At 40.6% G+C, this 72,089-nt stretch overlaps 1 protein-coding gene across 2 annotated transcripts; it reads left to right on the top strand.

Annotated features, from left to right (window-relative positions):
* Positions 1–30,815: 30,815 nt before the first annotated feature.
* On the top strand, positions 30,816–66,429 carry nlgn2b (neuroligin 2b). 2 transcript variants are annotated; one of them, XM_073479483.1, is made up of 8 exons: positions 30,816–31,332; positions 39,660–39,713; positions 44,531–44,680; positions 58,993–59,178; positions 62,062–62,327; positions 62,429–62,582; positions 64,419–64,785; positions 65,517–66,429. In XM_073479483.1, the coding sequence occupies exons 1-8, from the start codon at positions 30,816–30,818 to the stop codon at positions 66,427–66,429; spliced, it is 2,607 nt and encodes an 868-aa protein (XP_073335584.1). The 2 variants fall into 2 exon arrangements, with proteins under 2 accessions (XP_073335584.1, XP_073335585.1); XM_073479484.1 differs by lacking the exon at positions 39,660–39,713 and having other exon boundaries at positions 31,212–31,332.
* Positions 66,430–72,089: the final 5,660 nt, after the last annotated feature.

The raw sequence follows: 72,089 nt of genomic DNA, 5'->3' as shown, positions 1-72,089 counted from the left end.
TGCTGCATATTGTGGTTTGTTTTATGCGGGAAGCAGGCTAAGTAGCGGGGACGTCCTCCTCTCTGCAGCAACAATCTCTACCTCCTGGGACATCCCGAGGCACCCCCAGGCCAAATGGGATATTTCATCCCTCCAGTGTGTTCTGGGTCTTCCCCGGATCACCTCCCAGCTGGACGTCCTCGGGTGGTGTCCTGGGGGCAGCCACATCAGATGGCTGAACCACCTCAACTGGCTCCACTCAGCACACAGCCACATTGGTTCTGAGCTCTTTCTGCACATCCCTCTGTATGTGAGTCAGTCAACGAGCAAATGGAGCCTGTTTTGGCCACTTGTGTCCTTGATCTCATCATCTCACTCGCAACCGTAGGTGAGAGTTGCAATGTAGGAACGTCGATCGATGACTGTTAAAGTGAGATTTGCACCATCACACTCAGCTCCCCCTTCACCTTCAGTAACACCCGCCTCACTATGGACGTCACACTGGTCTGCCTGAATCCTCCCCGCCATGCTGTCCTCCCTAGTGAACAAGACACCAAGATGTGAAGGACATTATCTGGAAAAAGACAAGATACAATCCAAGATTGCATCTCTGGACAAGACCCTGCCCTCCCTGTAGAGAGCAACTAGTTACATTCCTTTTGCATTACTCAGCAGCATTGCCTGAGATGCATTGTCACGATATCACCAGTTAAAAATATAACACTGAACTCAAAATAATATATCAATCAATAAAATATTATATGACTGATACCATCACAAATGGCATAACTGCATTTTACCAGTCAAATACACTCAACCTCACTCACTCTCGTTGCTCGCTCACTAAACCACGGCTTCATAGGAGACTTGTCTGGCTTATTTGATGTGTTTATCACTAAAGCAGGGGTTACCTCATTAGGAGGAGTCCCTCAAATGGTTTCTCAGACAACTTGTTTCTCCTCGGAGTCAGCGCTGCCCAGGCTGAAAAGCCTCGCCACGGGCCAACGAGACTGTGTTGAATTTCACGGACATCAGCAGAGAGGTCAGACAATTATTGCGCAAGCATGCATGAAGACATACATTTTATAATGTTTTGTCTACCCGCCCAATATGCAGATAATATTCTATCCCATTTCTGCCAATAGATCCCCTTAAATCCTGCGCACTGGACCTTTAATTGAAATGAAATAATGCCATTTCAAATGGAATATCGCTTTATTAACAATGGATCAAATGACTGCTTTTATGTGAAAGATGTTGCTCACAGTGATGAATCTAGTATATTCACGCACAACCCAGTGTAATTATCCTTCAGATCTTCACAGCATTTTAGCATCTTTCAGCTCATTCTTTTGGTTTTACCGTCTTCACGTTCCTAGACCATTGTACAGCATTTAACAGCTCAGAGCAAGATATTTCCCTCAGGAGTTGGTGAAGAGCAAAACAGAGCTAAAAACAGAATGAATATTGGACTGGATTGTTCACTGGACATGACTCCAAATGATGCTAATGCTACTTTGCCTATGGTAGATGTGTGAATAATAGACAACAGTTTGCTAACAGGTTCCCCACACCAACTTAAAGGTCTTTCATTGTAGAAAATTAGATATCTGTATCTTTTTTTATTATAAAGTAGGTCCAGGTGCTATCTAATTACTGTGAAAGTATCAAAACTATCTATGGTGAAATGCACTCAGCCCTTATTCAGAAACTGCCTTTAAAAAAGCTGTCAGGACTTCCTTAAGGCTGGGATGTCACAGCTATAACATCACCGCTCTCAGCCACGCTCCCAGCATGCCCCTGGTTGCCAAAACACAGGCAGAGCTGCTGCGGAAACGCAGTGGATGATGCCTGCTCGGGGCTGTGAAAGATGACCAATCAGAGCAGACTGGGCTTTTCAGGAGGCGGGCTTTAAGGTGACAGGCAATTAAATGGAGCATTCAAGTGGAGGGTGACTAGAGGTGCTGCAGCAATGGACATGGATGGATTTTTAACCATTAAAGCATGTTAACATTTTCGGGTAGGAATACTAATTAAAAGTATGAACCTGAAAATGAGCATAACATGGGACCTTTGAAGGGGCACTATAAGAATTTTAAAATTCACAATATTATGAGTTCATAATACAAACTCAAATATGTATTTTTTCCATAACTGAATAAACAAGCTGTTCTCAGATGAAAATAAGGTCCCCAGAACACTGTTTGAAGCTAGATGGGTGGCGGGGTCCGCCACATATAAACAAAGCAAAACAGTATGACATTGTGTCGTCCTTTAAGGTCAGTTTGTTAATTCAGTTTATTGAGTCATGTGTAGAGAAGTTGTTTATTTGGGTCGTTTAGGCAAACTAGCGCACCTTCAAGAGGTGATAATATGTCAGTGTTGTGTTTACAGCTTGTTTTTGCTGCCCCCAGGTGGCCACATCAATTAATGCACGTTTAAGTGGAAGTGTCTTCTGTCCTGAACTTAAAAATAAATTAAAAAATATCAGAAAGAAATTGAATATCAGATATTTTAAGGGAAGCTATAAGGGCTAGGACCTGTAAAATAAAGTGTCACTTAATATAAACAGGTATTATACACAGAAATGACGAAGCAGCCTCTTCTTCTCTGCTTCTAGTAAGTACTGGTCCTGTTATATTCTGACGTTGCGAGATGCACCGAAGCCTGGCGCCAAAAAGAAGAAGAAGAAAAAACAAAATCTGACGTCAGCCTGGTGCAGATCCTCATCAAAAAACAATCAAAGCAAATCCCTGCCCTGTGTTTCACGTTCAGGCTTGTGTGTGTGTGTTTTTTTTTTTTTTACCCCTTCTGACATGACGATTTCAGCGCAGCAGGCGCCTGGTCATTGAATTATGCGTCTCACCTCCTCGTCATGACAACTAGCTGCGAGATTGAAATATTGCATGTGGTGTCCTATAAGCGAGGGAGAGAGGGGGAGAGAGAGAGAAACGAGACCGCACTGAGAGAGAGAGAGAGAGAGAGAGAGAGAGAGAGAGGCTGTTGAAGCTCAAGCCGTGGGATCCTCTTCAGTGCAGGCTTCGCGCTTCAAAATAACACCACTGCGTCCCTCATATTGAACGCATTTATGGTTCCCTTCCAAAAAAAAATACAAAAAACAAAAAAACCATGAAGGCTAAACGGAAGAACCCCGCGCTGATCCTCAGTCTGAGCCTCCACTTTCCGCTGAGAGCATCAGACGCCAAGTGAAACCCAGAGGAGAGAGCACCACGCAAGCGCGCAAAGAAGAGATTTTTTGGACACCTGATTTTTTTGCGGGGTGTCTTTCAGAGCCGCTGTCTCACATTTGAAGTCAAACAGTCGGTTGTTGTTTTTTTTTTTTTTCTTTTCTTTTCAAGCTCCCTCGGCGGCACACACCGTGGATTATTATCAGCATGGACACACGGGGAAAAGAGGACAGATCACTGCGTTGACTTTTTTTTGAAGCAGCGCGCAGAGTCTTGACGCTATAGCGTTACGCATTTATTTTACTGTGAGTGCTTTCCCCCCCACCTCCCCCCTCTACCTCCCCTTCTCCTGTTTGAATCATACTCGCCGCTGCATCTCAACATTATTAAAGTCAAATATCTGTGGATAAGGAAGAGAGCAGGGTGTTGTCAGAGAGGGATGAGAGGAGGAGGGGGCAGTATGAGGTGTGCTTTTTTTGGAAAAGCCGGAGAAAGACAGACACCGAGAAGGTGTACCGATGTGCGAAAGCCTGCGACGCGCTGCCCTCCTGAGAAATAATCGCGATCAGGGAAGAAATGGCCTAGTTAAAACATCATCGACACACCGACCGGCAGAGGACAGAAAAGAAGAATCGTGTTTAGATGGACGGGCCATCATCATCGTCATCAACATAATTCCGGCGCTCGCATCGAGTCTTTTAGGTAAGCCATATGTTCACCACCACCTCCTAAACGTGACTGGAGGTTTTTTTTCTCTGTCTATCGTGGGTATTTTTTTTGTTTTGTTTTGTATGTGTGTGCGCAATCTGTACGCTTTGGTGACTTCGCACATTGCGCACGTTATCCATCTTGACGCACTGTCACAATTGGGGGAATGAGATTTTCAATGTAAATCCTCGTGCCACTTTGTTGCTATAGCACATATTTTCTTCCTTTTCAGTGGGAGCCTTCGATTGGCCTTGCCTGTTGATAAGCTGTCACATCTTGACATGATCAGTCCAGCCAGCATCAGTATTCTGTCGTTTGCAGCGTGCCGCTAACAAGATGATATACATGTGATTTAATTGGAATCAACTCATCATGTAGACTGTCAAGCACTGGGCTCCAAGTGGTGTCCCCCTTTGGTTGTGAGGACTATTTTACTAATGCTTTTATTACACGTATTGATGGCTGTATTAGCGCTTAATTAGACACACATGCTGCTATGCTGCAATATAACTAATCTCAACCAGAGTGTGTGACAGGCCTTGAACTCCAAAGATGTCCTCTCTAATGAACAAACCCCTCCACAACAGCTCGGAGACACACACAGTATGCACAAACACACACAGACACACACACACATGCAGAGCCGGTGCCCTAGAAGATGCAGATAGGATTGTGAATTAAATGCACACACTCTGATGATCCAGGGAAGGCTCCATTAATATTCAGTGGTGGTTGGGCAGTGCTCAGTTAATGGCAGACAACAGGACCTCTGTTCTGACAGGTCATGGATGAGAAATGGTATATTTTCATTTTTAGGGTTCGTTTCCCCCCTCCCCTCCACAGACGTGGCGCCTGTAGCTATGGAGGGGTGACATTTAAAATCCATCAGAAAACCAATAAAGTCATTTTGGAGACTTTTGTAGAATTTGGTATTACTCTTGTCCGTGTACTGTTGGAATAGCTGTGATTGCTTTCTTAGGCCGGCACCATGTCAGCCTGGTTACTGGCATTTGGACACTTACTCAGATAAAACAGAAAATGGCAGAAGACTTGGAGGACTTGCATGAGCTTCATATATGTCATGCGTTTGACTGATTCGGTGCATTTTTAATCCAAATGTTGTCATTATATACAAGAGAAAAGCTCATGGTATATAGAGCAAAGAATGGAGACCTAATTGGCAGAACTGTACCCAAAGCCCTAACTTTAGATGGCTTTTTTTTTTTTTATTCCTTCCAAGCTAATACTTTGATTATCAATTTAATGAAATCGATCCATTTTTGTCTCTGTTACTCACCAGCTGATGGGCCTGGAAGATTTGTTGGTATATTTTATTAAAGGATGAGCAAAGGATGAAGCACAGTGACATCACATGACACTCTAATCAACCAAACAACAGCTCTACAAAAGTAATACGTGCACTTTAACTTTCAAAACCGCCGTCATTGTTCTTTTTATCCCCGAGAAAGGATTCTGTGACTGCTAAGGTTCCCACATTACTGAATCCAAAGGCCCAACAAAGCTAATATTATGGTGAGCACGCTGTCATTCAGTTCCCAGAGAGAAAATAGAAAAGGTAAATGGAATAAAAAAGAAAAAAATGTCAGCTTAATGGATTGGATAACAACATGGAATGGAGACTTACAATCCAGAACAAAACGTTTTTAGTCTTAATGTTTAATGAAGTATGTTTGGGTGATTTGAGGATGAGCGAGGTGAGGTAGTATATTCTTTCTGGTCTAAACCAGAGCTTTTGTTAACAGGGTCGATGTCCAGTTGTTGTAGCTATATAGCTTTATCTTAGTTTTTGTTTCAAGCCTAATTTTGAATTGATTACCTCATTTTTAAGTCTAAGCCAGTGAAAAAAAATCAAACACCTTTGATATGTGACATGCCAATTTTCATCTGCATCATTTTAACTGACATAGGAAAAGCTCAGTGGATGGATGTGGATTGAAGTGCACGCTGTGTACGTGTGTAATATGTAGAACATGAATTTGGCTTTTGGTGAAATGGCCCTCTAGTCTACTCTTTGATGCTGCAGTGCTGTATGTATGAATTTAACCATTTAAAAGAAATGCTGTTCCACTGAGTCAACAAGCTTTGTTATTAGAGAGAGCTAATAGAACCTACTGTATGTTAGCTGCCTGGCCCCGCAGGCTGCTGCTGCTGTATGCACTTGGTTGCTTGCACTAAACCACTACAGCCATAGGATGTGCTTTATAATACTTAGGTGGTGAGTGATGGTAAACTGAAGTCTCGTTAGTTTCTTCATTTAATTGTGGCAATCATCAATCAATCAATCAGTCGATCAAAACATGTGAATTTGCAGTGATTTACCAAAAGGCAGCTACATCTTCATTGTATTCCAGTGGTTCCCACATGTTTTACTTGAGCTTGTTTACGACTCCATTTACTTGGAACTGTCTGTGGTTTGGTCAGGTTTTTGTTGCTGTCCATTTTGAAGGTTTGGTCGTGGTACTGCAGATATCCACCTCTCAGTCATTACTAATTATGAGCTACCAGATTTCTGCTGTAAAACCCCGCCTATCATGTTCCCACATCAGCTCTGCTGGTGTTTTTGCAACCACGTCCGTGCTGGGGACATTGCGGAGGGCGTTGACTGTATCATTGTGACATCACAACTTTACAGAAGCCCTAACGGCTTGTTTTAGGGCACATTTTCAGAATACTGTCCACATCTCTCTGTGGATTGAGTGTTTGAGATGACTAATGGCACAGATAGCATATTTATAATGCAAAAAGACAGGAAATGTAACTTCTTACAAAATGGGACCTTTAGTAAACGAATGGTCTCTTACCAATGACACGATCTCATTTTGAAATACGTACGAACTGCATATTCTTATATAAAACAGTTTCAGTCAAAGGGCCTCTTTGCACATTATTTTAACGTAAGAACAGCAGATCAAGGCTGTGCTCCTGTGAAGAAGTCAGAGAGCTTTTTTTTATTGACCAAACATCATCTTTATCTTTATCATTGGTAAAGTCAGTCTAGTATTTTAAGCCAGTAGATGTTTGAATAGTGTTGATTCAATACATATACATGACATGAATCCAAGGGCGTACAATTGGAAATTTAAAGGATAAAGTGCAGGATAGCAGTCCATGACATCACAATATTAAAAATGATTGTTCGCTGTTTGGAAAATAGTAATCCTGTTGTATTATAATGTCATCATGCCTCCTTGCCAGTACCTTCCATGATTCATGTTTTTTTTTTTTTGTTTTTTTTTTTCTGGGGTTTCCATGTCATTCCTGTTTTTCTTGTTACAACACAATGCATTGTCTGTCAGTCCCTTAAGGAGAGTCTGCAGGATTGTGCACTTACAAAAAGTGTGTTTCAAGGACTCAAAAGTTCCACAGGAGAGCCCTTGTGTGCTTGCCAATTTTTATTTATTTATTTTTTGTTTTTTAGTGTGGGACTTCCCTGAGCTCTCAGAGATGTATCAAGAACATTCTACAAAATCTGTAATTGCTGTTGAAGTAAGAGGTTGGACTTTTATAGCAGAAAAACAGACATGAACATGAGATCTTTGAACACTGTCGTGTCATTGGAGTTTTCGCAGCTGTGGCAATGGGGAGAGGCGAGAGCATCCTCTGGCCATCGGCATCTGACCAACCTAGTTTCAAGCTAAAGCATCTTTAGATAAAACATTCACTATATTCTGCGCTAATGGTGTGACTGCTGAAATGGAGGATTGGAGTTTTTTTTAATTACTGAGTGAAGATGACAAGTCAGTGAAAAGGGAGGTTAAAATGACCCAGCACTGAGCCACGTCACGACCAAGGAGGAGAAAAACAGGAGAATAGCTCGACCTGACCCATTATCCGTGAGCAAAGTAAAGCTGGAGAAACGCCTGTGCAAATGCCATGGTAACCATCTTGTGTAACCTCCTTTGAACAATATCACATAACAGTCATCCATGAGATAAGCCAGGATAAGTGTCGTCCTGCCTTGTGAAGTCTGGGAAGAGTATCACACCAAACCCCATTAAAATATCTGGTAACTTAATGTGTCTTTTATTAGCGACACAGACGCGAGCCCATTAAAACGGGACACGTGACCTTTCCTGAAAGTTCCACCCTTCCGTTTCATCAGACATGATCCATTAAGCAGCCGTGACATTTAATTCTCTGAGATGTTTTTGGGCAGTGATACACAAGCAGGAGCTGCCATATAAATATGTATTCTTAAAAAAAAAAAAAAAAAAAAAAAAGGAGTGTATCGTGGAACTACGCTGATCATAATTCACCTTGCTTGTGACACTGCACATGCATTAGGCAGCTGGTGCTCTTTAGAAAGGTGTGGGCAGTGTTGACATGAATTGGAAAAATATGCAGTATGAAATGTAGCTTGCGTGATGAATTGGGAAGGCAGCCCATTTATTATTAGATAAATGTCATAGTTTCTACATTTTCAAATGGGAACGTGATACCCAAGTCATGTTGCAGTATGAAGTTAGCTATACTTTGTCAATCGCAAGAAAATTAATCACCAACTGTTTTGATAATCAATAATCATTCCAGTATTTTTTTTTTTTAAAGCAATGATGTACAACATGAGCTGGTACCAGCGTCTTAAATGTAAAGAATTGCTGCTTTTCCGTCAGGATAGTAGATAAAGAGTCTCTGGGTTTTGGACTGTTGGGTCGAAAAAAGAAGCAATTTGAAGACGTCTTTGGTACCTGAGAAATCGATAATGAAAATAATTGTTAGTTGCAGCCCTATTTGGGATACAGATAGGAGCTAATATGTTATTCGGTGCTAAAGGAAATGTAAAAGAAGATATATTATGCTCATTTTCAGGTCCATATTTTTATTTTGGGTTACTCCTAGAATAGCTTTACACGCTTTAATGCTGACAGAAAAACAGCCACACATCAATTTTCTCATACTGTCCAGTGCTGCAGCGCTGTATTCCCCCTCTGTCTGAAATGTTTTACCCTCTGTCTCTTTAAGGACCCCTTATCTCTTCTGATTGGTCAGCTCACACACGCCTGACCCAGCACCACTAACAACAACAGAGCAGCTGTGCTAGATCAATTCTAACATGTCAAACTAGCCGCTAGCCCTAAATTATGCTAATGTGTGACACGGTGACGTAGTGTGATGTCACAAAGTCACGGAATCAATGGCGGGAATACTGACTAGGCGTTTTAGGCACTTCAGGAGCATAGGAGAATAGCTTCTGTCTGTGTGAACTTTCAAAATCTTTAACATGCACAAGAATGTATATAAAATGCTGAAGGAAAGGAAAAAGCAAAAAAACAAAATAGGTCTCCTTTAATAAACGTGCCCCTCACCTACTCCTTTCTCTAGTGATGAAGTGAACTGTCATCCAGTGTTAAAAACACCAGTTTGTCCTTCTTGTCAGTGCATTCAATGCCTTATGGAAATTCAGTGTAACCAATATAAAGTTGGAGACATAATAAGGGACCAAAAAACTGAGCCAAGGTTGACATGCATTGACCAAAAACAAAGAAGACACTGTGCGTCTAGTGCAGTCACAGGCTGTGTGAGTTGTCTGAATCATTATCAAGACAAACCGAAAGGCGCTGCGGCTGGAAGTTAGATGTTAGACAACGTAATCCACAGACATTTGAAGACATAGCTATGATCTGAGGCAAACACTGACAGGCACTGAAATGAGTAATACTCTGAATAATACCGGGGCCTGAAAAGGCTTTTCAAATTCTACCTGACATAAAAAATGGTGGGCATTTTGTCTTCAATGAACATTTTTAAAAAAGCTTGTGTCACACCATCAGAAAGGTGCAAAGACAAGCATACAAATGCATTCACGTTATAGAATGATGGAACGGCACGCTGTTGTCCAAAGCAGGGAAATCCACTCCAGACCCACAGCCAGCTCTTCATAGAAGAGTTTTTAGTGGAGACCGTGCACCAGTAGGTTATTTTTTTTAATACCATAAACATGATAAGCGGGCTGTTAAAGAAATGGCACATCATTGAGAGGACCTATGGTGGTTGTGGATAATCAGACACTTAAACATGAAAAGCATGCTTTGACACATCACTGCAAATGGCAAACACCAGTAACCTTGAACTGGCAACATGTTTAAACATGAAAATTATAACCTTGTTTTGTTTTCTTTGAATTAATTAAAATGTTTGGCGTTCCAAATAAAAACCATGTACAGAACTTGACCTTTAATTAACTTAACATTAAAGTAACTGTTTGGATGAAGCCCTCTGCAAAAAAACTGGCATCCTGCAAGGCTCATCAGATATTTTTTAAAATTGAAATCACAAGATATATGATGTAAATGTTAGGCAACAGACATTTTACACATAGTGTCTACTGTTGGGGGTACTGCAGTGTGTTACATTACATCAGCTGGTTTAACTGTGTGACTTCTGTTGATCCAACCTGAGTTATTGTCACACACTGTGGATTCTGAGCTGCTGATTGGTTCACAAGCAAAGACTAGGGCAAGGTACAGCGCTTTTAGAAACACATGACTGTAAAACCTCGGGAACACTGTTAAAAGCTGACGCTGCCGAAGACAGTGTGTTTGCGAATGATTGCGTTCTGTTTTTATTTATGTTTTACAGTGTCCCAACTTTTTTGAATCAGAGTTGAAGTACGTTGTAGATGTTAAAACTTCTGATTATCCAAGACCTCTGGGGTAGTCGTCTAAACAGACCATTATTGTCCACCCTGGTTAATTTGAAAATGCAAATGTCTGTTCAAATAATCTGTGCTCCACTGCTCCCTACTCCCACTCCCTAACAGCTACAAAACATGGAAATACCAGAGCTACTATGTTCTCAAAAGGCCAAGACCTCTAGTTTGAAGGCAGTAAAACTGAATGTTTCTCAGCAATACAAAAGGTTGACCCGCAAGTTTCACACAACATTGCAGAATCAGTAGGCCGGTGCAAGTGGAAGAAAAAAGTGGAGATAAATAAAATGTGGACCAGTAGCACTGACACAGATTAAAACTGATTTACCTGACCAATCACTGGTTCCATAACATCTTAAAAACAACGATATGATCCTCCCACACTAACCAGTCGGGCTCGAGCTGGTCAGTTTAGTAAAGCCTGAGCAATGCTTAATTTTTGAGGCCGACGCTGATACTGATATTAGGGAGTGAACCTCTCTAATAACCCCCTAAAATGGACGGTTTACTTCCCCCAGGAACTTTGTTTCCCAGAATTGTACACCATTTCAATCATCATTCAATCATTTTCACTCATGTTTGGTTAGTTAGACCTATTTTACCACTCGGACCAAGCGAATCTCCAACATCTTGGAAGTTTACCCCAAACTATCTGTTAGTCCGACGGTTTGATCTCAAAGCAACACAATACATAAATTGATCACAACAGAAGTGTCTGATAAGTTGGACTACTGTGTTAAACTATCTGTCAACCACCAATGCCTATCCATAAGTGACTGTGACTGGGGGGAAAGCTCTTCAAGTTGCAGTGCTTGCTTTCCCACTGCCACTGAGCAAGCTAGCTTGGTTGCTAACAAGAAAATAAGGTCACAGATTATTCAGAAAAAAAAAAATATTTGTTTCATTGACTTCTGTCTCATAACTGTCTGCAAACCATTCCTCTCTGAGCAGGTTTATTCCCTAAAAGATGCGGTTAAATAAAAGCTAATTAGGTGTGATAGCTTCTTCCATTTTGGACTCACTTGCTCTCTGTTCCCTCATGAAAAATGTTGCCAAGATTGACGTTGACCTGGCGAGTAAATCCCCTAGTTGTGGGGATTTCCTTTGGAATGAACTTTGCTGTTTTAAATGCTGCTGTCACCGGGCCCGAAGAGCGTTCCCGTCTCATAAATAACAGCTGTTGCTCGCTTGAATACAATTTGAAATCTTGATTGGATGTTTGTTGTGCCTGCTGTATATGTAAATTGTATAGCAGTAACTCAATGCCCAGTGTAAATAAAACTCCATAGCGTTGTCAAGGTTTGGACTATAGCCAACAAACCGTCAAATCACTTGAACTTGGCAAACATCAAGGTCATTTGTTGTGAAGTCTTTTATCACACAAAGCCGATTTGTAAGCGTGCTCATATGAGCACAACGACGGGTTGCATTTTGGACTACTGAGATCACTACACTTTACAGTGCTCTTGCAAAATGTCAGGCAGTCCAGTCAGACACTTACATCAAATGATTCAACACGATCATTGCAAATAGATGTCCAGATGCACTCTTTAGAAAACACTCTGCATTCGAAGGCACTCCAAGCAGAATGGGGGAGTCTGTGTGTATGACCTGTAACAAAGCAGTGACATGAATAATCATGAGAGTGAAAGTGTTAGCTTGACAGATTATCAAGACCACCTAATTACCTTGTTTAAAATCTGATAGGTGATAGTAGGAGTCATCTGATACTGATCAGCTAATGACGTGCAGGAGCCCAGTGCCGTACCTGAGCCGACACAATGGTCCTCTTCGCTTAGATAAAAACAGGAATTTGTGTTTAAAACACCCTGAACACACGGCGTAGCAATTAACATTCTGTCAATTTATTAACAATCCTTCTTTTGCTATTGTAATTTGGACTCCTTTTATATTCAGCTGTCAGGTTAAATGAGGCTGCACAATGTCTAATTTTTGTATTAAGATTTCAGTGTCAGTTAGTGCTGATAAAATATTGCTGTCTACTTTTTATTGAAATATTTTACACAACATGTCATATTTGTCCTGTCAAATAGACCATTTAAGGATTATTTAGTTAAAGACCAGAATAAGATGATGAACTACAATACAAGCATTGTGTAGAAGAAATCATAAATCTAATAAAAATTTAGCAAGCTACAAAGTGTTGTATGTTTTGTAAACTAGGTCTATTTTGAATGATTTATCCATTTTAAAAGTCAGTACTTGCAGTGAAACCCAAATTACATTCTACATCTTTTCTACAGCTGACCTCAGAGCTGTACCTTTGGTGTACAGGAGACCTCTTAACACTTTTGGGCATACAAATGGTTTCGGCAGAATACATCACATACACAGCGAGTCTCAGTGCTCTACTTAAGCTAACTTACACATCAACAATCGAGCCAGCCCATCTGTCAAGGTACACTTTCCACTGAACGTGACAGTCCTCTTAAGGCAACATTTAAATTTCAGCAGCAGTTTTGTGTTGTGGCAGCTTGAATAGCAAATGGCAAAGTAAACTGTAAGTGTTTACTCAAATGAACGATGATCCAGAGTCAAAATTCCCCCCAGTGTGAGACAATAAAGCAAGGCTTATGTTCCAGGACGTGTTACTGAACTCTTCTGGCTAGAAAAACGAAGCCAGTCTTTCCCATGCCTGAACAGATGATCAGTGTGTAGCTGTAGGAAAAGCTGCATGTATTAGCCATTGTTTTGATTGTCTGTGGTCAAACACAGTGCACCTGCTATCTCCCACACATACATGATTTTTTATGTTTCTATTTGTGATTGATCCTGTACTCTACCCTGTAGTGTTGCATTGAGATTCCTGAATAACAACGACAGTTCCTTCCTTATTCCGTATGTACAAGTTCACATTGTATATTATTATATTATTTATTATGGCTGTAGACAAACTGTTATAGAGTGGATTTGGATTTGTGTATTCAATTATTAATGCTCAAATGTAATAACACGTGATCTACTGTATGTGTTGCATCTCAAACAGTATTACAGATTCTCCTGCCTGTTTTGCCGGCATACTTTCATTAATTATAGATGTAAAACACACGATTTTCCTAAAGCTGTAGGATATAGGAAAGTACATTGCAAACATGCACCAATTACACATACCTAGGACGGTAACGTGTAGTGACCGGCTGTCATAATTGCATCACCACCCACCTGTCAAAGAGTTCATTCACGTTTCTCACTGTTAACACCCACAATCTTGCAATCATCCAATCACAATTCCCCAAGAAACCGAGAAACCCGTGCAGTGTGAATTGTGGTCTATTTGGTTTTTTTGCAGTGCTGGTTTTTGGTGACATATATTCCAGTTGCTGCTATGTGCTGTTTGCTTTATTGTTTTGTATGGTTTGACGGAGCTATTTTCTTTCTATGTTATAATTATTATTTGTCCGACGTGTCTCTGACTGGCACCCCACGTCATTTAAACACGTCAAACCCGCTACAAACGTCAATGTTGGACGACTATGCAAACCCCTTGGTTACCTTTTTAATGACTTTTTTTTTTCTTGCCAGCATTTTAAAAAAACTTGTTTTCTACAATGTTAGTACATGGAAACTACGCTTTGGTTAAGAACAAGGCACGATTGTAGTTAAGGCAAATAAACTGTGGTTACGGTACAGTTAGGGTTCGGCAACTGAAACTTCGTTTTCTTAAGATTTCATTGATTAATTTGGCAACACCTGTGGTTACCATGGTAACAGCAAGTGCAGTTTAATAATAGAGCAAAACACGCTTTGAAAAACAAGAGAAATTCAATGTAAGAGGGAATAGTTATAGACCATATTCAGACGAAGGCCATTTTCCTCCGATGACACGCTCAGGGTGGGAAGCTCAAATGGTGTACTGCAGCGTTTCTCAATGGGGGGCGACACCTACCCACATAGCAATATGTTTGAAAGGGGGGTGTTGATGTGTTCTTGGGGGGGCGTTTGCCAGTTTACACCAGAAATTCACAACAAGACTAATTGAAACTTGCACCTACTTGCAAGAATGTGGTCTGCAACATTAATAAAGCATACCTGTTTACACCAATACGACGAGACGAGACGAGACGCATCATTGTCTAGCTAGACGCCTCTTTACTTTCATGTTTCTGTCAGCTTTCTGCAGCACGGCTGCACGCTGCCTTCACGGGAACGGGACGTCAGAGTATCATTTATAACATTTCACCAACATGGCCTTTACTGTGTCAACTCTGACATCCCAAGTATCGTATGGTATTGATTAGGGGGATAAGCATATCATCCCGGCCATACTACATTGTCACCCTCTCAACAATTAAGTTTTAAATATCTCAATTTCTCTTCTTTTTTCTTCCCAATGTCAGGGGTTGTTTTTTTGTCTGACCTGATGTTTATGGTATTCAGACTAAAGTGCAACAAGCCCACTTTCACAACAACAGTATGAAAAGAGAAAACAAATACACAAAAAACGTTATTTGCTTTTCTCGGGATCCCCTGTCGATACTGCAGGAGTGACTGCATTTACCCATATAGTGCTCCTCTGGTTTATTTTCAGAGAAAAAGGGTGGTGTTTCGCCAAAGAGCAAAAACACTATGCAGGTTATCCCAGCCTTTCAGAAAACATTTTAATTATTCATATGTTTGGATACTGACGGACTACGGTGCATTGCCACAGCAGTTAGGAATTCGGATGGCTGCCAGATACTTATAGGATCGTATAGGACACTTAAGGATATGCAATGAATCACAAAGAGAGACAGTAACGTTGGTGTAATCCTATCAAAAATAACTTCAAGCGCTGCAGTCCAGAGGCTAAAATTAAACACATTCAACTTTCCACATCCCCTCACGATTCTTTCAACCCAGTGAAGCTCAGTCATTGTACCTCTCAGCTCTCTCATGCATGATATCTTTTATGTTGGACAATTAAACATTTAATTTATTTTTTTTTAAAAAAAGGGGAAAAAAAGAAACAGCAGTGATACAGACTTTGCATGGAGGGAGTTAATAGTCTGAGTTACTTTGTGATTTACTTTAATTTTCCTGGTGTGGACCAACATCGCTATTTCCAGACAAATGCGTCAGAAGATGATACCTGGGGAAGTGATGTAAGTGTTACATACTCTCAGATGGCCCCGCAAACAATTGACTCTTATTTTGAGAACTTTCAACGCTGAACAAAGTTGTGTTTACATGTGGACTTTGCTTACCGGTATTAAATATATGAATGCAACACGCAAAAGTCATCTGGATATACAATAAAATCATCCCAATGTGGATGTAATAATATGATCTTATTCATCCTTGTGCTGCTTGTAACACTATATTTGGCTTACAGTCACTCACCTTTTATTCTATATTCATAAACTGTATTATATAAAACATGCTGCCTCCCACAGGTTGTTCATCATCTGCACCACATTACAAGCATTATCTGTGATGTAAACGTCTTATTATTCAGTGTAATCTGAAATGAAGCACTTTAGAGCATAAACCTGTCTTGAATTATGAATGGCCTTATTGATAATAGTTTGAGTAGGGAAATTATAATAGGGATGGTTTTCAAATGAACCTGCAAGCTTGTTTGTGCGGCCTGGACGACAATTTCAAATAATTGTTACCTCTGTCAAGGAGGTTATTTTTCACCCATGTTCACATTTATTTGGCTGGTTGGTTTGTCTGCGGGATTACACAAAACCTACTGAATGGATCTTAAAACTGAGGACGAGCCTTGGCCCATGATAGACCTCATTTAAGTGGTGTGGATCCAAGGGATAGATTTTCCTCTCTTTGCTTAACATTGCAAGATGCAGTAGGGCTTTTTTCGACTTTTTTGCTTATTTCTCATATAATAATCATAAATAATCATCTATAATAATAATTAATGGATCTTTTAAGGAAAAATCTGGCCTATTTAGGTGGCTGGTATCTATGAATGAGTACAATTTGATGAGGATCCTAGATCATTTGGAACTAACTTGGAATTCTGGCCATATTTTACAAATTAAACCTTTAAGAAATCAGCGTACCTGATCGGCACCGTTGAAAATACTTTCACGTTGCCTTTACCAGCACAAGGATTCTTTTTTATAATTTAACTTCCACTGGTAGACTGAATTTACACTTAAAAAAAGTGGAATGTCTCTTGGAAAGTTCCTTTCTTTTGTTTAGCTCTGTAGCTACACTGAAGCAGTTCTTTAGCAGCTAATCGGCGGTTCTGTTAGAAGTTGCTAGTTTGGCATTAGCGTGAGCTTTTGGATAGCCAGCTAAACTAACAGAACTCTCTTTCCACCTTTCGGATACAATTCATATCACGTTATCTTAAATCTCACAGCACTTCTCCAGCACAGCCTTTATCTGCCCACACTGGTGCAGCATCCAGACTGTAGCTGCTCTTCCCCCTATCCCCCCACTGACTGCACACTTCTGTAGCAATGAGTGTTACTGTGTGAACGGGCTGTACGGTGTCAACCGTGTGCGCTCTTTCCTGCCTAGTATTTCTTTGTACTCACATGATCTTATGTAAGAATGAAGCAGGTGTGGCTGACATGTGTCTCTCAGCCACTCACTCTCCTTGAAGCATATTGCACTTTCCACTGGGGATTGGGGGATAACAGGTAACAAAACACCAAGCTGCAACACGCTTTGACAGCATCCAAATGTAAGTGGATGCTTATGATTTATTTATGCAAAAAAATGAAAACAACCGTAAAAAAAAAAAAAAATCACATTTTGGATACAATTTAACAGAACATTACAGGCTGGACTTGTTTTGATTACATGATAGGAACAATACAAGGGTATGCCTGTTACTGTGACAACAGAGATCGCAGTAACAGTTCAATTAAGCATACACACAGTTCAAATTAAAGTGATTTCACCCAGCAGGGGTGTGTTTGATTGGACTGGGGGCTGTTTACATCGAGAAGAATCTGGCAAAAGGAATTACTCAGAAATGCCAGTCACTTTTAATGTACTTCTTTGTTGTCGTTTCTTTGGCTTTATCTGAGCATGTTGATAGAAGTGTCATTATTTACAATGTTAGCTGAAGGCATTCAATCCAAACATGCGGGCATCTTTTGTTACCTTTTTGTCATCCTTGAACACAACCGCTCCAAATCTCTCCATATCGTGTCTGAATCAAGAACACGTGTAGGAGCAGCATTACGAGCTGAAATCAGGTTATTCTCACGTTACTCCTGTTGACATATGCAAGTGTTAACATGACAACTGCAACAGCTAGATTAATGTCTTCATTAGTATAGAGGGCTATTAGTGCAGACATAAATATACATGCTATCCTGCAGGCCTGTCAATTGCCCCTAAAATCAATGAAAATAGCTTAATTACATAACACAACGCTGGCAGAAGATGTGGTGGGATGAAATGGGTAATATTTTTACTGTAGTTTGATATTGATTTTGTTGCCTGGTAGTTTCTCTTTTCTATAAAACTTAACAAACTAGTTCTCCTGACATCCTTCCAAAAGATCGGTTGCTTATTAAATCCAATAAAGCCCTGCAGTGAATTAGACAATATTAGAGTCATAACAAAAGCAGGATAGAATACTGTACTTGTTCAGAGAAGTCAAGATTATTGCTTCCTAGAAACAGATATTTTCTTTTTCGACGGTGGCTTATAAAACCACAGTCAACAGCCAAGTTACGTCTCTTTTGCCGCTGCTGAAATTGAATTGGTTCGAAATGAGAATCGAGGGCAACTTGATTGCAGAAAGGCTGTTTACTGCGGTAAAAATGTACGGCACAGTCACAAATTATTGGGACAGAGATGTGGTTTGATTCTACTCCAGCACATTAAATGTGAAATGAAACAATGGCTGTAAGTTAAAGTGCTGACTTTCAGCTTCAGGGACGGGGTTTCTCGTAGCCCCAATTGTAAAACAATGCAGCAGGACGTTGAACCTAAACATAGAGAAAAGGAAACCAAGCGTTTTTGGCCTAACATCGGTTGGTCCTCAGTCCAACTGAACACCTGCTTAATACCAGACTGAAGGTGAAAGGCCCTGAAACAAGGATGATGTGAAGGTGCCTCTGAAAGTGCCATTTTGTTAGAGAGATCTCAGAGTATTACAATTTGCTCTCATGCTATTGTTCCCACACAGTAGGACTGAGGTCACTGATGGAAAAGTCCTAAATATGTCTTTTTAACTGAACCATGTTTAATATAATTTCACATGCTTTGGTCTACATACTGTATGTAATATATTTTATTGGATTTAGCAGCAGGTTTCATCTTCAGCTGCCAAGGTATCTTCACAAATCAGTGTGGTGGAGCTTTAAGAAAGGATTACAGGATGAACTTGACTTTCAGCAGACCACTTAACCACACATGTCACCTCTGCTACCTGCACCTACCCCTGCCATTGGTCTGTGCTGCTCCTTACCTTTAAGCCATCCTCTTGTCCTTCCTCATTTTGACCTCCCACTCCTTTCATGAAAACTTAACAACTGTACACTTTGTCCTCCTGACTGTGATTACAAATCTTCTTTATTTTTGCTGTGAGTAGGTTGAGCTTACCACCACTAACAAAACATTGTATCTTAGTTTAAATTAAAAAAAAAATGTCCAGCAGATTCTGGGCTTCTATGTGGCAAATGAAGTGACGTATTGTTTGATGATTCATTTTGTATCATAACATCACAGAATACTATCAGCTATAATTAATTTGTCAACCCTGACAACAGTAAACCAGAATGTTAATTTGCAGCACAAAACACAGCAGATTGACTCAGCAGTGACAAATCTAACTAATCCTTTCCATTTCAAGTCCTGTAAAAGTCTTAGGCTAGCTTATATATACTTTGCTCAACAGTGAGTTTGGGATATTTACCTCTCCAAGAAGGTTATTTTTTCACCAGTGTCCATTTGTCTTTTTATTTGTTGGTTGGCTGGTTGGTTGATTGGTTGGTTGGTTGGTTGGTTGGTTAGCTGGTTGGTTGGTTGGTTGGTTGTCAGAAGGATTACACAAAAACTATTGAACAGATTTCCACAAAACTTGAATGGGGGATGGGCTTCAGTATAGACCCCATCAACTTTTGGTGCAGATCTGGATAAAGGGAAGGATCCGGACATTTTTTCTTGATCTTGATGGAAAAATCAGGTAGATTTTGGTGGCTGGTATCGATGATGGTGTACAAATGGGGACTGTTGGGCTTTGGCAGAGGTATGCACTCTACCATTCCAGTTTGCTCATGGCATTATTACATTATTTAAAGAGAGTTACTATCCTTGGATGGCACCAGTTTGGGTCATTGCGGGTTCCTTTTATGTGGTATAATTACCTGTCATAGTTGTCTTGCACAATATCAACAAGATGGCTCCTTGAATGGTGATTACACGATCTTGACACTTAATTAAGTCGACTTGACTGACATCATTTCCCAAATTAATAGTATTCAGTGAAATAGTGTTCCATTACTTTTATTTACTATAAATAGTTCTAATTTAAGATTATGCCAAACTAGTTGATAGGGTTTTTTTTATTGAGAATTTCACCTTTTTAAGTTCAATTATTTGGTACAGTGCTTTTACGCTTACACCACATTTACATTTTTGCCATAATATCCCAAATATCCTCTCAAAATTGAATAAACTAAATAGATAATGTATGCAAGTAATTCGTACGTTTTTTTCCCCAAATTCTAACCCTTTTAAATTTAACCAAACCACAAATGGACACACAAAATTAGCATCACATCACTGACCCCTTATTAAATTATACGTGAGTTGTATTGTAACCTCCCCCTGTGGCTGTTATCTCCCCAACTTACTACATGTCCTATCTAGACGTCCTCCAAATAAAGGGAGAGGGGTTTGCTTGTCACTTGGATGCGGGCTGTCACAGCCGGTAATGAATTAGTCATTTGTGCACATTGCCGGCGAAATGTTCATAACACATCCACATCAAGAACACGAGACGCACATTGACAGAATATTACTTGGGAGTCCTTGGGCGAATGGGATACTTTGGCATGAACACTGAGCTGGGTATAGATGTTCACCAATGCACCAGTGTTTCTCCTTCATACTGGAGGCTACAGTATGATGTAAACTCGTGCGATATTGTGCAGCTCTGGCTTGGTGTCATCACTTTTCAATGAGCACATTTAAAAAGTAGGCTGCAGCAGCGTCTGGCCCGTGGCTACATTCAGACTTTTGGAGTTTCCTGTCAGCCTGAGATCCTCCGGCTCTTTTGACTCTTTCTCAGTCTAAAGTCAAGAATAAAGCTGATTGCAGTTTTGCTGGGGGGGCTCAGCGTTGAACGTGCCTGCCTGAGGAACGTGCATTCGTTAATTCAATGTTATCCTGTAAATCTCCTTTTAAATTGCACCCCTCCAGACATGCTTTTATGTATTGTCTTCATCTTTGCAACCACCTTTTCTGTTTCCTCCATTTTATTTTTTTCTAGAATGCAGATTTGAAAAGGATTATTATCAGTGTCATGATTATTATATGATTTTATTAATTCATTTTTTTTGTTTTGTTACATTTAACAGTGCGTCAGTGAGACTGGGCAATCATGTCAAAATGGCTGAGCTGCCTTCTCTATTTAACTTAGTGGGCCATTTTATTCTTAAATTAGCTTTAAGCTTGAGGCAAAGCAGCTGTCAGACTGCTCCCTCAAACTGTGTGTATCGCCCACAGACACCTATACACACGCTCACACAGCTAGCATTTCACCTAGATCATCGCTAATTAGTGTGTCACCAGATTGCGCACACTACTTGGCTTCATTATGACGCATTCTCCTACTCATGACTACCAAACACAGTTCAGCACGCAGATAAATAAGAAGTAACATCCCCCTAGAGGCAGCAATGTTCATCTATACCAAATTCTCAGTGTCCGTCCAGTAACTGTCAAGATATCTTACTCTGTTTGTGCGCTGGTGAGGAGAGTCCTCAGATAAAAGGGTTTCCCATGTGATCTACAGGTGTAAAGTAACAAGAACAGTGGCGACCAACAGCAACATATTGATTTTCTGGTCCAGCAGTGACAGAGGGCCTTTTGTTTAACATCTCCCGATCGGCTCCTGCTGCCTGCTGTTTTATGATCCCTGCTGCTGCTGCTGGTTTAATAACCTGCATTGATGCCTCATTAAGGCCCCTTTAATTGACTTCTACTTGATAATTTGTGAACTTTCTCTAATCCTAACTTGTGTTTTCATGTTGTTAATTATGGGGGTGAATGCAGCGTAGTGAAGAAATATAATGACAATTAATTTGTTTTGACCTGTGTTTTGAATTGCGCTCAAGGCCTCTGCTGCTCAGTCAGGATCTGCCCAGCGAGCCGTTATCCCTTTTCATTAAGATGTTTGGCAGTAATTTCTTGGGTTAATTGCAATTATGAGAAGTGTATTAACTTAAGTGACATTTTCTTTCGGAAAGTCCCAAAAGTCCCTATTTTTCTGGCTGTTGTGCGATGAGGATGGGGAAGCAGTGGCAGACGGAGCGGCCATGGTATCTGATTGAGCTGCTCTTTGAGTTGGAGAGCTTATGGTAAATAGAATAAATTGTGGGATGAAGCTCATGGCCTTCATCAGCAATAACAGCACAGTTTTTCTCTGCAATTATGGGGTCCCCATGAACTCAACCCTGTGACAAGTACTTACAACCTAAAATGTTTATTTTCACAGACAATTTAAAGGTAGGAGTGGGCGATACGACACAAAATGTAATCACAGTTAGTTTTTTACTGTGACGGTATTATCACAGTATTACAAAAACTGATGGGATACTCCACTTGAAACATGATTCTACTCTCTTTACTCTAATAGCAAAGTCATAAAGGTATTTTTCAGCCAAAAAATGACATAAATGACAGCTGGCTACATAGATAAGATAAGATACGATAAGATAAGATAAGATAAGATAAGATGAGATGAGATGAGATGAGATGAGATGAGATGAGATGAGATGAGATGAGATGAGATGAGATGAGATGAGATAAGCCTTTATTGTCTCCCTTAGGAGAAATTTGTGTCAGGCATTCGAGAGAACGCAGGTGATGCAGCATCACACAGTCTCTCCATATACACACAATGCGCACGTATACATATACAATCAAAACCATTATGTGAACAGAACAATTTGTTATGGAACTGTCATGAGTCCACGCATCTCCGAACTCCAGATGGCTAGATTGCTCTGGCTATCATAACGTGAAAAAGTTGTTTTTGTAAAAGGGACTGAAAAAAATGCTCTTTAGCTGATCTACACGTTTCTATTGTGTTTGATATTATCTGGTTAGCATAGTGAAATCACAGGAGTCGACTGCGGATGCTACTTTTACCACTGTTCTGATGCAACCTACTGGGTCGCTAATGCTAGCTAGCCAGCTGTCTGATAATATCATCCAGATGTGTTGTCTGTATGTCCTGAAACTGATTTTAAATGTGAATGTCCTTGTTCTGTTAAGTTGAAGCACCTAGTACTGACAGTCATAAATAATGCAGGTATTTTATTACTCTTGCTCAACCATTTTGCAGAAGTCCTGAAAATACTGTTTAATATTTCAAATGTTTTAGTTTTGCTGCATTTTGCCAAAAATAACTTAGATTATTTTTATTTATTTTTTTTAAAGAATCGCACCAAAGCTTAAAAACAAGATTAGATTTTATTTTTTAGTTCAAACCCAAACTAAAGTCTAAATCAACTGACTGAACAACAGGCTCAACAGTTACCTGAGCAAAGAGGTTTACTAAATGACTGTAAGCTTAGAAGTAAATCCTTTTTTCACGCAACATATAAAAACATAGATACATGTTTGCGTGATGTCTATATCCTCCCAAATTGCGTCATGAATGAGTTTGGCTAAAGTTCCTTATCGACCTGCCTGATTAATATGTTACAGACATTCTTATCAGCTTTAATGACACTGTCATTGAATCACTGAAGTCAGCAGTGATTTTTCATCGCCACAACTTAAAAGAATCTATTACAAGAAAAAATGCAGGGTGTAAGGTTCAACAGTGATCCTATTACAATAATCCTAATATGGTTTAAAGCTCGATTGACATAAAGTCTGCCGAATCTCTGCCTATTACCCTCCGCAGCCCTCCCCTTGTCTTCAGGGGCTTCGCCCTTCATTTTATGACATGTCACATAGTTAACATGTCACATTACTTTTTTCTCTAATTAAAATACTTTTTCAATCAGTTGGAAAGTCAGTGATGTAGCATTCACCAAATAAATTCAAAAATTGTGAAATAAACTGATGACTGCTCACGATGGCTTTTGTTTGGGTTGACTAGTTGGGTACTGTAGGACTCAAATCTTTCCCCTCCGCCAAGTTCCCTCAGCATCCTAAATGCATCAAATAGTTGTTGCAGATCACAAAGAAGTGGAACTGAATTTTCTAGTGGTGGCTTTTGAATTCTGATATCATGTTGCACTTTCCCTGGAGTGGCAGCCATTTCTTCCCTCATCTCCTATTCCTGTGTCACCCAGCGCTCACTGGCAGTCTGTACATGGAGGCATTCTGGATAGCTTCAATGTCTAGTGTGAATAGAGGATGAGGCCCTTTGGCTGAGCCTACATATGCAGCCTGACGAATCTAATCTTAGCTCCAGCTCTTCTGTTAGCCTCGCACTTCATCACCACCACGACTTTTTCATCTTGCCTATAGTCCATTAAAGATTTAATGGAACATTAAGGCATCTAAACATCTCTTTTTAATCAAAAGTACATAGTATGGTGTCGCTAAACCTGCTAAAAGAAACATTCCCTTAATCTTCAATCACATCTTCCTACAGCAGGTGTGGTTACCCAATTTTCATGGCATGATGCCTATGAGCAATACCTTATGTTTACATCATGCTGAGTTGTCATGTTGTCATATTGCCATGTCTCCTGCTCCCTGAAAGTCAAACCTTCAAGTGGAATTTGCCAAAACTACAGATTTTAACAGAACCAGTCTACTTAGTTAGCATATTCTAAGTGCTGTATCGTAGGCAACTGGACGTGTTTCAGTTTCTTGCAGACGTTTCACCTCTCATCCAAGAGGCTTCACTCAGAGCTCACACGTGTCCTTAACGTCTCTGTAAGGACACTCCCACACAGAGTTAAAAAGCCTGCAACTCCCCTCCAGTTAGTTAGAACTGAAGAAGCCTCTTGGATGAGAGGTGAAACGTCTTCAAGAAACTGAAACAAGTCCAGTTGACCACGATACCGCACTTAGAATTACCATGACCTGGATGACTGAGAACCTTCATCCACATCTAGTTAGCATACTTCCTCTGTCATTTCAGTTATACAGTAACATACTCTTTCTTTTAAAGCATTAGTTAACATTACCAGTCATAAGCTACTGGGCATACTAGGGAAGGCTGCCATAGCAAAACTTCAGTGTAGTAAGCCATCTAAAGCAGTGTTTTTCTGCTAATTAACTTTTTTAACCATAAGAGGAAGAATACTGTATCTCTTACAAATGTTACATACTACCTCTTTAAAGGCCTCAAAACTGTTAAGTTGTTTGTCAGCAACAAAATCAATAAAGCAGCCAAATATGCAACTCTATGTTATCCAAGGCCTTCAGGTAGTTCTCCCAACCACCAACAGTAGAAGGCAATAGATTGATCAGATAATTCAGTTTATGGTGTTCCCACGCCAGTTATCTCCCCAGGATCTCTTAGAAAAGGGCAGACACCTGTAGTGAACTGCACTCACAGACACTGGTTCAATGAAACAAATATCCAGAGATCAAGTCCATAGTTCATGCATGTTTTCATGGAGCCAGGAATACTGGTGCATTTGCAGTCAGTCATTACATACAAAGTCTTGATGCCACTATTGATGTCTCTTGCCAAAGGGAGTTATCTTCCCATCAGATATCAATGCATGGAGACAATGGATTATCTAGACACTGTTGGTTGCTGGAGAATACAGGATACAGCCAACAGAGCTTTGTTTTATTTTATAATTGAAGGGTCCCTTTCTCTCCGCACAGTGACAGTAGATAGCAGATGCCCAAGTTTAGTCTAAAACTCGGCACTCTGCTTCTGGCTTGCTAAGCTGCTTGTCATCCACAGATGTTGACTAGCAGAGGAGAGCAGCTTGACAGCAGTAGTAGTGCATGTAGTTTTAACACTCTAAGTGGAAACAAAGCAATATACAATCCCAAGGCAAGCATTCCCCACAACACCACCATCCTGCGAAAGTTTTCACAAACCACTCTGACCATTTCATTTTAAACTAACCCATAAAAGTGTCCCACTGGCAGGGCGACATTACCTCCTCAAATAGCTTCGGCTGATAAAACTACCTATTATATAGAACAGGACAGAAAAACAGCTTAAATCAGCCTACTGCTTTGTGTGTCAACTTGTCCCATTTTTATGCGTGGAAGCTCAATGCTGTTTCAGCTCACGGATGGTTGACGTGAACAGATGTTGGGGATGTTAAGGTACCACCACTTGCAAGTCACATGTGAAAGGTTGAGAGCAGACCGATTTGTGAGTCTCACATGCAACATCTGACGCCTCATTGGGTTTTTGCGCTTGTGTGTACATCATTGCAATGCTAGAGCATGCAAGGAAGCAAGCAGTACAATCTGACAGACACTTAACCCACACCTACGGTATGATATACCAGCCAGTAAGGACATACGGTACTATTGTGCACATCCCTGGGATTACTGTGCATGTCAAAGGCGCTCAGAACTTGGCCTCGTGCTGTTTGTTCAGTCAGATGTAACCATAGATGTTATGTAACCATAGCAAGCGTAAGCAGTGGGCTATGTACTGTATACAGTATACTGTATATTTATTGATGTGTGTGTGGTTGTGTTTGTATCATTTTCAGTCTTCCTCTTGATCTTACTATCGATTATGTGTAATATGTAGCTAAAAGATCAATACCACTCTCTTATCCATCTAATAAATATGACGCCACAGCTAGCAGCCTGTTAGTTGAGTTTAAAAACTTAAAACCAGGTAAAACAGTTAGAATGGCTCTGTATGTCCAAGGCAAAGAAGAACTGCTCAACATGTTGTATGTTGTTAGTTTAACAAAACGGAAGCGTAAGAACAAAAATTGTGCGGTTTTACGCGGGGATATAGCACTGCCAAGAAAAATCCCTGTACAGATCAAACAAAAAAGGTGAACTGATGAGCTTTAGAGGTGCTGGTGGCTGGATTTTGTTACCTTTTAAGAGAGTTAAGCGAGATGTTTCTCCCTTTTTTCCACTATTTATGCTAAATTAGGCTAACCGTGTCCTGGATGTAGCTTTATATTAACCACACAGACATTAGAGTGATATTTATCATCTAAGTTTTCAAACCACTACGACTTAGGCCCGCACAATATATCGCTTTAGCATCGACACTGCAATGTACACTTGCTTAACAGTCACATCTCAGGACGTGCAATGTAAAGTAAGGCACGTGATAAACATGAATAGAATTGCCACTCAGTCGTTATAATCATGGTGACTTACTACCTACTGTGACATCATGAATAGTTTTTTATTTGTTTGTATTGCAATGTATATTTCAGATAACCAAATATCACAATGTCAGTTTTTTTTCCAATAACATAGCCCTAATACTATTACACCATACTAAGCACATGCCTGGCTCAGTAAAGGTTAAGCAAAAATTAGATGAACAATTTATCTCATATTCCAAATAAGCTAGTGGCTTCTCTAAGTCACGCAAACGTACCCACTCACAATGAGTCTTTTACAGCAATGTGTAGAGTCATGAATTGTGTATAATTCACATTAATCTTTTTTCTTAGTTGGATTTTCAGCCTCAAGCGGTATGCACACTAACTTTTTTGATGACGATTCAGGGTGTCCTCACACATCCTCCCTCCTCCTCAGAATGAGTAGAGGTGTCGTAAGATGGAGTCACTCAGAGGGCTTTAATGAACTGAAAATTTTTCCAGGCAACTGGTTCCTGTTTTGTCCTCAAGAAGCCACTCACATCACTAACTTTGAACATCCTGTAATGTTGCACGCCATCTTTCCGCTGTATTTTCCTGTCATCCCTTGTGTCTGCCGACTGGCAGTGGTGTGTGGATATTGCAGGGCTGAGGGTGGAGGGTTGAGGCGGCATTCAACCAACAGTTAGCGCCACATAAAGCCTTTATCACACCTAAACGGCTCCGTCTCCCAAAGCCAGAGTCAGATAAGCACTGCCCATTCATCTGTAATGATGTGGAAGCAGGAACCAACTGAAGTGAGTTGAGAGGGAAAGGCTAACTCTGACACAGTGTGGATGGCTGAAAGGGTTGCGTTTGCCATCGGGGTTTTGCTCGTTCGCAGAGTGATGTCTGAACATGCTTTTATTGGTTTTGTGTTCTCTGTGGATTCAAGTCGATTATAAGTCAAGTGTTGTTTTACACTTCAAAATATTGTAATTATCTCCAAGATGAAAATAGGAAGCAGGGGCCACATTACACCGTGATCATTGATACAGCTTCCCTCTGGACTGCAAATTAAGTTTTTGCAACCAGTCTGAATATTTTAAGATAATAATCTGCCTTCACAAGCTCATTGTAAGCTTCTATTCCCAAGTTCAGACCAGTTCTTCCTAGTCGGAGACATGAGGCAGATTCAAATGTAACCTTTTGCTCTTGCCACAGTTTGCACCCCAGTGTGCCCCATGGTGATGTGATCACAAGTTTACAACTAAATACAGCTGTGTGTTTGCACCCAAAATCCATTAGGGAGGCATCACACAAGCTGCTCTTGCAGATGTGATGTACATGGTTGTTTGCCTATTCAGTGAGGACGTGATGCGTGACCAAAGTTGAATTTTAGAAAATATTTCAGTTGTAAAATATACTGATTTTAGACAGGACCCGCAGGAAACCAGGAGTTTAACCAGACCGGCCAATTGCAAGCCTCTTATAACGAACAGTGGTGATAAAATGCAGCCTAAAAATGTCACTTAAATTGTGTGTCAAGATTGATAATGCGGCCAAACGGCATTACAGTGGTACAATGAAGATTTGTACCTCTCATTTTAGACACCATTTCTGCTACTTTATCTGCAGAAGTGAAACCTGTGAAATGAAAAATAGTTGATTGAACTGTTAGAGGTAAGTCTCGGTTTCATCTATTAGACTGTGGAACATGTTTAATTACAACAGTTAAATCTGGAGGAAAGCGTGACAAAGTTTTATTAAATTCAAATCGGACAAGGCTTCCATAAGACTATAGCGACACTGGTGGCTCTGTGAAGATGTACGTAGGCACAGGAAATGTCATCATGCTAGCATGCTCATAACGACAATGCTGACATGCTGATGTTTGGCAGGTATGTTTACCATGTTCATAAACTAAGATTAGTGTGTTAGCATGCTAAAATGTGCTAATCGCCAATAAACATAAAGTACAGACTGATTATTAGAGTACATTATGTGTTGAGACATTGTGTGACTACAATATACAGGACATTAGGTGACCACATAATGGAGGCGCGATCCTGTGGCCCATCAATAACACTGACGATGTCCTCAATATTTATCATTACTGTGTCATCGGCTGAATGCATTACATCATGTGAACTTTAGGGCTCAATTACTGTGTGAAATATTTTCAATAATTTACAAATATAAGTATTCAGTCATTACAAGATTCACATAAACAAAACCATGTGGGCGAATTCCTCTGCAGCCCACAGGATGAGTTTTGTATTCCTAAATTAATTAATTATTGGCTCTGTGCATGAAGTCTGCATAGTTAGAGTTGGGCAATATATCAATATTATATTGTTATCGTGATATAAGACTATATATGGTCTTTGGATATCATTATATCGTGATATGGCATCAGTGTCTTCTTTTCATGGTTTTAAAGGCTGGATTACAGTACAGTGATGTCATTTTCTGAACTTACCAGGCTGTTCTACTTGTTCTAATACTTGTCTTTACCCACTGAGTCATTATATTCACATTACTGATGACTATTTATCAAAAAACTCATTGAGTTAATGTTTTGTGATAGTACCAACTGTCTTCTACAACATTGTTGCAATATTCAGATTGAGGTATTTGGTCAAAACTATCACGACATTTGATTTTGTCATCCAGTCCTAGCATGTATTAAGTGCTTTTGAGGAGATCTCAGAAAATTAAGATACAGTTTATATTGTGATACAGACTAAATTATTGCTATATTATATTAAGGCCATTATCGCCTAGCCCTAGTTTTGGGGTATTTTAATTATTAGTGATGCTGTGTCACAACACAATTAGATTTTAGTGAAATAATTTTACCTTAAGTAGGTGAAGTATCATTGACGTCAATGTTTTCAGGTTACAGCAATTATCTTCAAGTAGATATAGTACAATATGAAAATTTAATGTCACCATTATCCTGTCCAACATAATTGCAATTCACGATATTATCCTGATAATCATCAAAATATTCTGAAAACGTTTAAATAAAAACTAAAACACAACTTTAATCTCATATTTTGTCAGGAAACAAATATTTGTGTTACATCAAAGATAGAACAAATCTTTTTTTAGCAATAAACAAACAATTAAAGAAATAAGTAATCATAAATTGTAAGGTCCTCCTGCACAAATGACGGATAAATAAATTATGGTAAACCTCATCTCCCTGTTACACACATCCAACTTATCTTGTTTTGTGGGGAATACAACGTGCAAGCCACGCCTTCAGCCATGGTGACAGGCTTAGGCAATGCGATTATCTCAATTCACGATCATCCCGGTAATGAAAATTCACTACAATCAGCAAGTGTTTTTGATTGCAATCCGCAATAAAATCTTTTATCGTCCCTTCCCTATCTTTAAGACAACTAAATCAAATGACATTACAGATATACTAGCCCTTGGAGTCTGTAGTAGCGGGGGAATAGCAAACTTTAGCCATGGCTTAATATAAATGTACCACAAAGGAGTCATCTGCAGTCAAGTGTCATTATTCCAGAAATTTCATTTTAGGTTAAATTGTCTCCTCCATGTTGTCCTCTTGTGCCTTTTTAAACACGCTGACAGGGCTTTAATACCACACTGATTCACACACACTGACTCAAACCTGTCCTTGTCTTCCAGGTGTAATTGGCTTCCTGACTGCAGCTCTGGACCCATCAGGAGTTCCGAGGCGGACAACGGATGAGACCACAGAGTCTACCTGAGAATGCTACCTGTCCCTCACCATGTCACCCTAGGAAAACTGTTAATCTGTCCCTGTCCACAGATCCTCTTTTTGCCTTTGTTATCTCCCATAACCCACTGAGTTTGTGATCCTTCTCTACACCAAGCTGAAGTCCTACTCATATGACTAAAACAGCTTTTATTTTGGACATGTTGTTTTTTCCTCTTAATGCTGCCAGCCACCAAGGCTATGGTGGAAAGCACCGTTATACGTCTCAGCAGGTTGCTAATCACTGTCTGCTGTGGCTCTTGGGACTAGTGCTACACCTGACCCTGTCCACATGTCAACGGGTTGACCTGAAACACCCCATAGTATCCACAGGCTATGGAAAGGTCCGTGGTATTAGGAGGGATCTCAACAATGAGATCTTGGGCCCCGTGGAACAGTACTTAGGCGTGCCATATGCCACCGCACCTATCGGCGAGCGCCGCTTTCAGCCTCCCGAAGCTCCAGGCTCCTGGCAAGAGATTCGCAATGCCACCCAGTTTGCCCCAGTGTGTCCCCAGAATGTGCACGGGGTTCTACCTGAGATCATGCTACCAGTGTGGTTCACAGACAACCTGGATGCTGCAGCGACTTATGTTCAGAACCAGAGTGAGGACTGCCTTTACCTCAACATCTATGTGCCCACTGAAGATGGTAAGTGAGACAAAACTCTCATACTAGATTAAGGAGGAGATTAACCTAGTCTGGGTCCTTTAAACTGCTCTGTGCATTTAAGAGGAAAAGGTCAACGTTAGAGTCAAGTCCCAGGTCAGCCTCTTGGCATCAAACTGACAGTAAAGATTAGTTTATGTCGCAAATGTTTGAGTGTAAGAACAGTAAGAACAGCCAAATCATTTTCAGATTTGTGTCAATATTCCACTATTCATGGAGAAGTTGGTCAGGATTATGCTTCGAGACAGGAGAGCTCTTAACTTGAGCCAAAAGGCGTGGTTGAGATTACAGAAGAATATGTTCTCTGATGCACCTCCTGTGCAATGTCCTGGGATTGTATTATTATCATTCTCAATTATTATTGGTTATTAAGTCATATTGTTTTCTAGATTATCATTCTCAACTATCGTCACGTAAAATCTTTCCTGTTCTAACTTTTATTCCTTATATTTGATTAGTTTTAACATTTTATCGCATATTCAAATTTCATATACGTAGAACATGTTCTTCTAACTAGCTGCTTTCTATTCCAAGTAATGACATTGTGACATGCAACCTCTCGACTGGACTGACACAGCATTACTTCTTCATTATACTAATTGTGTTAGTTTACTAACATTAACTTTTTGCATGAGCAATGCAGAGGAAGTCTCTGAGTGATATTCCCCTTTAAATGCCCTCATTGCTATCTAGAAAAAGCCTCTATAACAACAAGCTACCGTGAGCAATGCTAACATAACTTGTTTCATGGACATGGATGGAGAAACAAACTAAAGGAACAATGGTAACACTGCTGCCATCCATTACAATTAAGGATACTTTCGATATAAATATTCCAGTTTCTATTACTGTTTTATCGTTACAGAATTTTCCCCTCAAATTCTGTGAGTCGAAAATCATCAAAAGTCTTCCACCAAGTCTGTTCAAAATATTTACAGATATGTCAGACAATGAAGAGGATGAAGCTAAATAGCAAAAAAAGGTGAAAAGTTATTTTCACTTATCAGTTCCTGCTAAAATCTATTAATTGTCATAAGACTCATCAAGCCAACAGGAAGTTTGTGTAGTTTAGACATGCACAATAGGGCTTTTTTCAGCTGATACAATAAACGATGATTACCTGCTTCTCATGGCCGAGACAAGATAACCGATACTGTCACAGTTTTGTATTTTTAAAAAACATTCCTGCACACCTGATGGCAAGAAAGGCTAAGATGTCATGAGTAAAGATGATGATGATGTAATGTTCCACAGCTCTAATTAAATTTGTTGTGTTAAAACTCTGAGACTTTTTCCTTCCTCTCTGAACCGTCGCAGAACATATCACATTCATGCAAAAATGGACCCAAACACAAGACACACACAAAAGCAGGCAGGTAAAGGTACAAACAGCAAGCTTTAATGCTTATAACCAAAGTCACAATCCAAAATCCAAGTAACAAAAGGTCAGGCAAAGGAAAAAAACAACGTAATACAAAAACTAAGGACAAACCAGAAAACCACGAGGAACAAATCAGGAACACAGGGAACACACAAGGACCAGGGAATGGGCACAAAGAATGAGGGAACAACACAGGCAGAAATATAAACTAAACTGACAAGGGTATGAGGTGCAGGTGGAAAGACACAGGGAATAGGGCACTGTTGACGAGACTGATGTGAGACAGGCGTGGGGGACAGTCAGACTGGGGAAACACACAGGAACAAAACAGAACACTGGGAACACAGGTGAGCAAGAAGTAGAAAGTGACAACAAGACACATGAGGATATAAACAAAATAAAACAGGCAATAACCAACCAAAAACCAAGACCATGTATTACAAATTACAATTGTTTTGTCTTCCTCTGAAACTATAAGAAATGGTTGGTGAACACAGGTTTTTGCGCACGTTCTTATTTTCTTCCTCTTCACTGTGTTTATTGGTGGATCGCAGACCAGCTTTAAAGGTGCGTCTGTATTGATGCACATGATAAATCAACAAAAGCAATTTGGCATTATCAGCTCTATTTATCGGCCATAATTTCATTTGACACTGGTAACCAATAAAATAAACTTCCCATTGTTGGAGTGATAAATTATTAGCCCATTATATATTTTGCATGCCTAGCGTGGTCTTATAAGGTCAGCCGGCAGTAAATGTGCAAGACCCTTAGCTGTTGTGTTAGTTTGGACTCGGAGTCATGTGACCACTGGAGAGGATATGATAAAAGCCTGGTTTTAATTGTTAACAAGTGACATTTTTATCATTTCAATTAGCTGAAGGACTAACATTCAAATTGCCATGCATTGTATTATTATCAAATGGAACTGATCAACACTCTTATGCTGTGAATCACAACAGGGTGTTAGCTACTGACAAATTATCTTACCAAGGTTGCATTGGTAGTATCAAACTTATCATCGAAGTGCTGTAATTGACCATTTTGGTGGGATACACATGCAAGGTACATGGTTTCACTAAAATGAGGCCTTGTTACCAACTCTTCAGGTTTGTATTATACGGATGCTGTGCTGTAGTTACTGTGGTTTGACTATGAATAACATATTGGTGTAGCAGCTTGATTAGATGAGCAAATACAATACCAAAGACAACCTTGTTTAGTTGTCTTGGGGTCAAAAACTGAAAATCACAGTACAGCAAAGCCTCCACCTCTTCCTGGGCTATCCAGTGGAGAGCGTTTGAGAAAGCAGATGGGTAGGTAAAAGAACACAGCATCAAAGAGAGGGAAAGCATATGCTACCGATGATAGTATGCAAGGCTGATGATAAAATGTTAAAAAAGTCTATGATTAATGGGCTCACCTGAGAGTCCTCAAGAAAACATGTTTGTGCATTACTGCTGCTACTCATATGCAAAGTCACTGTTGTATTTCTAACACTAAAGCTGAAACCATATTCTACTTTGCTACATTGTGTCAGTATTGTGGGTAATTTATTTTATTGATGGATGCTCCATATGGTCCCACAAAAAGATGGAAACAGATGAAGTGCTAGTGTAAAATATAAAGTATTACTGTAGTATAAAGTTAGACCAGAACACCAGAGATGAGAAGCAGGGAATAAAAAAAACACTGTAAAATTATTTTATCTACTCTCAATATATGGGAAAATGTAAAACCATTCGGTTCAATGAGTGCTCTGTGGTTTCAATATGTATGCTTATCGTACATATGTCACATACTCGCTGAGAGGATGATGTAGAGTCTCCTGTGTTATTCCCAGCGGAGAAGGTGTGCAAATGAGTGAGACTGATTTTACATGTAGCCCTATTTGCTTGTCAGAATCTGTCACTTATTGTCAGGGGTCACTGCTTACACAAGGCTGATGCTGTCCCCAAGGATGTGTTTTGCCTCGCGTGTGAGAGAGAATGAGAGACTGAAGGAGAGTGAAGTGCCCCTGAAATCAAACACAATACGTTTTGCACGTAACTGCTGTCAAAATCTGAATAGTTTACACGGTGTTAGGCTGGCAATTGTGTCAGAATTTCCTAGCTTTAAAGCCCCTGAAAGCTCAAGTATTTTAATATGACATGATATTTTCATGGTTAAATAAACAAGAATGTCAATTTGATTATCAGTGTTTTATTCAATTACAAGCATATTTAAAGAATTGAGATTTACAAAAAAGCAAAGTCATGACTGATTCTTTGCTGGAGATGCAACTGGTCATTTTCTCAAATATCTTAAAGACAGCACAGCGCTCGTACTGATGGCATAAGAAGTATCTGGTGGTGACATACCTCTAGGAATGGCAATGTCACAACTGTAATATCTCTGATATAACAACTGCCAGATGTATTGCCTTGAAATTCTGTACAGACATTCATGGTCCCCAAGGGCTGAACCTCCCTGACTTTGTGATCCTCTGACTTTTCCTCTAGCTTCACCAGCAGGTTGTTGTTTTGTTTGTAGTGACACTTCTCAACCACCGTAGGATGGATTGCCTTGAAATTCTGTACAGACGTTCATGGTTCCCTGTTGATGTATCCTATTGAGTTTGACGATCCCCTGACTGCACAGCACTTGTATTGATGGTAGAAGAAGTGTCTTTTAGCCATGCTGGTGACATTTCTCGATGCCAATGTCAAGATTTAAATATCGACAACTGCCAGATGTATTACCATGAAATTCTGTATAGACATTCATGGTTCCCAGGGGCTGAATCCCCCTGACTTTGGTGATCCCCTGTCTTTTTCTGTAGCATCACCAGCTGGTTGATTTTTTTTCTTTTGAAGTGAAATGTCTCAACTGTGGGATGGATTGCCATGAAATTCTGTACAGACATTCATGGTTCCCTGATGATGTACCCTTTTGAGTTTGATGATCCCATGACTTTACTTGAGAGGAGTTTTTTGACATTTTGAGTGAGATTTCTCGAAAACTATTGGATGGGCGGATGCTAAACTTCTACTGAGCGAGGTAGTGAGGCACAGATTGTTAAGCCCTTTGAGGCGGAATTGTGATTTGTGATATAAATAAAACTGACTCGACTTGACGAAGCAGGTTAGCTTGCTAAAATAGTATCAGTGAGTGTTGGTCGAGCATGTTTAAAGGGGGGATGTCGGTGCTGTTTTGTGCTGTGTTTGGCAGCTAGCAGCTGCATTCCCACTCATGGCGAATGTAGTGGGCCAAAATGAATTAGCAGCACAGAATCATAGGCAGCCTGGATCAAAATGTTTTGGTGCCAAATCTGGCCTGCACAACTCGATTTTGACACATTTAATCTGCAGAGTACAACATTATGTACTATCCTCCCATTCTACCTTAAGTCATCTCCCTACCTGATATATCTGTCTCAGAACCAGAAATACTCTCACCGTCTCTGCATTATTCTTCGGACCAAAGAAAATTCACAGCTCTTTTTTTTTTTCTTTCTGCATCTGCTCACCCGTCCCGCTCTCTCCTCCCTGAAATCATCCCTGCCTCTTCTCCTCTCTCCTCCATCTTTATGCAGATGGCGGTAGAAGGGGTCACTGTTCTGAATGCAAATAAGCTTTGTGCCCTTCCCAACCAGGCCACTATGTAGCCTGCTACTTCGTCAACTCAAATGGAAATCGTATAACTTTTTGGAATAATATAAATAACACGGGTGTTCTTGTGGACTCGAGTGATTTTTAGACTGTTAATTTATCTATATCTCTTGCTTCCTACCTCCTTCTACAGTGTTCCACCCTAACTGTACTGTGTGGCTAGGCTTCTAGGCAAGAGCACTGTCTCACTGCATTCCTATTTCCTCAAGACACTCCTCAGCCAAGGGCCTGAGATCCTTCATTTTTATTGCCGCTAGAGCAGCCATTTACCGTGCTCTTTATTAAAAACCATATTTCAGGAGGCAGGACAGTGGAGGCAAGGATGGAGCTAGAGGCTTGGGGCACTGTGGAAGAGTCGGAGAGCAGAAGGATAGGACTGCATGTGCTGGAAGCTGCTGCCCGGATGCAGGGGGTTGAACCGAAGCTGTGTCTGACACCTTGTCAAGCAGACAGGCCACCATAGACATGACATACTGCAGCTTCATCCCGTTTACTGCACTGAGGAAATGGGGAGGGACGGGAGACAGCTTGCGCTCCGGCCACTAGCTCACTGAACCGAACAGAAACGCTGTTGACTGAGAGAGGGAGCTGCATCGGGTCAAACAGTACTGGGACAATCCGAGCTAAATGCTCCAGTGTAGGCCAATGCATTTCAGTGACCAGTGGCCCATTACATCATGTGACAGTCAACCTACTGGCAGGCTTCTCTACTGGGGCAGATGGGAGTGATGGGAGCATGTTTCCATCTGGCCACGTCCTACATTTTGTCTCTTCTGATCCATTGTAGTATTTCTTTTAAATCTCAGGAGTCAAGACTGTGATAGGGCCATGAGTATTCTTTTCAATTCAAGTCTTTATTTGATAAATAGGATTTGTACTTATTATCCTTTCTTTCTTTAGTATTTATATGCACATAACATATATATTTATATCTGCGTGTTTTTGAAATCCGCGTCTCGATGTGAATGACAATGACAACATTTTGCAGGGATACCATCAAGCAAGACGATTGCGATTGATTTAAAGTTTGTGGAGAGAGTCCATAGACTCTCTTAAAAAACACTCAATTTTGAGAAAGGTTGTGCTCGGAGAAACTTGAAAAACTTTGGAAAACGCCGTCTACAATGCATTCTTAAATATTTGGGCCTTTTTGTTAATTCAGCATACATTATACATGAAGATATTTCTATCTTTAAAACGTTTTGTTTCAGTGATGTAGGTGTATATTTGCATATATAGCAGGGAAGTGATAGCCCATCACGAGAGGTCACTCGAGACACATGTCAAGACGCGAGGCGTGAATTGACAGGCTTGAGGCTGTCCATTTGTGATCAGATCACTCAGGACAGATGGTAATACCAAATGTGAAGAGTCTGTATGTTGGATTGTTGATCTGACAAAACAAAAACCATGGGTTCCGGGTAACTGTGATGGGCCTTTACACTATTGTTGGACATTTAATAGACTCAACAATGAAGTAATTGAAAGAACAAATCAACAGATTATATGACAGTGAAAATAATCCTAAACACAACAGTCTTGTCGTTCAAGACAGAGAGATACAACTTTCGTATAGGCGAGGTGAGGCCTTAGGGTGAAGTCTGATGGTCTGTTACAAAGTGCGACTGTTTGAGCAGAGCTTATTCTCAGGTATAGGTTAGCTCTTTATTAGGCATTAGGAAAAGAATGAAATCAGACTCTCCATTAACTGGCGAGGTGTGGTTTTAGAGTGGTGCTAAGTAGTGGGGAAGTGCTGACAAGATGGAGGACTAATGTGCCTTTTTATCCATTACCGGTCTGTCTGACAATTTGCTCTGTAGCCCAGGTCCAACTACTGTACCATCTCCCTCTATGGCAGGAAGTGCTCTCTGGATCCGGCGCCTGCATGGTGATACTTGGAGGATGCAGCAAATCCATTCAGCATTGATCCTTTTTTCCATTTAGGACGGAAGATAAACATTTTATATCAGGAAACCATTTTCATTTCGAGAGATGGGTGAAAATGCAGCATTATGAAGGTGGAGTGCAGTGATGCTCTGTGTCTCTTTTGTGTATATACTACATTTATACCATAACTTCTCTGGGAGGTTTCCAGCAGAATGATAGAAACAGACATGTCAGCAGCACACTGGCTGAGTGATAAACCCCTTGGCAACACAACGCAGAGTTTTCTATAAAAACGAGAGACTGAAATGCCCCCCCCCCCACCGGAGAGCTGGGAGAGTGCTGCTGGGTGGGAACGAGGAGGACAGCAACAGATGATAAGGGCACTGTTAGCATGCAATGCGTAGTGTGTGGGGCTGCACGTGTGTGTGTGCGTGTGAACGTGAGTGTGCTTTAATGGCTCCCTTGAAGACTTGTGGACACTGACTAAGAACGACACAAAACGCAGAGGTAATTGCGGGCTGATGGAAAGCTCCACTGACAGAAACCAAGAAAAAACAAATTAATGGGATCCTTATCAGTTAAGACCTACAGAGGTTGACGTGCCAAGGCGTTGGTTGGTCCGTGATAAATGCTTGTTATTGGCTGTGCCCTATGGAGCATTTAACTGGCGTTACCATTAAAGCTTAATGTGGGGCTCCTCTTTGACCTTGGTGAGGGGAATCCTGTCACATCCCTTCGCAGGCGGTGTAAATATCACAAACAGCTCCCTCTTTGCTAATTTCCACAGAAAAACTCACATTTCAGACTTAATGGCAGCATATCTCTGTGCACAATGTGCGTACGTGGTCACATGTATCCAGGATGAGTATCTGTGCCTGCCCGTGTGTGCTTGTGTCTCCTCAGTGTTATGTTTTGACAGTCTAGTCTCCCTGGATCAAGCAGGGACTTTTGCCCGAGGACTGCAACATTGTCCTCCTGAGCCGGAGCAGGATACAGACTCATCTTGGCATTCCTTTGCTTTTTTTCTGACTGAAAAGAGTGATGGCTTGATTCCGCTCATTGATTTTTCTTCACAAAGCAGCCGTGTGTCAGGACTGATTGGGAGAAGGGTCGAGGAGAAGTGGCCCCTGGGGTCATTTACTAGGCAGTCCGTGACTAGATCCTAAGCAGTTAAAACAGATGAGTTTGGGGTTATCTTTTCAGGAAACAGTGTGTAATCCTTGTAAACAGTTTGTCTTCAGTTGTACGCAGTCACTGAAACGTAACAGAGCAGACTGTCTCATCTTTCTCCATGTTAATCTTCAATTGGTTTTCTCTGTTTTTATTTGCAAATGCAATCTTTTTGAATTTTGTCTTTTGTCTCTCCTCCCCCCTCTCTCTCTGAACCTCAGGTCCGCTCACAAAAAAACAAGATGAGTCTACAATGAACAGACCAAGGGATGAAGGTATTTTAATTGCATGCTTTTTTTCCCCCCCTCGTGCTCCATTTTCAAACTCTGTGGGGACTGTTGTGTTTGTATCTGTATTAATAATCGTCTTAGCCTCATCACTCTCTGAGCACATTACATTGTCCATTGTTAGCTGCCTTTATTAGCACACAAATCTGTCACTCCCTCTCAGAGGCACGCTTTCAGCTAAAATGCATTAGGAGCTCCATACAAAATAGTTGTTCCTCACTCCCTCCTGTTACAAATGCTGCTCTTTGGGTCCCTGCCTGAGGAGCTAATTTACTTTCCTCCCTCTGTTGCTATGTGGTTGATCAACCACACGCTGATGTTCTGACTATCCTGTGTGATGCATCGCCGCAAAATCAATATTCAGTCCTTTTTCACCTGCACTTTTGTTCTTGTACTAAAGTCCTCATGAAACGGTCTGCTAAATTATTGTCCTTCATAATGTTATTGGGCTTCCTGCAATTCTTCATTTTTAAAGTGGGGTTGGGGGGGCGGGGGGATTTCTGCACATCTCTGCTATCGCTGTACATTTTCAAGTTCACTGCAGTCGAACAGAGATGCTCTCTTTACTGATGCAGCCAAAATCTGTGCAGACAGCATGTGCATCTGTTCCTGTACACGTGCCCAGATGTACTGTATATTACATAGCATTATGCACACATCTGAGCATGTGCGTCTACTCGAGCACGGTGTATGTGCGAGTCTATGCCTGAGCGCATGTGCTCTAATTTGTGCCAATGTGTGTGGTTTTTTTTCTTGCCTTTTTTTTTTTATTTTGGGCTCTGTGCTATTTAGGTATTGAATTCTCTCTCCCTTGCATCTCTAATTGCTATGGTTTAAAAAGAGACAGATGTAGCTAATCCAATTGTGTGGTTTCTTAACGGTGAAAACAGAAGGAAGGATTCATGCAGGATTGCCTGGGAGAGGAGCAGAATGATAGAATAGAGATGAAAGAAAAGGAAAAGCTGAGCGGTGCGAGAGCACAGGGGAGAGCAATGAGGGGGAGAGGAGGGAAAAAATAGTCATAATGAAGACAAGTGCATGATGAAATGACATTTATAGAGCTTTGAAAGTGAGAGAGATGTAGAGAAAGAGAGATTGAGAGGGTGGATGAGTAGGAGACTGGTAGAGCTTGACATTTATGCCGACACCTGATGGATCTTGACAGGATCGGGAGGGCCCGGGTATAGGCCTGAATTCCTCACTTAATTGCTCAGGTATGGATTGGAAACAGGTTCCCAAACATTGCTGGAGAACACTATTATTAGCATCTTGTTTTTTCAAAAGTAATTTGCGAGAAACTGCATTGTTCGGGTGTAGGTTTGGGTGCAAACAACATTCAAGCGCTGAGTCAGACTGAAACTTTTTACACCCAAATCAATTCAGATTTCCATACGAGACTGAATGAGAGAGAACCAGAATAATGAAAATGTAGAAAAAAGGCGGTTTCTATTGGGAGGTGAGACATTAAATTGAGAATAGATGTTAAGGAGGGGTGGGGGTATTAGGGAGGATAGTGTCAGGTTAGGTTGAAAAGAGAGAAGTGAATAATGTGCCAGTGTTTTGGAGGTGCAGGAGAGACAGTGAGCTCCTTGTTGGTCTTGGATTTGGGCTGAGTGAAACACTTTCACCCTGCGACCCTGCACCCCTAATCATCCCTCTGTTTGCGATGAGCCCCTTTCAATCCTAACACCATTTCTATCACTGCTACTCACATCCAACTCTGTTTCCATCTTTTTTAAATTTGTGTTTTATTATATTATGTTGCAGAAAATGTTTACCTAATGCAAATGGCGTGATGTCGTCAGGTTTTTTATTATCCGCGCCTTTCCAGACAGATACCTACACCATTTGTCCAGATTTTATATAATATAAAGTAGATAAATGTTGCTTTTAAGCTCACCCGATGAAAGTCTAAAGCCCTGAAATGTTGTCAGAATAAAGAACGTACAATTGATGAGATAGACTGCAAGAAGTGTTCTTCTTTTACACCACTTGGACCTTTTCCAGTCCACCTTTCATTAAGGCATTGTAGGTATGCATGAGCTTTTTATCTTTTACTCCAAAATGAATGGATTTTTATTTCCATTTGGGTTTTTTGGGCTTACTCTTAGCCTTTATTGGGCTTAGCAAATATTTCAGTTGTAACTTCTAATATTTCCAAGGTTTTGGTGGTTATATAAAAATATATTTTTACACTCTCTTTCAGTCAGTTTGACAATTTACTGAAATGAAAGTGAAACAAAGAGTTAGTTTTGCGGTCAAAGATTACAGCAAGAGTTCGGTCATTCAATATTGACCTTGAGCTCCTGCAACACTATATTATTACTTTATAAACATCGTGTACTGACAGAGATTAAAAACAAATGAAATGCATTGGTGCAAAATAAAAACCTCAGCAGAGCTATAAAACATAAAAAACACACCTAAATCTCCAACCCTATTGGCTGCAGTCAAGTTGCATCAGAGGTAATGTCGGCACCAGGTTTTGACTGGGAGGAAGAATTTGTTGAATAGAAAAGACAATATCGCCGGTTCTGCTGCATTGATTTTTATCCTATCTATCGTCAGTCCCACAGAGTTATAGAAGTGCACTGTTAAATCGGTGCAGTGTTGTTTTAAAAATGTCCAGTATGGAGGATTTGGTAGCATCTAGTAGTGAGGTTGCAGGTTGCAATCAACTGAATACCCCTCGCGTCACCCTCCCCATCCGAGCATGCAGAGAACCTACGGGGGCTGCAAAAAAACATGAAAGGCCCTCTTTAGAGCAGGTGTTTGGTTTGTCCATTCTGGGCTACTGTAGAAACATGGCAGTGCAATATGACAGACTTTGTGGAAGAAGACCCACGCCGTCTCATTATAAGGCATTAAATATATTCAATCGTCAGTAATCTTAGTTATCTGTAAACACAGCAGTAACACATTTATTTCAAAGTAAAAGAAATACTGATTGCCTTTAAAATGGAAGCTATGTCATTGCCAAAGTTCCTTTCCTCTCAAGATTTAATTTATGGTACTAGTGTTACTGTGAGTGGGGCTGGTGACGTCCTGCTGATATGTCATTCCTCTATACTGTCCTGGTAATGCCGGGATAATTGAACTTGTTTACATATCCTCTGGGAAATCAGCCGAGGTTCAGAATACACCAGAGGAGAGATGAAAAAGAGCAGCGCGTTGGGGTGTACGACTGAACATTTTTTTCCTTTATTTTTAGCCAGTCTGCTTGTGTCATACGTATGTTTGAAGCCATATGTGCCATTTTTCCGTTTTCACTTGTGTGTGAGCGGCTGTGAGTGACGCACCCAAGTGCATGTGTAACCTGAGATTCAGGTGGTGATGCAGGCGGGTGTGCAAATACGTGAGTAGAATTTGTTACCAAGGCAACAGGCATTCAGTGAGTCGGTGCAGCTCTATTAGCGAGAAGCAGTTTCCATAGCGACTCGACATCGCAGCTGCCTATGCAAGAGTTTGTGTGTGTGTTCGTGTGTGTGTCTCTGTATGAATACGGTGTGAATTTGAGTGTTCATTAGCGTACCTCGCTATGTATGACTTGCTTTGTAACATTTCATATTTTTTCATCCTTGCTATCATGTTTTTTGGGGGGTTTGAACCACCCATCCGTGTCTCTACCCCTGTCAGTTCCTCACACTGCCCTATTTTCATCTCCTTCCTCCCTCCGTCTTACCCCCCTTTATCTCCCTCTCTCTCTCTCCTCCTATCTCTCTGTCTCGCCCATCTCTGAGTGCTGAAGCTCATCAGGGTAAACAGATGCTGTGGCTGTTATTTATGTTTCCACTTGGTCTGGCTTTCATACAAATTATCCACAGGCCCTGCACAGTGCAGACGCTCAGCCTAAATGGGCTGCACTGGCAGCTCTCTCAGCCTTATCCACGCTCAGACACTCAGACCATACCACAGACGCTGCGAGAGGGGGGTTTCATAAGGCCGGGGAGGAGAGGGGGATGCACACAGGCCGACAGAGTGAACCATAGCAACACACTGATGGGCACAAAGACGCCAATAACAGAGAGGGCATCAGAACTGGCTGCACCATTTGCTCCACACATGGAGGGGAATAACAGTTTGGGAAGGTACCATCACTGCACAGGACAGGGGGAACAGACGTCACGGAATAAAATATAGAGGATAAGCCCAGTGGGGCAGACATGAAATACTTGCTACCAACTTAAAGGCAGTGTACTGAAAATTCTTCATGCTTAGGATCTGTATCTTCTTTTTGTAATGAATCACTGACTGCAGGAGGTTTGAAAAAGCTGCATTTGGATCTTTTTGCTTAAAAGACTGCTGCACTTATACACATCTAGAGCTGCTGGTTTAAACCAGGTTGACTACCTGTTGCCTGTGGACACTTAAGCTCAATAGGGACACCCATTTCCAATGTATACCCGTACCCCTCATTTTCGAGTGCCCCCTTGCCCCAAAGAACAGAGTTACAAGGGGTAGTGGTTGAAATCTCCCCCTATGAAATGGGACAACCCTTCAAGACCCTGATACTGATATATCAGTAGTCGTCGATGGCATTTATGGCAACACCGATATTAGAGGAGCTATGGTTAGATTTCAGGTGTCGTGTGCCGTCAAATAGAGGGAATGCAACATTGACATACATCAAAATGCAGATCCATCATGCACAAAGCAGCAAAACTATGTAAAGTTGGCTAGTTAGCTAGTTAGCTAAAGAGACATCAAGGGTGTATTGGGATTTGACCTTGGTATGTGGAAAAGAAAACCCTATGAATGAATGAAAATCGAACTAACGATTACCATTGTTTGTCTGTGTTGTGCAGATATTCGGGATCGTCGTAAGAAGCCAGTGATGCTGTTCATCCACGGAGGCTCCTACATGGAGGGCTCAGGGAACATGTTTGATGGCAGCGTCCTTGCTGCATACGGAAATGTCATCGTGGTCACCATGAACTATCGGCTCGGTGTGCTCGGTAAGTTTTGCGTCCTGTTATCAGGCAGCGGGGATCAGTCTCCGTCTGTCAGAGAGCTTATGTCTTTCAAAAAATGGGTATTAAAAAAGGTGATACAATGCACATATAAAGCTGGCTGTATGAAAAATAGCGCTCTGTAAAAAAAAAATTGCATTTATAAGGCATTGGGATTTATGTCACCTTCAAATCATAAATCACTGTTGAACACAGAAGGCCCAAGAATGAAAATTAAAGCTCTCCTTCTGCAGGCTCCCGTGGTACAGGTTATTCTTATATTGGCTTTCTCTTAAGCTGATATCACAAGGCATATGATTGTCAGTTTACACCTGTAATGGCATTTACTGTGAAGATGTTGTTGTTGACATAAAGCAGCCACTCATCTCAAATTATTACAGCAGTGTCGACATGCTACTTCAGAGAGAACATGTCAGGGAAGTGAAGGCAGCATTCACAAGAAACAGACAGGTGTAAATGGTGAGTATCTCAAGGGAGCTGCTGCATAAGACAACGTCCCATTAAAGCAAAAAAACTAAAACAAGGGGTGTTTCTACAAGGGTCTTCTACAACTGCTCTTAAATGTTTTAATAGTTTTCCAAAGCAACAATTGAGAGAAAGTTTAAGCTGCACCCTGAAGAGCTCTTAACTCCTGCTGACCGTGGTGCCGAAGATAATTCTAAATGCTTTTTAAAGCCTGTGGTGCTTTAGAAATGATTACATGAGTCATGTTGTATATTAAAAAATGCATAAATCATAAAAGGTAAAGTCAACAGTAAGTTTAAGTACACTTGATTGATTTACCTGATGGTTTCTGTCACTTTCATGAATGTCTACATCATCTGTTTTGAATGTCAGTCTGTCATCGGTTCTGTAAAAGAGCTGCTGTACATAAGCAACAGTAATTTAACATAATAATAAATAATAAAACATTATCAGTCATTTTACATTAAATGTTACTTAAAAGGGCATCAGTGGTCACAACAATAAAAAAATAACAACTTGACTTTTCAGTTCTTCCTGCAGGTTCTGGAGCTGCTTAGAGGAAAAGTTCAGCCAAAAAATGAAAAGTCAATCATTATCTACTCACGGCCATGCCGATGGAAGGTCGGGTCAAGTTTTGTAGTCTCAAAAACATTTCTGGAGTTTCACAGCAAAACACTGAACAACTTGACTGATTTCAACAAGTCCTCATCTACTTCAGTTATTTCGGAGAATGCTTTTGTGGACTACGAAACTTCACCAACTTTACATCCAGCGTGGGGGTGAGTAGATAATGAATTTTAAGGTTTGGGCGAACTTTTCCTTTAAGCTCTAGGATCGTATGATAAATAACATCTGAGGTTTGGGGAAACGGTTGTTAAAAGCTTTGTAAGATAGATAAACTCTGTTAGATCAGTGCTCCAGTGTCTCTCAATTTTCCCACGACTTTCTGCATTATTGATTTGATGCCTACATATTTCATCTGATAGTAGTTCAGAATTCACAGAACAGTGGTTTCATCGGCAAAAAGGAAAATAACCACTATTGTAAGAAAAAACTAATAGAATGGGACCAGAATCAATAATTAGTGTAATAAAGTGACTGAATACAGAATTTGTTCAACTCAAAAAAGTCGATTTAGTGTTAAGTCACTACTTATTGTACTCTTTGGAAGTGGTGCGTTACATTTCTGACCTGAACCTGACCCAATACACAAAACCATGTTTTTGCTTTATATCAACGACTGCTGACTATTAGCTTCTCAAGGCTAATGCAACACAGAGGCTACACTCCGTCTCCTTCCTCATTCTCACAGGACCTATTGTTGCAACACTTACTGTACACTGACAGGCATGGATGCAGATGACTGGTACAGTCAGACAGTAAAGAGAGACATTTCTCATTACTTTACATTTGAAACTACCCAAACCAGAACTTGTACTGAAGATTTGCACATCAAAAGCCAACCTGAACCAAGCATGTGTAGAGTATCAGTATTACCTGAAGTCTAATGAACACCTGAAGGTACTACATTATACTATATTAATCGTCCAGGACTTGAAAACATGTCTATGAACAATAAGAGCCTATGTGCGAACAATCAGGTCTAGTTAAATGCATAGCATGTAATTTGTGCCACTAGGGGTCTCAAATCAATCGAAATGATAAAAGTTTGATGACTTTGTTAAGTAGTGTGGGATTATGGGTGTTGTTGTCTTCCTTGTTTAACAACGGCCATTGCTGATGAAAATCTATCTAACGTGGCTCAGACAGAAGTGTTTACAGACGAGGTAATGTATTAAAGTTTTATACACGATGTATTTTGTCGCGTTTGCCGACTTCCTTCCTCGCTCTCTGACGTATCGTCTCCCAGAAGTTATAGCAATAGGGGACCGCATAAAGCGTACCATTATCTGGAGTAAAATCACAGACTTCTGTTTGAACATTCTTGCAATCAACACAAAAGTCTTGTCAGTTTTTGATATTGTTGTGCAGCAATATTAAATATCTTTGATTATTTCGCTACCAAAGTTGCTCAGACTTCACCAGCTATCCCTGTGTCTGTTCACTGAGTTATATAACTGTGCAGCAGGTGTGTTTACTGTTTTCACTTAGCCTAAAATTATTTATTTTGGATTAATTAATTGTTGTATTAATATGCACTTCTGCAGAAAAAAGTCAGCCAGGACCTGACTCATTATACCTCAGAGACACCACAGAGCACTAAGTGCCTTTGGTGGACATTCAGTTATTGAAAACAAAATAGGAAATGGGTGTGTGTGTTGCTTTCGGTGTATTTTTGGATTAAGCGGCATTCTATTTGTCCATTCTGTTGGAGATTTGCAGTGCTTGCTTGGCCTGTGAGTGTAGGCTGCTCTGTGTGTGTGCGTGTGTGTGTGTGTGTGTTTATATACCGAGCCCTTGTGCTGCTGGATATCAGCAGAGTCAAGTATTTACATTCGCCGTCATCTTTTTGGAGGTGTTTGCACACAGACTATCTGTGACTGTCATTGCGGTTGCCAGGTTGGGTAATCAGATCTTGTTTATTGCATCACGCCTGTTTCAACATATCAGAATAATGATAAACAGAGAAATGGGAGTAGTTTAGGACGGCGTCCAAGAGAGAGCTGTGAGTATTAACAGAGGGTAACATGATCCAGAGCGTTATTGACAGTGCCAATGGAGAGGCACAGGGACAAGGACAAACTGAGAGTTAGTGAAATGAGGAGCTGGACCTGCAGCTTTATGCTGCTCCATTCCAGCTTGTTATGTGGTCTTTTTTTTCTTTTTCTTTTACAGCTGTCAGACAAATCGTAACCATTAAGAAGCTGTAGATGATATTCAGCTATCAATTTAAAAAAAATCAGTTGTGTTGAATGTTGAGTGTTGAATTACACGCTGATCGACACGGCTCTTCAGCGCTATCTTTGTTTGCTTCATCCCGACCTTGTTTCCAAACCGTAACCTGGCCGATTTACCCCGACCTTGCTGCTCTGATTCGTGCCGGAGATGTTTGAAGTGCACTCGTGCGTTGCACGATATGTTTATTACACTGAAACCTCCACACACACACACACGCACAATAATGCATACAAAATGCAAACCCATAGAGGTGGAGAGCGATCCTGCTGAGTGATTATGAGGGATGACGCAGTGTCCTCGATTCCTTGAACATTGTTGAAAATTTTGGTATGTGGGCGAATGTGTGCTCTCTCTCTCTCTCTTCTTCTCTCTCTCTCTCAGTTATGCTTTAAATGGGTTACTGTACTAAGGCAATAATCCTTGTGTGCGTTTGTATGTTTGTGTAGCATAAGCATGCATGTTTGTGCCCGCCAACATCTCCTCTGCATGTGGCTGTGTGTAAGTGTGTGTCTGCGCCACTTGGTTGCGTGCCGTGCGTAAAATATATATATGAATAATGCACCATCCATCTGAATTTTTAATAGCGCTCCTCTTCGACGCTGAATTTGAGGCAAAGTGAGAAACACAAGCCTATATTTTATTAGTTTTACCTTCTAATCTTCAGTATTATCCTGTACTTACACACACAGGAGCTTACACATGCCAACCTCATTTCGTACGACGCCTGCGCCTTTAAGAGGGTGATAGGGAGTCAGGAATAAGGGAAGAAGAGAGAGCAGGGAATAGAGACAGATGAGCGAGGGAGAATCATAGAGAGACAGTGAGGGGAAAGGAAACAGAAGGGGGGAGATGGGAACAGTCTAAAAATAAACCGTCAGAAATGCTTTTTTAAATCTGCAGCGATGCAAAGTATTCGTTCGAATAAACGCTCCTGCAGTGTGACCACAGCACCCTTGCTTTAAGCCCATATGGTTTTACGCCTTCTGCTTTCACTCACTATGACACATACATATGTAATTCACCAGCAAATGATATACTTTCTGGATTTTTCTCATTAATTTATAATACGCCCTGTCGTTGTGGAGTAAAATGGGTGAATGAGAAGAAAATGTCTGCTGCACACGGCCTGGTTCAGAGGTCTGGTGACAGTTGAGATTCCAGATTGCTGCTCGGCTCACCTTCTCCTACCTTCCTCCTGCTCCAGGCCCAGAGAGCCTTCTGATTTGTGTTGCATAGCCATCTGTTCAGACTAATTAACTAATTAACTAATTAATGAACTCTGGGGAAAGGCCCACCATCGCGGGCTCGGAGAGTGAGAACATTTTTCACCTCAGGAAGAGAGATGAAACGCTTCTTCTGGAAACGTTTCTCTGCACTTTCTACCCAATTTCAGCTTTTAACTCGTAAGTAAGAGCAGCCTCTTTAATAGTAAATACCAGCACATTTAATAAGCTCTGCTTTTACACTGAAGACAGGGAATAGTAGGACTAACATTTTTTTGGTTATCTGCCAGAATGTACTTCTCATATTTACAGTTGTGACGGATGTTACTCTGTGACTTAACCTAACTCATGTACTGAGAACTTTTGAGTAATTTGGCTGAAGTTTTGTACCTGCAGCAAAATTGATCAATCCTATTGGTCTATTGATTACATTTTTTGGCCACTCAACTTCTAATGTTGTATCATGGTGAATATGTTAGCTAACAGCTGCATACTAAGTAGGGGTGTCATGATTCTCATGTCTCGATTCAGTTCAATTTTGATTTAAACGTTTTGGGGTTTTTTGCACTGACAGCTATGCCATTGTTAGACCACTGCATCTGGATTTGTAAAAATCAACACATTGCTGGTTTTATGCCATGATAACTGTCATTTATATTTTCAAATTCTTCTTCGAAAAGATAGTATTCAACAACAGTATCTTGAGTTTATCCTAGTGACTTTTTGCAGGTTAGCATCAAGTTCAAATGATATTCACCAAAATAAAAGACTCCAGACTTCAACAAAAAATATCACCCTTAAGGGGTTCAACAATAAACAGCAAACAAACATCAAACGAGTTAGAGATTCAGTTTGTGACACAGTCTGGTTTCTTATATCCATCCCGAGTATATTGTCTTCCCATAAAAAAAAACAATAAAGAATAAAAGAAGCACCTTTTCTTTAATTGTTAACATGTTAGCAGGTAATTAAGTATTTACACATCCAGTAGACACGGAGCAACATTAGCATTTTTCCTGAGTCATGTTTATGGACATCTGACAAATGTAAGTCCAATATGTAGTCTCTTCTTGGCTCTGTTTTGGTCTCCACCATCTCCTATGACAAATATCTGGCTCTTCAGCTGCTAAATGCTCCACTCTGTTCCCCAGCAAGAGGCTAACTTCACTGTGTGCCATTTGGGGGAATTGTAGTTGGACACTTATGTAGAAGACACAACCTCAGTCGTATTTGTCTCTGAATGTTATCTCTCTTCTCTTATCTTCTTACTTTTGTAGTTTTCCATGTATTCACGTAGATTCTTAAAAGTAATAATTCATTACTATTCTTAAAATTACAACCTGTAGAGGATAATGCACTCACTCTAAATGATGTATCCAAAAAATAATGTGCTCATTTTCCCTGTTTGTGACACATGAGTAAACACAATTTTATACGTTACTTAGAAAATGTTATTTTAAAAGCCCACGTGACAATATTTTTAGCATAAGTCAAGTCAAATGGTATCAGTGCATCCACAAATACTGCTCAGTAAGCTTTGGGCATCAGTTCAAATCGTGCTGCCCGTTGTTCTCAAAAACATCCCTTTAAATATGACATAAATAGTATTTTTAGCCAACACAGACTCTGCTGTCAATTAATTTCAGCCTGCTGCCTTCTCACAACTCAGCTGTCCCTAAATACAAATGAAACACACCTCCCACTCCTTGCACACAGCCACAATCTTCCCACTCTGGAAAGCAATCGTTAACACTTCTGTCCCTACATTTTGTTACAGTGCACCGACTGTGATGACAGCACAGAAAAACATCGTCTTTTTGTGTGTGTGTCATTCTTGATTGTGACTTGGTTCACGTGCAAACCGGGATTTAGGATCTATAACTTATATTTAGAAATGATTTCTCTTTGCAGAAATAGCTTCAATATGCTACAATACTTAATGTGCTATCTTTGCCTTATTGCGTGAGGGAGTGTGATGAATGTGATGCTAAATGTGTGTGTGTACGAACCTTCAGATACTTGAAAGAAATAAAAAATGTAGCCAAGAACAGTTCCTTCTATCATATAGGCAAAGTTCACATTGAACACCAATGACTTATCGGTATATTGACCGGAACTGACACCAATCTGCCTCCCAGGCTGGCAGCCAGTTGCACAGCTGGACCAGTCAAATACAAGGGAGATGATTAATGCAGCGAGTCGTACTTGATGCTCGACATCTTACACACCATATCAAGCGTCAAAATCAAATTTAAAAATGGCAAGGTCTCCAGAGTACCTAAAATATCTACTGTACTGGCAGGGTGTTGGCTCAGTGGTTAGCACGGTCGCCTCACAGCAAGAAGGATTTGATTCCCTCTGTTTGCATGTTCTCCGCAGCTTGTGTGGGTTTCCTAAGAGTGATATGGTTTCCCCCTCAATCAAACATATATAATCGGTAATTTCTCCTGCCAGCGCCCTTGACTGAGGCACTGGCCTGGAGCTGGAGTTGGTCCCTGGGTGCCTTTCAATAGATGCACACTGCTTTTTGGGGATGGGTTAAATGCAGAGAAGTTTCATTATGTTGTACAGAGCATGACTGTATAAATAATACAATAGTATAAAGATTTTATTTCTTCTTCTTCTTCTTCTTCTTCTGTACTGTCCACACCATTGTATGCTGCAATACGTCCCTCAGCTTATATAAAAGTATCTGTTTACGGGTACAATTGTATCTAATAAGATGTGTTGGTGGTTAACAATCCTGCAAACCACAGTAATGTTCAAATTCGTATGTGTCATAGGCTACGTACGGTATTAACACTTCTACAATACCTGTCGTATCACGCTCACATTACCTGTGTACGACCTGACTTTCATATCGGAGGTGGAGGGGATGGTGGTGGAGTTACAGGCTAGAAGGCCTCCAAATCACAACATTTGTACAGGAAGCATTTCATCAATGGATATTTGCAACCATGTTTGTGGCAACAAAAACGGGTATTTGAATCTTCTCCTAACCCTAACCAAGTGGTTTTTCAGCTGAAACCTAACCAGCCAATCAGCACAGTGTTGTCACAATGTGAAATAGCAAACTGAACCCAAAGACACTAAAGTTGCTACATGTTTGTGGTTTGCAGGATTGTACGTTGCCAACATTTATTCTGGCGATTGGGTTTGTATAATATTAGAGAAATAGTGATCTTGCATAGCCAGGCCCGTCTTTGTCACCAGTCACAATCGTCTTGGGCGGGCACTGAGCCCGGGATGCAGCAACAGTGCCCATGCAAAACCTTAACACGCAGATAGTGGAAGAGGTAGCGGAAGGGGAGATGAATTCCAACTGAAAAAAGTCACTTTACTGTACACCCACAACCGACTTCCTGTGAATCAGACTAGAGAAACAGTCAAGCCCTTTCTTACAACTTCTGTTGATTTAGATCAGAGGTGTTAAAACTCTAAAGCAAGTTGAAGGGGTGGAGCGGAGGAAGAGACATGAGGCCAAGACACAGTGTGAGCCAAATAGCATAATTTGAGCAAAAAATCCACGATGCTCCTTATAACTCCAGAACGTGCCTGAGAATCATCACATTTTTTGATACGTCTCACCAATAACTTATATAAATGTACACTTACATAATACTTTGCTGAGAGTTATGCCACATAACTATCACATGACGAGCTGAATGTAGACATGTAAAGGCAAATATTATTACTGAGTATACATTGTTCATTAAAACAGCTTTATTCCTGTATCGTTAACTTTGTGATTAAATGTCCGGCCTGTAAACAAGGCTCTGTTTTATGATTCATTTGATGTGCTTCTAATTCTTGCTGACTGTGATTTTCATCAGCGATCAGTGGTTTCTGAAATGAAACTTTCTTTGAACTGCTTTGAAACGTCTTTGTGTCAGTGTGAAGTTTGAAGCATTGCTTTTCAAATTTGCATGACAGCCCGGTTTTATTGCACAGCTTGGTACCATTCGAACGGACGTATGAGAGCAAAAATTGAGTGAGATAAGTAAGCTAATAAATACAATGGCACTGGAAGCCTATGGGCGGTGTACTGAAATGGCATTAGTTCAGCAGGAGGAACTGCAATTACAACATAATTTCATTTCTGGGTATACTTGATATACAGAGTGATACATAATTTAAATGGACCTGCCAGCAGGATTATAGGTGAACTTCCTGTGCCAACAAGGAGACTTAAAGGGTAACTCCACCAATTTTACACATTACACATTTTTGGGGGGTACTATTGCGTATTTGAAAAAAGTAGTATAAGCTGCATGTAATCTGATGAATTGCCTCCGATGACGTTACTCAGTGGCTGTTACATTGTGGGTAATGTAGGCCCCAAGGCGATATCTCTGGTTCTGCTGCATTGATTTTGATCATTTGTTTGAAACAACTGTTCATAATGAGTCCAACAGTGTTACAATGCTACACCAATGGATTGCTTTTCAAAACCTGGTTCCTCAATTACCCATAATGGCAACAGCCACTGAGTGACATCACTGGAGACAATTTATCGGATTACAGGCAGCTTCCTCTGGAGCCACAAAACTACTACCTATGAAGAAGTACCCCCCATGACTTTTAAATACACTCTTAATGTGTAGAATCGTTTTTTGTAAAAATGTGAATAATCCAACAAGAATGTGCAAGAGGTGACGTACAGCAGCAGATATTTGAATCAAAGATATATATAGATATACAGTATATATAATGCCATGATAATTGAAACTGCATGCTTGATCACATAGACTCCTGTGAGAATGTGCCAGTACACTGCACATTTTATGAAAATTGAATAACTCGTACACCAGAGTCAGCTCTTTTATTGACAGAAGAACTTTCAATAATCTTCCAAAATAAGATATTAAATTATCAGTAGAGACTGCATACAGTACAGAGAAAGGTGACATTCATCCGCATTCATACACAGCAGTTAATCCCCAAGGTTGCCACACAGCACTGAATGATCAAATCCACTTTATTCCAATCATCAGAACAGATTCTTTATTCCTCAGTGTGCAGGAGACGTTCACCATCTGCTGTTTTATTTCCATTTTTGTAATGCTGCCTCTACTTTTTCTTGATTAATTTAGCGACTCATGTATACAGACACATCGCTTTGTTTCCTCTGTGCAATCACCTTTTCTGTGTCTATAAAAAGGAAAAAACATCTTTCCTCTGATTTTTGACAACTCTCGTCAACCCCTGTGTGACGTCACAGTGAAATTACATAATATGTCCTTCAGTATGTTCCTTTCACCTCTCTGTCATTTGGGATCTGACTGTAGCTCTGGGCAATATTCACTTTAATACCTGTCTGATGTCTCTGAATTTTTTTTTAGATCTTTTTGACTCTCACCTCACCCCGCCATCCCCTCCCCCTCTCCTCTTGTTCTTTCTTCTCTGTTCACAGAAATATGTTCAGTGACCCACTGCAGTCGTCCTCCTCAGTCCTAAAATTTACTCTGCAGATGCATGCTCCCATCCCAGTAGCCAAACAGCCAGACGACTGACCACGCTTCAGTTCTGGGCTGTGACTTTGTGAATGGTGCAGGCAAGCTTTTACTGACTGAGATGGTTGACAATAGTGGGAGTACTGAATAAAGTTGTTCAATATAGTACACTAAAAATACTGCACAAAATGCTGAAAACATCCTCTTGATGTGGAGCTGCTGCCTTTTTGCCAAATAAAGAAAATCCTCCTGATATGTTTCTCTACATTCATACATCCTTCCTGCATCAGGGAGGACATCATGCGGAAATACATCATCACGTAGATGCAATGCTATATCAATAAGGGATAATGGCTTTTACCATGACTCATCTTATCAGTGTGGAGAAGCACTAAGTGCACTGACCATTTTGTGCATTCAGTGGCATTAAGCTTTCTAGATTTCGTAAAATATGCTTTTTGAAAGATTTTCTAACAATTACAGGAAGAAGATATGTGAGAAGAAGCCGCAGTTATTATCAGACGTTCTCGAGAGACTTTTTATAGGACACTCTGCGCAATCAAATGCACTGTAAATATTTCAAATTTCCCTCACTGTTTTCTGTCAACCATTCTTTTCACTGTCTTCAGCCTGTATCTTTACTTAGAGGTTGATGACTCTCCTCACAGTTCCTTGGCCGTTACCTAAAGCAAGTGTTGAATATGCATGAGTTCAGCCTCATAAACTGCTGCTCTCAGCGCTAAAGTCAGTAGGAAGCCCAACTCAGCAGATGGGGGGGATCAGAAAGAAAACTTAGTGAAAGAGAAAGAGAGGAGAACTTGTTTGACTTATCTTCAATGGTGTAAGATAAACCACATTTCCTCTCTTCATGTTGCCCTTGCAACGAGAGCGACAGGAGGCGCTAGCTCAGGCTACCATGCTAGTTGATACACTGTGCGCATGCATGGACCTGATTGTGTACTTGAATATGGAAGTGCTCGAATGTGTGTATGCAAGTGCTTTTGTGAGTGTCTGTCCATATCATTTTGCCTGAAGCTCTGGACAGTTGCCAGGCAACTGTGGCGGGCAGCTCAGCACTCGTCCGGGCAGAGCAGACGCTTCCACATGCCTATGGTTTTGATAAGCGGCACAGGTCAGCGCTGATACGTTACCAGGTCAAAGTCACGTCAGGCTAAGAGCCAGTCAATTGCTAGGATGATCTAACGATAATACTATTACACAGTAACATGCAAACTATATCCTGATTACCAGGAGTAATCCTTTCAAGGTAATGTTTCTGCTACAACAGTGATATTAAAGTAACAAGATGTTTTTAATAATCCATTCGACACTAAACACTGCCCTATGGACGCTGAGAGCAGCTGCGGTTTCTTATAATTTAGGCAATCCTATTATCTCTAGATCACAATTTAATCGAGCAGTGGTTTCTCATGATCATTATCTCATTATCATTAGGTAAGAAAAAAGATTATTGTTTTCTCAAGACTGGGTCGCTGTTTGCGGTTGCAGGTTGTGCAAGTATCAGACTTTACTAAAGCATTAATTTGGCCTCTCGAGATAAAAAGATAATCTAGTTGTGATTCAGAGATAATGTAAAAGAATATGAGCGAACCCGGCCGCCGTAATACAACACCTAGGTAGCTGCTTCTGAAGACCAGCAGGAAAACGTGGTGTTTTCTTCCTGATGTGGACATCCAGACGAAGGCACAGGCACATTTGGCTGGAGCTTTACATTAATCTAAGATTTCATTCTTGCTGTACACTATGATGGCGGTGTAGCACAGAAGCACAAAGCAATAATGTTACTTGCAGTTGAAGTCATTTTTTCATTCCCTTCTATTTCTGGGCAGTTATTTTTGGCAGTCAGAAATGTATTATTTATTTTTTTATCCTTTTTTTATCTTTAATGTGTTTTTTTATGTCATATTCTTTGTTCTTAACTGAGGGGAATAGGTGTAGGCTTAACTTTTTTACAAAATGCAGTTAGCTAAAACTGATGTAAACCTATACAAAATAAAGACACAAGCCTCCCATTGGCTGCGGCCACTATATAGGTAGGTTTTTGTTTGTTTGAAGCCCTGATGAAGACCCAATGGTCGAAACATGTTGGCTTTTTTTCATTATTGCCTGTGGTGCACCTATTGTCTGTATGTACACCACAGCGAGTAACCTATGACGTAACGATAAGAAATATATTCCTCAAATAATTCGGACAACACTGTGTATTATGAATCATTATTAAGTCATGTGAACCCACCCAAAACACTCCAGGCTCAAAGTGTTGTTAACAGCACAGTGAGGAGTGTGGGATGAGACATGTGTGTGTCACACTGACTGCTGTAGAAAGGTCAATTTGGCAGGTTATCATCACCACCACCATCATCGTCACCATCACTTACATTATTATCATCGACAATAAAACTTAATTTGCTGTTGAACACACTTGAGAACGCGCTGACTGTCCTCTTTCACCATCTGTCTCTGTGTACTCCCTGTACTGTTCCTTTATGGCTGTCCTGTTCACTCTACCTGCCCTTTAAAATATACACGCCTTAACTCAGTCATTTATACGTGTCTTTATCAATGAGCACAGAAGAAGACTTACTGAACTACGCTCACTTGACGGTATTCACACAATGTGTGTTTATGCTATAGGGAGACAGGGCCTTGTGTATAGTGGTATACCTTGTGTGTTATAGTGTACATATCCCTGCCAAAGTAAACATTTATTGTCCGACCGATATGCTCATTTAGGTGACATATAGACATAGTTCCACTGTATAAAGCCTTAGGTGGTGTTTTCAATAGCTATTCAGCTCAAACCACACAGACTGAATCACTGTATAACGCAGCTAAATGGCAAACAAGTCGGTGGATGGGGTTGTTGGTTTATAAAGAAGTGTTGTGTACCAGCTGTTTAATATGCACTCTTCTCCACTCACACAAATTAACGTTAGAGACAAGAAAAGAGATTCGGCCTCCTTAAAGCTTCTATTGCCAGTGTTTTTAATGTTAAATCACCCGACTCTGAAGAGGTCTTAAGCGCTTATAAGCTCATTGTTTTGGTTTCCGGGCTCTACTTGTTTGCTATCAAGTTTGCAATGATCCTTAAAAATTCCAGGCTGGTTTGGCCAGACCTGAGGGTACTGGTGATAACACTCACTTTGAGCTCCTACTCTGTCAGAAATCCAACAGAAGACATGCAATGGCTATAGCTACAGTATACTTACACTAACACCACAAAATTCATGGGATCACCATTTGAACACCATTCAAATTCATTGCAGGAATGCCGGACCTCGCCACTGACAATAGTGAGATGACTAATGACATCAAACATTGGGTTTGATATGGCCAAAATCTTAAAGGGACACTACACCCTTAATTTTTCTTACCTGTGGTGCTATTTATCCATTTGGATTGTTTTGGTGTGAGTTGCCAGGTTTTGTAGATATCGGTCATGGACATCTACTCATGGACAAGAGACTTATGTCCATAACAGTGCAGGACGTCAATCAATGGCGGTCTCCTCGGCTGGGCTGTAACGTTTTGCCAGCTTAGTTAGCTATAGGCTCTTGTCTGTGATTAGATGCACACTTCCATCTGCGCAGTGGATGAGGTTTCGATAGAAGGGAAATAGTCCCCACATGACAGTACTCACAACAAGGTCTGGATTATCTTCAGTAATCGGGTCACGATTTCTGAAAAGAGTGCCATCTAGTTCCATTAAAATCAAGAGATGGCATAAATCTCCAAAAATCTGAGGAGTCAGCAGTTAACCAAAAGCATTTTAGATGTTTGTTATTTTTTTTTTTGTTTCTAAGTCATCCAAACTGTGTGTGTGTGTGTGTGTGTGTGTGTGTGTGTGTGTGTGTGTGTGTGTGTGTGTGTGTGTGCGACATTTTGTTAAGTTTATTTGATCTTGTTGTGGGTGTGCACCTACTGTGTAAATGTGCGTCCTGGAACTAGGTGAAACATGCCTTCTGTAGCTCTCCTCCTCTCTCTGCTGACAAGTTAGTTCTCTTAACTGTGTTGTATTTCCAGCGTGGGTATTAAAAATGAGTAATTTGGCAAAGCTTTCTGAATGAAATCTCTGAGTTTGAGGCTGAGAAGTTCCTGACAATGACAGGATGCTATCTTCGGGTTTTGTGGGATATCTGTTTTTTTTTTAAAAAAGGCAGTCAATGCACATTATGTTATCCCGCGCCCCTGAATTTCTGCCCTGCTCCTCTCTCCTCACATAATCTGTATTTTCTTTCTCTTTTCCTCTCTGTGTTTGTTCTAATTTACCCTGCAGGGTTTCTGAGCACAGGGGACCAGTCTGCTAAGGGGAACTATGGCTTGTTGGACCAGATCCAGGCCCTGCGCTGGCTCAATGAAAACATTGGCCACTTTGGAGGAGACCCAGAGAGAATCACCATCTTTGGCTCAGGAGCTGGTGCCGCCTGTGTGAACCTCCTCATCCTCTCCCACCACTCTGAGGGTAAAGTTCTTTCACTGTCATTGTCACATTCATAGGCATTTACCCCGCTCAAATAGGATTAACATTTCAGGACAGTGTGGGTAGTGTATTTCTTTAAAGACCATGTTAGTGATTTTAATGAACAGCCTAAACCAGATAAAAAATATGGCAATATTATTCCCACAAGTGAAAAGATGCAATGTTTAGAAATGAGTCATTCACTATTTGAAACAAATGAGTAATTTATTTTTTTTTTTACAAACTGCACAGACGCAGTTATTTGAAAGAAAAAGATTGTCAATCTGGACAGTGCTAGAGTCGACAGATGGATGAAAACCATGGGTCATTTGCCATAAAATCATTACTCACCTTGGGACACGAGCCCTGTAATAATCCCAAATAACATCACTCCACGAGGGACTAAGATCACTGGACTGCACTCACAGAATTGTCAATCCATACTGGATACTCTATCTATGTCTATCTATATATGTATGTATGTATGTATGTGTACATATATATATATATATATATATATATATGTATGTATGTATGTGTATATATATATATATATATATATATATATATATATAGTTTGTTACTAAAAGGTGCAATATGTAAGAATTAGCTACTGGTCAAAACAAATAGGGGGCAGCATATAACCTGATCAATTGCTGACTGCTGCCAACTGTAGCAGCTAGTTAGCTTAGTTAGCTGTGCCACTAGCAGTCCAGACTGGGAGTTCCTCCACCAGAGGAGTGATGTTTTATGCACTGCTACCAAAGGAGCTAGCTGGTGCTAGCTGGTTAGCATGTTAACTTCAGTAGATATCTCTGCAACACAATACATACACGTCATGATGTCAAAACCGTTATTCATTCACATTCTGTTGATAATTTTAGTCAGTACTAAAATTCTTACGTATTGCACCTTTAACATATAGCCTTTGGTCTGGCCACTATTTTAAAATAATTCCATCCTTGTTATAGATGGGCAGTTCACTGTTCCTCTAGTAATCTTGCCATTTGGGTTTCTAAGAGCGAAATAACTCATATGATTGAGTTCAGATGTTCGAGGTTATTGCTGTAGGCAGATGCCACTGGTGCAAAATTTAATTTAAGAGGTTTTATTGAAAACACTCCCTCCTTTTAATATAAATACAAAAGCACTCCCCAGCCACATGGTTTCTGGTTAAATGCCAAAAACACACACATATGACATCATGAACTGATTCTGTTTTTTAGTTACGTCTCTGAGACCACATGAAGTATTCAATATTTTTGCTGGCTACCAAGGATGCTTTGTCTCGAGATGACACTTAGTTGGCATTTTTTCACTGCAGATAAAGTATTGATGTGTGGGACAGCTAGCTTCCCAGTACACATAGTTTTTGTGACTGACTGCGGTGCATCTGGAAAAACGTGTTGCGTCACTATGTCAACTGGCAACTTTGAGATGCCCTTACCTGCTGTATTATACACAAAGTGGTTATTTAATGGGGGGGTTTCATGTCATAATTTAGATATTTATTCCTCCATTTTAAAGAAAAATGGAGGAATAATATACTATGGCATACTACTCAATAAGGACGGTTCTTTCTTTCTTTTGTTTTTTTTTGAATGGCAGATGTCTAAAATACCCACCAGATGTTTGATAACTAATCCTCTGATCTCGGTTGGCAGGTAGAGCTGAGAATGTGAACAGCGCTTTATATTTTACCAAGAATTCAGATTATGTTATTACTGATTATCTGTTCACCTTCACACTGACGAACTGAGCTTGGACAGATAAAATTAAAACATTTTTTCATCTGTGTCTGCATGGGAACACACACACATCTTTTTGTCTATCAAGAGTTGGAAAACATTCAGGAGGACATGGAAAAGCATTTCAATAATTGGGTGGTATTGGCCAAGTTGTTAGTTGTTGACAAGTTGCCAGCTAATGTGTGTTGTCTGCTGTCCAAAGACGAATACTCACACGGCTCGTATTAAAATAACACTCTGGGTTTCCGTCTCTCGCAGACTTTGTTTAAAGGCTGTCAAAAGTATCAATGCTTCGATACCTTTTCTATCTGCATTCAATAGTATCGAAAGTACCGAAGCTGCAAAGCTGTTGGTGCAATGTCATAAAATGAAAGTTGAACATCCACATTTGCATTATGGGTTGTTATGCAAAGTTTTGTGGCAAAAAATCCTCTTCTACTCCATTTTGAAGTCAGGCTGTAAAACCACAAAGCTCAGAAAAAGTCGGAGGGCGAAGCGTTTTTTAAAGGTACTCTGCACGCGCGGGCGTGTGTGTGTGTGTGTGTGTGTGCAGAGGAGAGATGAGATGAGGGGTAGAGCTAGAGCTGCAGCTGAGAGGCTTCTTAATTGATTTCACAGGGAGAGGAGCGGGGGTGGGGCACATGCAGAATATGGGGGGGCTTAATTATTAATGACAGAATCTGCAGATAAAACAGAGGGACAGCAAGCCACTTTACATAACAGTGCAGCGGTGCAACAGTGCGAGCAGTTTTCTTTCTCCCTCTGTCTTTCTCGCTTCTTCCATAGCGGTCATCAGCCCGCTGCTCGCCGTAGAGTTGTCACCATTTTTCTTGCCGCTGTCCCTCTTTGTATGTACATAATGGAAGCGCTTCATTTTCCTTCCCTGATCTTAATAAAGATTTTCTGCGGCTGTGAAAAGCAGCAGAATATCTACTTCATCTTGCTTCGTATGTAATACTCTACAGTTGCTCCTCCTCCAGCATATGCATTATTGAGCTCACACTGTGAGGCCTTGAAGGCCCCATCAGCTGCGAGCAAAAGTGTGTCAGAGAGGGAAAAAAAAGACAGTGCTGCACTGAGAGAGAATTTGTGATATGAAGCTATATCTGCTATAAACGTATTGTCCTGCTTTGTGTAGGCTTGTTCCAGAGGGCCATCGCTCAGAGTGGCTCGGCCATCTCCAGCTGGGCAGTCAACTACCGACCCGTGATGTACACCAAGATCCTGGCAAAGAAGGTTGGCTGCTCTCTGGGAGACATGGCTGAGTTGGTGGACTGCCTGAGGAGGAAGAGTTTCCGAGAGCTAGTGGACCAAGACATCCAGCCTGCACGCTACCACATTGCTTTCGGACCTGTGGTAGACGGGGACGTGGTGCCCGATGACCCCGAGATCCTCATGCAGCAGGTCCGAACTGCATTGTTTCTGATGATTAGTCACTTGCTTTTGCTTTGTGAATACTGCCCTGTGCTGTCATGTCATGCTGTGTGTGTTTGTTGTGACACCAGGGCGAGTTCCTGAACTACGACATATTGCTAGGTGTCAACCAGGGAGAGGGCCTGAAGTTTGTGGATGACAGTGAAGGAGAAGATGGGATAACAGCTGCCTCGTTTGACTACACCATCTCTAACTTTGTGGACAATCTGTATGGATATCCTGACGGTCAGATTCGATCCTATTTTACCTTAATATCAGATGGTTTATAACTCAGTCTTTAACTTTCCACATGTTGTTGGCTTCTACAGCACTGACAAGTATTTTAAATAATGTTCAAACTGCAACAAAGTCAGAAGCACTTAGATACTTTATTTAAGTAAAGACATTATTTTACTTATTAGCGAGATTCACTAAATATATGAAAAGTAAAACTCAACTGGATAAATTATTAAATTATTGGATAAAATTTTACTGATGCATTAATATGAAAGTCACATTTGACTGTTTGACTTGGTTTTAGTGGAGCTAGTTGTAAATGTTTTAAATGCACAGAATTTTATAATCTCATCATACACATGAAGGACATTTTTATTACTTTGTCATGCATACAACTATGCCCAGTCTGCATGGGCTTACGGTAGATTTACATATGTTTTATGTCTTATTTGTTAAGTAACAGTATAAATATATAACCATCAAAACAATGTAGTGAAGTACCCAGTGTAGTACTTCCCTTTGAATTCTGGTGAGGCAGAAGTCAGAAGCTGCGTAAAATGGAACTACTCCAGTGAATTACAGGTACCTCAAGTTTGTTCTAAACGAAGAGTAAAAGTAATTAGTTACTTTCCAACACAGCTAGAATAAGTTTGTCAAAAATATTGATACCGTTTCCGCATATTTGAAACAATACAATATCCAACTCGATACCTTAGTATCAAAAGTTCCGGAGCTATAAAATAAAAAAAAAAGACTTATTTTTTTTCTTTTTGCCATGGTACCAAAAAAGGTTTGACAACAAGTATTGTTTTTTTTAAAGTTTAAAATTGTAGTATCACGACGACCTTACTCCACGTGAGGATCAGGGTTAGCCAAATCAGCACTACAGCTAGCAATCTAATCCGCTAGCATGTTTACTGCTGACCATTGTCATTTGAAAAAGTTTTGCTTTTTTTTTATTATTATATTCAGTTTATTTCTCAGGGACAGTGCATATTAATGAACATTACTGTAAATATATCAGAATTAGCCCAGAGGCTAGATTTGTTCTGTAGCCCCCAGCCAGGTGCAAAGTTGGCCACCGAAAATCAGGAGACTTGTGTTGAGCTACACATCCACACATTAATAAAGAACCTGAGGGAAAATTCTGTGATAACAGAAGATTAATACAGACAAACTTAAAAAATCTGATAAACTATATGTTTGCATTCGACTCACGGTTATAGAATACTGCTTTGTCAAAACTAAATGGAGGTAAAATTAATAAAGAAGCGCAGCAGGTTGATCGATAAGCATTGTTGCGTTTTTCTTTTTACTGTAGGAGATTCTTTTTTGCAGGGATAGGTTGTATTGTGCACTAGACTGAGAAGAAAACCTAGATACAGAATGCAAAGGTGGCGCCTATGCAGTCCAATGAGAATTTCTCACCTGGCAGCACAGTAGAGCCTAGTATTTAATAACGGTTTTGCCACTGGGCAAAATTGAAGGCAACACTGAGTGGCACTGCGGCATCCAGGTCTAAATAGAAGATTCATGCTTTGCTGAAAGGAGGCGAGTAAGCACAGCTACCAAAAACTAGCCTGCTTTGTCCGTCTTCATCTTGCTGTCCTTGCCTTGTGACATTTTCTCCCCTCTGTAAACAGCTGTTTAGTTGGAACTTACACGAATGTAGCATAGGATAAATTGATTTTGCAGTATAAAAATAGATTCAAAGTAAATTGTGTTTTTGAGTGTTCCTGCGCAGTGGAACATTCATACTCGACTTGAATTCTTCCACCTAATGTTGCAGGTAACCACTCACTTTATCTCTGCTTTCATACTAACTTACATTTTGTTTCTTCCAAGGTAAAGATATCCTCAGAGAGACCATAAAGTTCATGTACACAGACTGGGCTGACAGGGACAACAGCGACATGCGTAGGAAGACCCTCCTGGCTCTGTTCACGGACCATCAGTGGGTGGCCCCGGCTGTCGCCACTGCCAAGCTGCACGCTGAGTTCCAATCGCCAGTCTTTTTCTATACCTTCCACCACCACTGTCAGACCGAGGCTAGGCCAGAATGGGCAGACGCAGCCCACGGAGACGAGCTCCCCTACGTGTTTGGGATTCCCATGGTGGGAGCCACTGACCTATTTCCCTGTAACTTCTCCAAGAACGATGTCATGCTCAGTGCTGTAGTCATGACATACTGGACCAACTTTGCAAAGACAGGGTTAGTATAATGACCATTTCTTGAGCTTTTAAACATGTGAGTCTAAACATCTGGGTTGGGACTGGGTTGCACTGTGACATACAGCACCTGCTCTTTCAAAAGGTGTTCTTCCTGCCAATATCCGAATTAGATTTCTGCACGCGTGCTCACCTCAAATAGCAAAACAGCTCTTGTGTTTTGGCATATTGGATTGCTGCTGTTTTTCCGGACACTTATTCTGCATGCACCAAGACAATCAACTTGCTGGTTTGAAGGTAACTCACATTACGTCAGGGATGTTTCAGAGATCCTTTAGTGATTTGTTCGGGAAGAGGGTTTAGTTGGAACAGATTTGAGAAACTTGAGTTGCAGAGATATCTACTAAAGTTAGCATGCTAAAAGCTAGCCCCTCCCCATCCAGATCCAAAGCCCCATGATAGCGATATTAACACCAACACTCACTCGGTGCTCCGAGCTCCCAGATGCCAAAAAATTAATCAAAATGTGACCTTAAAAAGTCAAATTCAAAAGTGGATTTGGAACATTGTGACACCCCTAGTAGGTCTAGAGAGGGCGTTTAGCGTTTTTAGTGGCCACAGTAGAGGGCGGTGAGACAAGGGGTGTCCAGTTGGTTGCAACCTGCAACCACATGTTAGATGCCACTGAATCCTACACACTAGACCTTTAATAGTATAATGATTAATAATTATTAACCTAAAAATTGTCTGATTCTGTTATATTCTCTCTCCCAGGGATCCAAACCTGCCAGTTCCTCAGGACACCACCTTCATCCACACCAAGCCCAACCGCTTTGAGGAGGTCATCTGGACCAAGTTCAGCTCCAAAGACAAGCAGTACTTGCATATCGGCCTGAAGCCTCGCGTCAGAGACAACTACCGGGCCAACAAGGTGGCCTTCTGGCTGGAGCTCGTGCCACATCTTCACAGCCTCCACAAATTCATGCCAATCCCCATCACGACTCCACTGCCGCCCGGAGGCTCCAAACCCCGCCCCAACACCTCCACACGCCCTGTAATGTCCACCTACCCACCCGAGCCTGACCCCGATAGTTCAGAGAGACCCCGCTACTCTCCCTTCCCCGATGAGACTAGGGACTACTCCACCGAGCTGAGTGTGACAGTAGCTGTGGGCGCCTCGCTTCTTTTCCTCAACGTGCTGGCCTTTGCCGCACTTTACTACAAACGGGATAAGCGCCATGAACTCATGCAGAGACGCCACCGCCGACTGTCCCCGCAACGTGGCACGACAATGGGAATGGGAGTCGGCATGGGAGTGGTAGGGGCCCCGCCGCACAATGACCTGGCGCTGAGTCAGGAGGAGGAGCTGATGTCACTGCAGCTGAAGCAGCAGAGAGCGGAGCTGGATCACGGCACACCTCTACCGTCCCGCGGCATCCACGGCGACCTGGAACCCCTGCGGCCTCCCGTGTGCCCACCCGACTACACGCTGGCCCTGCGGCGAGCGCCGGAGGACGTGCCGCTGATGACGGCCAATACCATCACCATGATCCCCAGCACCATCAGCAGCATGCAGCCCCTCCACCCCTTCAACACTTATCCCCCCGTCCCGGCCCCCTCCACTACACCTGTCCCCAGCCACAGCAACAATGCCCTGCCACACCAACACTCCACCACCCGTGTATAGGACCAGGCACAACCCCACTCTGGGCTTACAGAGACGCACCACACAAACTGCTCCATACAAACTCCACCCTCACCGCCCTCTCTTCTTCTTTACTGTATCTGTGTCTTTTCTCATTAAGCCCTCGAATAAAGCTGCAGTTTGTAAGATTTTAAGCAGTGAAATACCTCTAAAATGTAATCACAAATCAAGGAGGAGTTGATTAAAAAAGCTCCTTTGCCAAAAGCCTGTCATCATAGGTACATACTGCTTTGCCCCGTTACAGCTCTTTCAATATCTCTTGCTTAGGTGAGCCACCAGACGCAGCTTTCAGCCTGCAGCTCTTTCTCCCAGAGCTACCGAGCTAATCACAATCAGTCAGGCATCTTATGTGTAGCTTGGTTGTTTTTACGCATGTGTTGTTGTGTCAGTGTAAAACTATGTTTGACATAGAATACATCCATTCATTTTCATTCATTTAGTGAAAAGATAAGACAGTAGCGAGCAGCTTTCTGCGAGGCAACATATGCCCCGACAAGCTGTCTGTCATAAAGCGGTGATTTCTTGAAACTTACAAATTGCAGCTTTAAAGGCCCAATCTGGAAGTGAAATTTGGCACCCTGTGTTGAGCACTATGTCCCAACAGCTGTCTCTGTGTTCTGATTTCCAAGACTTTTGTTAGTGTGAAATGTATTCACAGCACTGCAGGTATAAGGATGAACTATTTGACAGTGGAGCATGAGTTTTTCGGTGATTTTAAAACTTAATTTCTGCTGTTTACAAATTAATGCATCTGTTTTTCATCTATGATGCGACCTAAATGCCACCAAAAGTCGTGCTTTTTTTAAAAAAACAATCTGTATACACACAAATGTTGCTTTCAAAACATTTCCAGATTGGGGCTTCAAGTGTTGGGCGGTACAGGAAATAACTGAATCATACTCAGTCTGTCTGTGGGATGCAACCTGGAATCCAGGCTGCCCATTAGAACTCGCTGCATCTCCGCTCCAATCACGTCCATCACTTTATTTGTTTGTCACTCTTTATCTCTCCGTCTCGTCCCCATCTCAGCCCATCTAACCGCTTCTCTCTTTTTCGCTTTCTCTCTCTGCATCTTGCCCTTGTAGCTCTTTTTATTAAACCATCAACCATCTTCACTTCTTTCCTCTTTCTCGCAATCACTTCTAGACTCTCTTTTCCTTTTGGAGTCTTTTATACAAAAACACAAATGTAAATGATGTATTATTAATAAATTGTAAGGATATGAATGAAAAAAAAAGATATTCTGATATCTCGTTTTTACCAGCATTCTTGGTGCCAAGTACTGTGATAAAGTTCCTCTTTCGCTGGCGTCCAGTGGACTGCCTGGAGAGGTCCATCCTGACTGTATCTTACAAAAGGAAATACCATCATAAAAAAGTGCCAACCCCTTCATCTTTCTTTTTGATCCACACACTTTTTTTGTTTTTGTTTTTAATTACACTCAATGTTGCACTGTGGCTGGTCCCTTCTTTAAAGGGAACTCAGATTCAATATATCCTTGTTTAAAAAAAAAAAAGAATATAAAGTTTTATTAACTACTTTGCTGTCTGGGATGTTTGCATGTTTTTTTTGTTTTCTTTGTTTCTTTTATAAAGTATGTGGACAGAGAAGTTTGTTTGTCATTCTAATGATTTGCCTTGTTCTTCATTGATTTTTGTTTTCTTTTATTTTGAGAATCATTTTCTATTTTAATATCAGCTGCACTTTGTGGTACTTCAGAAAGGTATTAAAGTATTAAGAGATGAATATTGTGTAAAACTATGATTATAACAAAGAGAGTAAATATTTCCTCTTTATTTTTTTCATTTCCTAACACTGAGGCTGTGCCGCAAAACTACCAGAGACTGATGAAAGCCTTTTTTCTTCTCTCCTCCCTCTTTTTGCTCTGTTTCTCTTTATCTTTTGCAACTGTCAAGTTCGCAGTCACTGTATCTCAATCTCACCTGAAGATAGCACTTTTTTGAGTTACATAAAAAAAAAAAGAAAACTACTTTACATGAATAGTCTAAATAAGGTTTTTGTCTGTGACTGACATTAACCACATGCTTCAAGTGTTTGAAGACTGCCTGACAGTTATCTTTTCGTCTGCTCTTTTCTTGTTTCATGACTCTCCCCTCTCTGCAAGGCGGGAGAAAAAGGGATAAGATATATTTATGACGACGGTCAAAAGGTGAGAAAGCCTTGTACGCGTTTCACATCTTTCGCACAACTGAACACAGAGACGGGTCACACTCTGGACAAAATCTGAAAAATAAAACCCAGTGACATTAGGACAACACTGGACAAACGGCGACAGTGATCCACTGGCGAATGATCTGTCAGTGCGCAGAGGATGCATTCTAAAAACCTGATTTAAAAAAAAAAAATCTTTAATGACAGACATTACTCATACACCATATATCACAAAAGCAAGGCAAGCGGGTTTCATTCCGCCTGCATCCTGTCTGCTTAGGATAACGACACTCTGGAGCCAGACTGCCATCCCTCACACTGGACTGGAGCGAGGACAAAAAGAACAAAAACCAACACATGAAAACAAACTGTACATTTTTTAAGTGTAGGAGAAACAAACTGGAATTTGTAAATATTATGTTTGTCGTTTGGTTTGAGTGACTGGCCGGATCTTTTCTTTGTGACAACAGGTGCAAGTTTAGATGACCTAACATGATTTTAGCACTCATGTTTGATTCTCCTTTTCTTTCCCAGATCTCAAGGGCAAATTCCAATTGGTTACGGGCACATGAGTACATCTGTTAACATACATGAATAATTAAAAAAAAAAAAAAAAAAAAAATCACAGCATGGTTGAGGTCAGCATAAACATGAAAAGGAATGCTTACGGCTCAGGTTAGCCTTGATATCGGGGTGATAAAAACTGCATAGAAGGCTGTTGAAAGCGTAACGTACACACCTGGCACTATCCCATCAGTCATGAAGGCAGCTTTTGAGTGAAATGAGTCCTTTCATTGGTTAAAAAAAAGCCAAAGAACAGCTGCAGGGAACAGATGAAGGAGTTTAAGAAATGAGGCAAAAAAAAACAACAAAACAAGATAGGGCGGATGTTTCGAATGTGCTCAAAACAAACCAGAAATCAAGGAATTTTACTTGTGATGCTGTTGGATTTTAATTGTTAGTGTCTCACGTTGTCTTGAGCATTGTCATACAGTATAACCCATAACTGGGAGGTTGTGAAATCCTTTGTACTCATTTGGTCTTGTTTCAGACTCTAATCATGGTCGTTGTTTTGCTACCTTTTGCAGTTTTGTCTGCACATTCTGTTTATGGGAGTATTGACCCAACTGTTTGATGTGAGTTTGAGTTCCCCACGCTTCAAAAAGAAACAGCATTACTGAGACAGTATTTTGGGATTTTTTTAAAACGAGGGTTTGGACAGCCAACGGATAATGGAAGCACACTCACCAAGTTTACATGTTTACACTACAGTTTTGATGTTGGCTTAAGGTAAGGGGGGAAAAAATAAGAAAAATAAAAAAGCATTATAAGGATCCAAATATCTTCTTATTACAACATTTATTGCCAGAATGGTAAAGCGAAGGCTTGCACCTGTTTGTCTGTTTCATTTAGTCTGATTCAGTAACCTGCTTGAAGCTCAAGATACTGTGAGAGAGCATAATGACCAGAAGGGGTTGAAAGAATTAAAGTTAATATTTCTATTTCAAATAGAGGCTATTACACACTGTATGTTGTGTATCTGAACTGGAAAACATTAAAAAGACATTCTTAAACAAATGCTTTGCCATTATTGTCACATTGTCAGAGATGCACAGTAGAGCTCAACCATTGGTGTATCTGATATCACCTAATGGTGTTGTACCTGGAACATCATAATTAATGTTGTTCCAGGACCATCATTAAACTATTAAACTAACCAACTGTGTTGTTCTGATGTCATAGCTTTGCAAGTCGTGTTTGTACCTACAATATCATAATTAATGTTGCTCCAGGAGACTCTAAGTACACTTAATATTTTCCGTTTCTTTTCAGGTTTTTGTTGCTGTTTGGTCAGGTGTAGGTCACAAAAATACTTGGTTAGATTTAGGTCACAAAAATACTTGGTTAGGTTGAGGTCACAAAAATACTTGGTTAGGTTTAGGCGCAAAAATACTTGGTAAGGTTTAGGAAAACATGGTTTGGGTTCAAACAGACCTTTACACAATGTTCAACACATGTTTGAAAGGATAACTTCTGCCATGTCCGTGTATCTTTTTCCCCCGATTTGCAAAGCTGTGAAATTACAAAAATGTGATTGGTGAGGTTCAATGATGGCTCTGGAGCAACATTAATTATGATGTTCCAGGAACAACACCAACATGGCAGTATCCAGTTGTGCCTCAACAACGAGGTTCTGGAACTGAAATTGTGATTTATACTCTGAATTGAGGATGTTGATTATTAGACATAATGTTGTTACCACCCAAGACTGACTTACCGCGAGTTATGAGATTGTGAAACAATTATATATAATCCTTTGGAAGACACATGTACAAGTGATATCAACCTTGTTTATCGCGATGTCATGGTGGTAATACTACCCACAACCCTTAAGTGTAACAGAGATGTCTCTGATTGGTGGAGCTCGCTGTTACCATATAAATGTTTACCGCACCCATGAATGTTGGTGAGCAAGTTACTGCTACCACTTTTATGTTAAGTTTACCACATGATTTTTCTTTCTGCCATGCCGGGTTTTCTTCAGAGATGAGGAAAAGTGTCCAAAGGGGTGAAAATCACTACAAGTCAGACCATGTACTCGTGTTTGTGAGTTGAAAGTTGCTGGAAAGTTGGAAAGGAATCATTCACAATTGTTTATGAGATGAGTAGTCCATCACTCTTGTAATTGTGATTGTGTACAGTCTTGTACCTTTGCCTTTGTGTTCCAACTTCCTTTTTCTTTTTATTTCTTTTTTGCTCTGAATCAAATGTTTTATGGTCACAATGTATCTTTTAGTTGGTTGGTTTGGTTCTAGGCTTAAAACTCTTTCACCAAGGATTATACAAAACATTAATGGAATGAATGAATGGAAAATCCACTTTTGTTGAGCTCTATTCACAGGTTTCCTGGGGAGGTAACAAAGGAAACAATTCTGGGTGAATCTTCCAGTGTTTGGTAGAACTTGCATAAGTAACAAAGTATCATAATAGCTGACACACAGGCGGCAGGGTTTTAGAAGTGTTAGCTAAGTTGGCTAAGCAAATATAATAGTGTTACTGTAGTAGTATGACTCGATAAAGTTGCTTACCTAGGTCTTCATGAATTAATGATGCTCCATACCAGCTGCTCCAAGAAAGAAGACAAAGAGCGACTTTTATCATTGTTACAGCTAACTGGTTAGCAGGAAACTTCATAATTATGCAACCAGCAAGTACACAGCAACTTTAATTTTAATTGAAACTAAGTCTTCCTGCTGAAGGTCCAATACACAGTTACCTTTTAGTTCTGGTTTGGTCTCCACCAACTCCTGAGAAAAAGTCTTTAGTTAGCTGTAGTGAGCTGCTGTGTTTTGTTCATTATTGCTGCCCACTACTGCCTGAAACGGCTGAATATGAATACATACAAAATCCTGCATAATATAGTTTTAAAAAGGCATTGAAGAGGCTAAAAAGGTCCACAGAGTTGGTTA

Source organism: Pagrus major, chromosome 13, assembly GCF_040436345.1.
Source record: "Pagrus major chromosome 13, Pma_NU_1.0".
In the NCBI taxonomy this organism is placed as follows: Eukaryota; Metazoa; Chordata; class Actinopteri; order Spariformes; family Sparidae; genus Pagrus; species Pagrus major.
The sequence above is the reverse complement of the archived record's forward strand: the minus strand, read 5'-3'. Positions and strand labels throughout refer to the sequence as shown.

Bases quoted from the DNA above. Each gene is read 5' to 3' on its own strand.
- nlgn2b (XM_073479483.1), top strand. From the start codon at position 30,816: ATGACTAAAACAGCTTTTATTTTGGACATGTTGTTTTTTCCTCTTAAT. The intron at 44,681-58,992 runs GTAAGTTTTGCG...TTTACCCTGCAG, and splicing joins CTATCGGCTCGGTGTGCTCG to GGTTTCTGAGCACAGGGGAC. The intron at 62,328-62,428 runs GTCCGAACTGCA...TTGTGACACCAG, and splicing joins CCGAGATCCTCATGCAGCAG to GGCGAGTTCCTGAACTACGA.